The sequence below is a fragment of the Sorex fumeus genome, unplaced genomic scaffold, assembly GCF_029834395.1.
Source record: "Sorex fumeus unplaced genomic scaffold, SorFum_2.1 ptg000051l, whole genome shotgun sequence".
In the NCBI taxonomy this organism is placed as follows: domain Eukaryota; kingdom Metazoa; phylum Chordata; class Mammalia; order Eulipotyphla; family Soricidae; genus Sorex; species Sorex fumeus.
In genome coordinates, this window is record NW_026606108.1 from 41,482,032 (window position 1) to 41,553,187 (window position 71,156).

The following is a 71,156-nucleotide window of genomic DNA, read 5'->3' on the forward strand; positions in this document are numbered from 1 at the left end:
ATTTGAGTGACAGCTCCATTTCTCAGTTCCACTCCCTCACCTCCTATTTACCCATCCATTGAATCATTGAATCGAGACAAATAATCTTAATGCACTTATTCAACAAATAATAAGGGAAGTTTGAGAATGTTACTGTTAACACATCTGGGTGTCCTATAATCAGACAGAGACTAAGAAAGGGAGATTAGAAGCTGCAGAGAGAGGAAAATATTTTTCTTTCCACAGAAAATATTCCCGTGAGAAAGCCTTGTGTTTATATTATGATAAATATTTGTGCCCATGTACAAGGAGTGTAGAGTTATTGAGAAAGCACTTGAGAAATGAAGGATGAGGAAGATTAGTAACTTCTTTTTCACAAAAGACTGCAACTTTGCAGACATGTTCTTTATACATAAAAATGGTAGTTACAATAGCCATACAAGATGGAACAAAGTTTGGTGTGTGTGTGTGTCTGTGAGTGTGTGTGTGTGTGTGTGTGTGTGTGTTTGGGGGGGCCACATCCAGCTGTACTCGAGGACTTACTCCTGGATCTGTGCTCAGGGATGACTCATGGTGGGGCTGAGGAGGAAATCACATGTGGTGCTGAAGCTAGGGCCTTGATTAGCTGCATATGAGGCAAATGCCTTATCCACCTCTCTCTCTCTCTCTCTCTCTCTCTCTCTTTCTCTCTCTCTTTCTCTCTCCCCTTCTCCTCTCTCTCTCTCCCCTCCCATGACAGTTTTTTATTCATTTTTGTTTTGAGGTCACATCTAGCTGTGCTCAGGACTTACTCCTTACTCCTGGATCCCAGGGATCACTCCTGGCAGGGCTCGGGGGACCATTTGGGATGCTGGAGATCAGACCCAGGGTCAGCCAACGTGCAAAGCAAGCACCCTATCTGCTATACCAACTCTCTGGCCCTATCCCTGGGCAAGTCTTAAAAAAAAAAATTCCTTCTTTTAGTTAAGCTTAGAAAATCTGGACAAAGGAATCTGTATTTCCCCCAGACTTTCCATTGATGAGTCTTTTTTTTTTTTTTATCCAAATTAGACATGTTTTCCTCTTTTATAGGGACCATGGGGCAGGATATCCTGTTTGGACTGATTCTCTGTACCTTACTCCCCTAAAGGTTGTTTTTCTGGATTAAAAACACCTGAGGGACAGCGTGTACTACTCTGAGTGCTCAGCTTGGCATTTGTTGGATCTGTTCCCTGTCCCACGCAGAACCATGTGAGATCTGTACTTGGAAATAGGGACAGACTGGACAGGGAGGAGTTTGGATACTGTTAGAGAACTCAAGTTCTCTAGTGCGAAAAAGAAAGATTGATAATTTTTTAGCGACTTATTGAGGCTCTCCTATATACGAATGCCAGAGTAGCTCCCAAACCCAGCTCCTTAAAAGTCTGTAGTTAACTAATGTGAAAATTAGAAGTTGAAACAACAATCAGATTGGTTTTGGTTTTTGGGCCACACCCAGCAATACTCAGGGCTTACTCCTGGGTCTGCACTCAGGGATCACTCCTGTTGGAGCCTGGGGGACCATAACGGGTTCGGAGGATAGAACCCGAGCCATCTGTGTGAAGGGCAAGCTCCAAATCAGCTCTACCACCTCTCCAGCTCCCAAACAATAACCATATTAATACCACCTCTAGATTACCCTCTTGGGAAGGCAATCAAGAAGAAAGGGGGATTGCAGCAAGCCTCAAAGATCAAGTTTTTTCCTGTGTTGGTCATGTGAGTAGAAGCAATTTCAGATGGCAGGGTGTGATGGAAAGAAAAGACCTCAAATCCAGTTCCAGCTGTACTGTGTCTACGCGTGTATTCATGTGCATTGAAAAGGGCTTCCCTTCCACCTTTATCCCTACTAGCTCTGTGTGCTGGGGTAAGATATTTCTCATGCAGGCATGATTTTCTCCTCTGAGAAATCCTAATTATTGTATCGTCGACAGGGCAGTTATGGTCCTTTTTAGTTCTTCCACAAGGCAAGCTCCCTTCCCTCACCGCCTTTGAGCATTCATGTTGCCTGGAAAACTCTTAGCATTGCTAAAATCTTTCAAATCTTTCAAATATTCAAATCAAATCAAATCTTTAAAATCTTTCAGGCCACCTCCTGGGAGAGTTTTGGTTCAAGTAATACCGTGTCTGTATCCACACAAGACAGTTAAAGCGCTAAAGGACTGCATAAAAACAAGGGATGCTCTCATTGTCATCCATCCTGAATCGGGCGTGCACCTCTTCTCAGGAGTTGAAGGATTTGCCACCCATGAGCATTGACAAGAGGATCTAAAAGTCCTTGCCAGGGGCCCAGAAGGACCTTCCGGGTTTGGCCCACTGCCCTCCCTGTCTGATCCCAGAAGCGGACAGATCTGGGAGACAGAGCCCGGGCCAAGATGCTAATACCAGATGCCTCGGACCAGACCGCGGCTGGCCAGGGAGGCTCTACGTCCCCTGGGTCAGCGTGTCCATGGGGAAAGCTTAGTGCGACAAGGCGCCCATCCCCAGCGACAACTCTCCTAGCGCAGGCCTGCGTTCCGAGGGGACTAGGGCGGTAGGTGACGTTTCGGGGCGCTGGAGACAGCGGCTCGCGGGGGGGCGGCGGGCGGCGCAGGGGCGTGGCCTGGCGTCGGGGGCGTGGCCCGATGGCGTGGCCTAGCCTGGCGGCCGGGCCGGGCCTGGCATCGGGGGCGTGGCCCAGACTCGGGGCGTGGCCCGGCGGCGGGGGCGTGGCCCGGCGGCGGGGCAGGGCGGGCCCAGCGTCGTCGTCGCGCCGCCTCCTCCCCGGGGCCGCGTCCCAGCCTCGGCGGCGGCGCTCAGAGCGGGAGGAAGGCGGTTCGGCCGGCAGCCACCAAGACCCACCCGTGGCGCGACCCCCTTCGGCCCCGCCGCGCCCCGTCTGCTCGCTCGCTCGCCCTTCTTCCCTGCGGCCGGCTGCGCCATGGCGTTGGCGTTGGCGGCGCTGGCGGCCGTTGAGCCGGCCTGTGGCAGCCGGTACCAGCAGGTGAGCAGCCCGGGGGTCCTCGTCCTCCCGCCCCCACCGCCCCACCTCCGGCCAGGGACCCCCCAGATGACCCCCGCCCCGGATCCCCGACCTCGGCATTCGCCGCTGCCCGCTTTCCAGGCCTCTCTCGGCCCTGCCCAATTTGCCGCCGGGCGCCGCGGCTCTTCCGGCCTGGGCTGGGCCTGGGCGGGCTCGGATTCGAGGGCCGCCGCCGTCGCCGCCCCGAACCGGACTGGACCTGGAGCCGGGGTTCGGGGCGCGGGGCGGAACCTCCGCCGGGGCCGCCTGGCTTGCAGCTCCCCTGGGGCGGGCGGGTCCCCGAGCGCGAGCGCGAGCGCGCCGCCGCGGGCAGGGGTGCCCCGAGGGGGGCTGGCAGGTCTGGGCCCCTCCCCTCCCCCTTTGGGTTGCCGCCTTTGGAAATAGCGGGTGGCGTGAAATGAGAGTGCAAACTGGGTAGAGAGGATTAAAAGAAAAAAAAAAAAAGATTAAGATCTCCGTTCCTGGCCGCGGACGGCTCCCTGCAGCGAGCTGCGATTACTCAGGGCTTCTGTTTGTCCCCACCTCGTCCCCCTCCCCCGCCTCCCTTTGAAGACCGAAGTGAAAAATGGGGCGCGAGAGAAGCCCGCAGTTGGCCTTCGGTTTGCAGGGGGCGATGCTTCGCCCGGGCGAGTCCCCCCACCCCGCAGCCCCCGCCTCCCCCAAGGCCCAGCTGCGGCGAGCGCGGCTGCAGGGCGTGTGCCTGGGGTGTGCGCTGCAAGGGCTGGGAAGTGACGTTCGCAGAGCTCTAATGGCTCGGCCGGGCAGGACCGGGAGCTGGGGGTCATTGGATTATTTATTACCCCCGGGTACGATCGATTCATTGGGGACCCTAGGGGGAACGAGCCACTTGTTTCCAGTCGCCACCGTCTGTAACCAGGCGGCCCTCGCGTTCTGCAGGGGGTTGTAGAGGGTTTTTTTAAATTATTTTTTTCTAGGCAACGCGTCGTAGCGGTGGGAACGGAGCCAGATCGTAGCTGCTGCTGTGGATCGGAACCGCCGGGAACTGTTGTTCCGGTGGGATTTCGGATGCTTTCAGCCTGATTTTTTTTTTTTTATCTGAATGTTGGTCGGGCCGTTAGCAGGTTAAATTAATTCCTATCCGAGAAGAGCAGCTACAGTTTTGTATTTTTGGGGGTGGGGGTGGGGCGGGGTGGGGGAGGGAAACCAATTAAAAGATCTCGGTGAACTCAGATGCGGCCAATAACTGGTTTGTTTTGCTGTCATCGGTCCTGTGTTGTAATTTCCTCCCACCTCCAGCTGGACTTCTGAAATGACTGGTTAAGAATTTCGCTTCTTGGTTTCATAAACACGCCCAAATCGTGGCAATGCAATCTGGTCCTTCCATGGCACAGTCTGGGGTCTGCCACATGCTTTTTTTTTTTTTTTAATGACCTTGGGCAAGGCTCCGGTTTCCTCCTTGCGGTTAATAAAATGTGAATGACAGGTGTCACTTAGCTCTTCATCGAGGTGTTTGTAACAGTCACTTGGAAGCACCCCACCGTGTGTGAGCTTACTCCCTTTCATCTTGCTGGGATAAGGCAAACCAGCGCAAAGCGCTAGCTTTTCTTTGTACTGCCATCTTCTTCAGCTATTAGGTAATGCTGACATACTGCTAGAATACAGAAATTTTGGTGGAGCATCAAAACGATGCATTCCTTTGTGTGGTTCTTTCATAGCTTTAGGTTTGCAAAATTGAGGCTTATCAGGGATAAAGCATTTTTATTTTAAAGATCATTATTTTGAAGAAATAATCCTGCTCCTAAAAGAAAAAATCTGTCTTCCTGGAAAAAATTGTAAAAGATGAACCTCCCCCCACCTCCTCTCCAAAAAAACAACCCTCACTCTGCACTACAAAAACCCTGTTACCCATAGATCACCAAGACTGATATTTTGATGTCTATCCTTGTGGAATTAATAGCTATATAAATATGTATAGGATAGTGATGTGTATAGATAAGAAAAGCTAATATTGAGCATTTACTATGTGCCAATCGCGGTACCAAATGCTTTATAGCCACTATTTCACTTAATCCTCACCCCCTCTGGCCAGGATTTATTATATAGATGACAAAGTCATGATTCCAAGAGGCTTGGGACTTGCTCAAGGTCACAGCTTCTAAGTAGTGATTACAAGGATAAATACACACTTAACCTACTTAAAACTCAGGCTTGTGGTCCAAATATAGGCATTTGCATTAGCAGATTCACACACGTGCATTCGCTCTTGCAGCCATACACACATGTTCACACATGCTTTGCGCTCACATCTGCAATTCCACAGACCCCTAATTTGCACACACAAAATTAGGGAGGAAAGTTTGATGATCAGGAAAACATACATAGATCTCCTTCTGCGCATTTGCTCTTAGACACTGCATTTAAAAGTTTGCATATAAAAAAGTTTGCATCGATGAGTATCAATAAGATGGGTTCATACTTCAGTATTTTGTACTAAGCTTTTCTATGTGTGAATGCTTTTATATCAAAAGTTTGTGATGTCTGCTTAGCACCTATGACTGAATCATAATTTAATCAACTATATTAGACATTAAGGGTGTTTATAATTTTGTTTTTCATTCTTGAAATTTTGTTAGTCTATTTTCTTAATAAAAGCAGGTGTGATAATACTTGGCCAGTGAATATACATATTTACCTAACTTTTCCCCCATTTTTTTGAGGGACAGGCCAGTGGTGCTCAGGGATCACTCCTGGAGGGCTCAGACAACCTTATGGGGCGGTGGGGATTGAACCCAGTCTGCCACATGCTAGGCAAGAGTCCTACCCATTATACTACCGCTCTGGCCCCAGGGAATATGCATATTTAAAAGGCTTTTGAATTATTGAATGTTGGTGAATTGTCCAGGCAACTTGAGAGTACCTTGATACGCTGGTTGCCACAAAAGGCCATTCTGACTATTTGATCTGGTTAATCCAATTGAGTTGGGCTTCTGGCTAAGTAAACATAAGGGAAAACTAGATGTGATTCCCATTGAAATTCATAAACGCAGACACCTTTATTATGGTGTTTTTATTGGTATTGCTTTGTGAGAGCAACATGAACTTACTTTCTCCTTGTTTTTTATTTTTGAACTTTGAAATTGAGCTGTTGTGTCCAAATATTTGGAAGTACTGTTTGAAAAAGGACTTGATAGGCCTAGTGTTGAGAAACATGTGCTGGTTTGCCCAGTTTACATTCATTGCCGTCTGAGTCCTTTGCTTCCTTGGAATCAGATCTTTGTTGCTTAAAATGGTATTTAGATGTCTTGATTTGAATCCCGTGTCAGTTGGTGATGCTGCCTCTGAGATGTATACAGGCTTAAACATAGACTGCAGAATGTTTAGCTGTTTCAGTTTTGCTAGTTTTGGGAGACCACACCTACCTGTGCTCAAAACTCAGGGAGCATTCTTGATGGTATGTAGTGGTGACTCATGCATGGTGCTAGGGATCAAACCACGATCATCATGCCCTGTTCAAGACAAGTGCCTTACTTGCTGGATTAGTACTCTGACCTCTAGAATGGTTATGTTTTTTTATTTTTGCTTTTGGGGTCACGCCCAGTGATGCTCTGCGGTTACTCCTGGCTCTGCACTCAGGAATTACTCCTGGCGATGCTTTGGGGACCATATGGGATGCCGGAGATTGAACCTAGGTCAGCCACATGCCAGGAAAATGTCCTGTCCACTGTACTATCTATCACTCGGGCCCTAGAATGTCTACATTTTAGACTTGAACATTGCCTGCTAAAGAAGTTACCATGTGGGGCTGGAGCAATAGTGCAGTGGTTAGAGCATATGCCTTTCACATGGTTGACCAGGTTAAATCCCCAGCACCACGTGTATATGGGGTATATGGGGCATATAGGAACCCTAAGCACTATCAGGAGTGACTCTGAACTCAGAGTCAAGAGTAAACCCTAAGCACAGCTGGGTGTGTCCTGCCCCCCACCCCACCCCTAGGTAAAGGTAAAGGTAAAGGCCCTCCCGTTGATCGTCGATTTGCTCGAGCGGGCCCAGTAACGTCTCCATTGGAGACTTTGTTGTTACTGTGTCTGGCATATCGAATACTCTCGGTAGCTTGCCGGGCTCTCCGAGAGGGGCGGAGGAATCGAGCTCGGGTCGGCCATGTTGGCCGCTTGTACGGGGAATGCCCTACCCGCTGTGCTATCGCTCCAGCCCACCCCTGGCAAAATAAAACCCAAGCAGAAAAGGAAGTCATCAGCTGCTTATAAACATCACTAATAAATTTATATTGTAGTCTGATGATACTATAGAGCAGTTGAAGGAATGATATCTTTTGGGAAGTGTTGGTAGGGAAGTTTGATGATCAGGAAAAGAATTTTCATCTCCAGCAGAGCCAGTTGAGCTGTTCTAGGAATTCCTGTCATCACCTAAGCTGATGTCATCCACTGGTTTGCCTGCATATGACTTCATGTTGCTTTATTGTAGACATCAGTCGTATTAGTTGTATTACTTTAAGAAATATATTATGTTATGTTTCCTTAAATTATATTGTGAAATCTTCCACGAGAGTGGCTTGTGGGGCCAGAGAGATAGTACAGCAGGCAAGGTGCTTGCTTCACACTTGGCTGAATGGGTTCCATCAACAGCATCCCATGTGGTCCTCTGAGCACCACCAGGAGTGATTCTGAATGCAGAATTAGGAGTAACCCCTGAGCATTGCCAGGTGTGGCCCCCAAACTAAACAAACACATAAAAATCCAGTTGACATTCTCTTTTGTTGTTAGCTTTAATAATTACTGGACTTCTTAATTTATCCTTTGGGCCAATTCACAGGCTCAAAGAATTGAGCACAGTGCTTTGCCAGCAGGTGGCCCAGTTCTGATCCTCAGCACCACAGGGCCCCTTGAGCACCACCAGTTATGCCCTCCAAAGAAAACAAACACCAACAGAATTTACTCTTAGACAATCTTTGCGTAAGTACAGCTGTTCAGTGAATTTATATTCTTGCGGTAGGTGATGTCTGTTTAGATCCTACTGGTTTCTTAAATTGCGGATCGCGATGCCCTAGGGGACACGTGTAGCCAGCTGAATGTGGGAGTGTGGAAATCATGAGAATTGGGTAACAGTAAATGATTTCTGAATGCTGCGGCCAAAAAAATGAATAAAAAATCAAACACGGAAGGAACAAGTATGAAGCATTTCTGGCAGGACTCACCCATGTTGCATTTCATGGGTGAAAGGGGGTCATGAGTGGAAAAAGTTTCAGATTCCATGATTCAGGTAAAGCTACTTTTTGGTTATAATTTATCAGGGGTGGGGGACCTTTTCAGAATATTTGTAGCATCTTTTGTGGACCACACAGTGCTGGCAGCCAGTGAGATATGTCTGGGTCTTGTCTTGCGAGTCCCAGGACCAGACCACTTGTTCTCAGGGCACTGATGGCCCCAGTGCCAGATCTTCCTCTGCCCTGCATAGAGAAAGGTTCATGCTGAAACTCTGCTGATCGTCTTTGTTCTCAAGTCCGTTTTGCCAGCGGACTAGGTGCTCAGTAAATCTCATGCCTTGAAAGTATTGAATGTCACATACTCCAGTGGTAATTGCATGTAGCTGTCTAGGTAAGAGGCAGTTTGTCTCCAGGCTGTTACTGTTGGGGCCTACTCATTTTCTCTGAGTAATGTAGTGACAGGTAGTAGCTAGGGATTGGTCAAATTAGGAATGTTTCTGGAGGGGTGGGAGAGATAGTACAGCAAACAGGGCTCACTTGCCTTGCACACTCCTGCCTTTATTTGTGTGATCTCCGGCATCCCACGTGATTGTCCCTACCCTTACAAGTGATCCCTGAGTGCAGAGTAAGCCCTGAGCACAGCTGGGTGTGGCCCAAAATGAGAGAGAGAGAGAGAGAGAGAGAGAGAGAGAGAGAGAGAGACTCATTTTAGTGAAACATATTCTTATTTTATCATGTATTTTATCATCGCTCCCTGCAATCTAGTGGTCTTTCAGAATTTTTCTCTCAAACTTACATAATACAGTAATATCAGTTAATACTTAAGGGCTTAACTCTGATTTTGAGGTTTATCTGGAGATTGGATAATGTAGGAGAAATAGAAATGGGATTTAATATGTTTATTTGTATTTATGCTTAATGCAGCATTTACAATTGAATGGCTTTTTAATATATTACTGTGCCAGTTATATTCTTGTTTTATCTGTTGGCGCCACACCCTGAGGTGCTCAGGCTTCTTCCCACCCTGCCTGGGTCCCTGCTGGCACTGCTCAGGGGTCTGTAAGTGGTCCTGTGGATTGAACACCTGTGGGCTATGCTTTAACTGCTGTACTCTCTCCAGTCCTAATTCTGCTGTTATTTGCTGCTTTGAGAAGTTCACATTTTCAGAAGTGAGTGTATCTCCTTACATTATTGTAGAAACAGTATAATTTTAGGGTTATCTGTAATCTTGGGAATCTTATAAGTGATTGGGTGGGACCAGTCTCCCATAAAGGGTCATATAGGCTTTTCGCAGGGGTTCTTCCTGGCTCTACCCACAAGGACTACTCCTGGTGGTACTCAGGGGACCATATGGGATGCCAAGGATCAAACCTGGGTCTGCCCCTGGGTCTGCCGGATGCAGGCAGATACCTTCCTTCCTGTACTATCTCCCTGGCCCCTGGAGTCAAATAGATCTTAGAAGCTTACTAACAACAGAAGTCTCCTGCTCACCTGCACTCTCCTCACCTCTTTTAGCTGTTTTATGTTTTTCTATGTCACCCTGTATCTAAGTAGCATTTCACTTTAAAAGTTGGCTTACCCTTATGGGAAATAAGGATTTAGTTCACTTCTGCAAATTCTGATAGCTAGTTATTAACGCTCACACTTCTGCCTCTTCAGTTTTGTAATACAGTTGTGTCTGTAATGTGGTTAGATCAGTATTCGGTTTAACAGTAATCATTAGGGACCAGAGGGAGAGCACAACGACTAGGATCCTTGCCTTGCACACTGTTGACCCAAGTTCAGTCCCCAATATCCCCTAAGGTCCCCTGAGCCCCGGCCAGGAGTGATTCCTGGGCGCAGGGCCAGGAATAAGCCCTGAGCACCACCAGGTGTGGACCCAAACAAAACAAAAGAGAAAAAAACATTTTTTTAATATATATTTTTTTTATTAGTGAAACACCATAAGGTACAGTTGTAGATTTACAATTTTTGTGCTTGGGTTTCAATTATACAATGATCAGATACCCATCCCTCCACCAGTGCCCATTTTCCACCACCATGGATAATGTCCCCCCCCACCCCCATCCCCCCATCCCCCCTGCCTCCGTGGCAGGGCAATCCCCTGTGTTCTCTCTCTCCTTTTGGGTGTTGTGGTCTGCAAAAGAGGCATTGAGTGGCAAACATGTTCAGTCCATAGTCTACTGAGAAAAAAACTTTAAAACATAATTACTAATCATAATTAACATTGTTTCTGTGCGATGCATGCAGTTTATTATCCCCTTTCTTTGTCTCACTAGTGCCATTGCTTTCCCTGAACTTATTTTTGGACTGCTTGGTTTTCTGGTTACATGGCACAAATCTGGTACGACCACCAGCTGATCCTCTCAGACTTTCACTTAATGAATAACCCTTTGAAAATGGCATGTTTTCCGAGGCTGGAGCAATAGCACAGCGGATTGGGCATTTGCCTTGCACACGACTGACCAGGGTTCAATTCCCAGCATCCCATATGGTCCCCCGAGCTCCACCAGGAGTAATTCCTGAGTGCAGAGCCAGGAGTAACCCCTGTGTATTGCCGAGTGTGACCCCGAAAGCTGTCACTGTCACTGTCCTCCCATTGTTCATCAATTTGCTCGAGGGCCCAGTAATGTTACTGCATCGTGAGACTTGTTACTGTGTTTGGCATATTGAATATGTCACGGGTAGCTTGCCAGGCTTTGCCATGGGGGCAAGATAATCTCGGTAGCTTGCCAGGCTCTCCAAGAGGGGTGGAGGAATCGAACCTGGCTTGGCCAGGTTGGCCGCGTGCAAGACAAACGCCCTACCACTGTGCTATCACCTCCAGCCCCCAAAAAGCTTTAAAAAAAAAAGAAAAAAGAAAAAGAAAGAAAGAAAAGAAAAATGGTATGTTTTCTAATATGTAATTAAAAAAGAGCCCCTCCCCTGGGGAGGTGGGTAGGGTGGCCTGCTGCTTGGCACTTGCAGGTCACCGAGGCTCCGCCCTTCACAGGGCATCACACACGCAGGTGCTCATGCCCTCTTCAAGGCCCTCACCTAAAATTCCTAATAGATTTTTAGGTATTTTTAGGCATTTCAGGCATTTGATTAATGGGCAAGGGCTTTCCTTGCCTTCTTATCTATAGGGCTGGAGCGATAGCACAGCGGGTAGGGCGTTCGCCTTACAAGCAGCCAACATGGCCGACCCGAGTTCGATTCCTCCGCCCCTCTCGGAGAGCCCGGCAAGCTACCGAGAGTATTCGATATGCCAGACACAGTAACAACAAAGTCTCCAATGGAGACGTTACTGGGCCCGCTCGAGCAAATCGACGATCAACGGGAGGGCCTTATCTATTGGAGAAGGTCAAGAGGTCCACTCAGCTGCCCTGGAAACTTACTTTCCCTTTTTTAGTTCACTTTTGCCAGGATTACAGCCTGTTTCACTCAGAATACCTTCCAGGTATCTTTCTAAGGAGGAATAGGTGGGTGGCTAACTTGCTTTTTTTTGGGGGGGGGGGGGCACGACCTACTCTGCTCAGGAATCACTCCTGGCAGTGCTAGGGACCGAATGGGATGCTGGGGGTTTAACCGGGTCAACCTCACACCTGCCCTTTGTATAATCCCTCTGGCCCACTTTTTGATCTTTGCATGTCTTTATACTTAGACATCCGAATTGGAAACTTTTTCTTTCCTTAGGTGTTTGGAAGGCATTTATTTGCTGTTTGGTTCTGTTAAGAAACCTGAAGATAACTGTAATTTTGAATTCTTTGGATGTGGCCTGTTTTCTGTTTTTCTCCTAAATGTGGCTTTTAAAAGCCTCTGTTTGACGGTGGGATTCTTAAATTTCACTGTGTTGAGGTTAGCTATACATCTCTTATGGCGCACACATTCAGTTGGCCGTTTTGGTCTGTAAGTTTATGCCTGTTAAGTTTGGGGAACTTTAATTTTTTTTTTTTTAAAAGTATTTGATTCTTCTCTGCCTTGACTTTTTAACTGGAGTGGAGGGCCGGGTCACACCCAGTGGCACTCAGGACTTACTGCTGACTCTGTGCTCAGGTCACTCCTGTGGGGCTCAGGTGACGCTGTGTGTTGCCAGGGATCAAACCTGCGGTAACCACATGCAAGCGTGCTCTCTTTCCAGCAGTGCTTTGATTTTTTCCCCCCCCTTAATTTGTTTTTTTTAGATATTGGATCTTTTTCACTGATACTGTAAAAATTTAAGAAACATCTCATGTTTCCTGTATTTTCTATTCTTCCTGTGAGGTTTCCTGAGTTTGTCTTTTTTTGTTTGTTTGTTTCCTGTCCACCCCCAGCAATGCTCAGGAGTTATTTGGGTAGCTCTACTTAGGAATTATTCCTAGTGGTACTCAGGGAACCACATGGGATATCGGGGATCACACCTGGGTCCACCGCCTTCTCGGCTGTGCTGTCACTCTCTTCCCCCCAATGTTACCTTTTTTTGCATAGAAAATTTTATCTTCCTATAAAATTATTGTTTTTATTAATTTTCTGGTGCCGTGGGAGTAAACCCAAGATAGCACTGCCAAGCTAATCTTATAGGCTTTCCCCCCAGACTGCTGAGCTCCATTGCTGGGTCAGGGCACTGCCAAGGAAGAAGGACTGGTGGTTAGTTTCCTGTCAGCTGTTTTGCTTTGGACCACATCTAGCAGGGCTGGTGTGTGTGTGTGTGTGTGTGTGTGTGTGTGTGTGTGTGTGTGTGTGTATGTGTGTGGGGGGATGTTACTCCTAGCTGTGTGCTTAGAGGTTATTCCCAGCTGTGCTTGGGGAGGAGGAGGGGGTCGACCATTGGTGCCAGGGCTTGAGTTGGGCATCCCGCATGCAGAGCATGCACTCCGGTCTGGTTCAGATTTTCCCCCTTAACGTTTCTCCGAGACTGTTTATTTCAGGGTTGGTGCTTGGGATGCCAGGGCCCTCGCTAGTTACGATTGGCCAGCCGGGCTGGGATTCCGTGCAGGGGCCAGAGGAGGGGCTGCTTCTCCGGCTCTGCTGTACTGGGGCTCTCCAGGCCATCCCAGCAGGGTGGGGGACTCCTCCAGGGCTATTCCCAGTCATGCTTGGGGGGACCATACAACATCAGAACTGAGCCCTGGTCGTTTACCTCCGGGCCCCTGTTTATTACATACATAGATTCTCCCTCTGCCACCCAAGGTTCACCTTGTCATTGTTTCCTCTGCTTTGTGTCTCTTCCCTTTGCTTTGGTCTTTTACACTCTCCCTGTTGGTGTGCACAGATCTTTACCACCTTGGTTAAAAATTCACAGTCTGGGGCCAGGAGAGATTGTCCAGAGGTTAAGGCACCTGTTTTGTGGGAGCCCTGTGTGCTGGTTCAGTCCCTGGCACCGTGTGTGACCCTTGGGCTCATAAATAACCAGGAGTGGCTCCTGGGCACTGCCAGGGGTGGCCTAAGAACCACCCCCACAAAAAGAAAAAAGAAAAAGGAAAAAAGAAAAGGATAGGAAAGGACAGTGCATAATCGGGGTGGGGGGTGGCACGGGGTGGGACTCAACTGCAGTCTGATGCCTGACACCCCTGTGTGTTCCTGGAGGTCCTGGTGGTCCCACGCACCCCTGCATCCTCTGGCCTGGTTCTCTTGCTGCATCTTATACTTTTGTTAGCATTAAAAAAAAATCATAACTATTAGAAGAGGAAATTACTAAAAGTGTCCTGTTAAAAGGAAATTTCTCATTGGATGATAAAAATGGAGGGAGGCTTTGGGGCCACACTCGGCAGAGCCCAAGGAATGTGTGTGGTGCTGGGAGGTGGGAGTCAAGCTGGCCGCCATAAGGCAGGCTCCTTGCCTCATGTGCTAGAGTCCTGGCAGTGAAAATATTTTTTTAACAAAAATTAAGCCATAGGGTTTGCATTTTTATTATGAAATTTGGATCTATCCCGAAGGAATACCTACGATGCACACTTACCTCACCAAGTACAAGGGAATCAAAATAGTTGTGAGTTTGGAGGTCAGGTCATAGCAGCCTTTAGTGAAAAATGTTTAGTTTCCGGTACCTCTTTCCGATGATGTAGTACAAGGCTGAGGTTTTCTCTTCGTTGTGTTTTTTTTTTTTTCTCTCTCTCTCTTTGGGTCACACCCAGCGATGCACAGGGGTTATTCCTGATTCAGCACTCAGGAATTACTCCTGGTGGTGCTAGGGGGATTGTGTGGGATGCTGGGAATCAAACCTGGGTTGGCTGCGTGCAAGGCAAACACCCTACCCGCGATGCTATCGCTCCAGCTCCTCACTGCTTTTTAAAGTTGTTTCTCCTCGGTTGCCTGCTGTGTCCAGTGTGGTTGTGCTAGGTACTGAGGGGAGTGGCCCTGCTCCTGGGAACTCATACATCGATCAGTCATGTGGCCACCTGCCATGCCTTTACATTTAGTTGGGTTTGGTAAGGTCACCCGGATACTTCAGATGACCATGAGGATTGTGTCTTCCCTACACTGAGTCCTCTGCCAGTTTCCGTTTTCTACTTCCTGAATTGGGCTGGAGCAATAGCACAGCGGGTAGGGCATTTGCCTTGCACGTGGCCGACCTGGGTTCAATTTCTCCGTCCCTTTCAGAGAGCCGAGCAAGCTACCGAGAGTATCCCGCCCACACGGCAGAGCCTGGCAAGCTCCCCTTGGCGTATTCGATATGCCAAAAATAGTAACAACAAGTCTCACAATGGAGACATTACTGGTGCCCGCTTGAGCAAATCGATGAACAACAGGAGGACAGTGCTACAGTGCTACTTCCTGAACTGTTGGTCAGGTCTGATTGGCATACAGAAATACACACAGATCATAAATGCACTGTTCAAGGAGTTTTCACAGGCTTACAATAGACATATCAACTAGCACCCAGATGAAGAAGCAATATTAGCATCACTTTAACTCCTTTCAAGTATTTTCTTCCTTTTTTTTTTTTTTTGGTTGTGCCTGGGAAGATGGCCATCTCTAGTGTTGCTTTTGGCTCTGTGCTTGGAGGTTGCTCTCAGCAGTGTTCAAAGGAACATGTGATGCCGAGGTTTGAACCAGGGGTTCTTGTGTGCAAAGCAAACACTCCAGCCCATTGAGCTGTCACTAAATATTTGGTTGATTTTTTTCCCTCCCCCTTCAAATACTTTCCTATTCACCTCCCTCTCATGGTGGTGTCCCCTCATTGGCAAAATAGGTTTGCATGGCTTTTACATAAATACAATCAACAGTAAATCACTTTATATCTGGCTGCTTTTGTTCAACATTGTGAGATCACCCATGTTAGTGTGTTTTTGTGGTTTATGCTTAACCGTGGCTGTATGCTATTCTACTGGGTAAAGAAATCACTATTTACATATCCAGTCTGCTGTTGGTGGATGGTTAAGTTTCCAGTTTTATGACTAGGGTGGTTTGAACACCATGGACTGCCCTCTGCCTACAGCTCTGTTTCTTTCAGTGTGTAACTAGGGTAGCATTGCGGGCCTGAGACATGTATCGCTTCATCTTGAGTAGATGTCAATTTTTCAAAATGTTTTATAGAATTTTATACTCCCAATTTGAGCTTTCTGGTTGCTGTGGATCAACATCAATTTTTTTAATCATCAAAAGTGGTTTTAATTAATGTTTCTTTGAAACGAAATGGAGAGCACTTTTTTAAGTATTGGCTATGTGTGTATCTTCTGTGAAGTGTGTATTCAAGTCTTAGTGATTTTTCACCTGATTTCTTTTTCTTACCAATCTCTTCATATATTTTGAATTTGAGTACTTGGAAAAATATGTCGTTTTCCCACAGTCCCTCCCCGCCCCCCCCCCCCCCCCCCCAATTCTCTAGCTGTTGTCTATTCAAAATGAATAGGAGCTACTAATTTGTGAAGCAAACATATCTTCATGTCCTTGGACCCAAAAGCTGACAGTCCTGGCTGGAAAGAGGCTAAGAGTATGCTCCTCATTCAGAGTCCCAGATTCAACCCTGGACATTGCCCAGACCAACCCCAGAACTGCAGGGTGTGACCCCCAAACAAAGCCATAAATAAAGAAGTCTTGGTTCATTTAAAAAAACACATCTAATGTTGGGATTTTTTTTTTTCTGGTTGAGTTTCTCCTCCCAGAACTATTTGCCTTAATTTTTAATGTTAAGGACACATATGAGGTTGTCGCAAATAACACGAGTCCTGAGCCACCTCGCCAGTTGTTCATGCCTCACTTAAAGTTTCATTACTCATTTTATAGACGTTTAATAAAGAATTGCTCTATAATGTGCATAATTTGGTGATATTGGAGTAACGTGAAGCATAGTATGCAATTTTAAAAGATAAGTCTCTATAGAATGGGGAATTTATAAGTGTTTAAATTTAGCAGTCCTCACTAAATGACCATTTCTGAATCGCAGAGCAAAATAGCATACTCAGTTGTTTACCTAAGGAAACGTGCCTGTTTACTTTCCAGTAATTACACCATCCCATTTGGTATAATTTAAAGAGCGTACAAGGTAGTTGGTTGCCAATGGGAGGTGCAGAGACTGTACTTAGGGCCCAGAGAGATGAGCCCTGGCACGACCTGGCACATGCACGTTTGTGAACACGGATGGGTGTGCTCCCCCCGCCCCCCCCCCCCCCCCCCCCATAAAAACCAGAACTGAGCATCTCAGCTTATAAGGCATGTGTCTTTAGACTTGTCACGTTCAGGTTGGTGCCTGCCAGAACCAGAACTGGTTTCAGTATCAGAGCGCCTTTAAATTGTTGCTTCACTGATTTGTCCCAGAGCAGTAGACGAGCCTAAGGACGCCCACAGGAAAGATAGAAACTGCTTTATTTTGGTCGTGAGTCTTTTCTAGGCTAGGGCATTAGTAACTCTTGCCTGTAGGTAAATATTTATGGAAATTAGTTGAGGGTAATCAAGGCAAAGAACCAGCAGCAGATTCTGGTTTCTATGAAGTGGGAATATGGGAGAGTTTAGGGTTCTTTTGCGGAACCCTTGATAGAAACACACAAGTCAGCTTCAGCCAGCGGGGAGCACAGGTGATCAGAGTGGAGGTGAGTGACCAGTCAGGGGTGTGTGAGGACAAAGGCCATCTGAGTTTTCAGATGATTCGATTATTCCTCCCTTAGCAGTGGGAGACACGGGCAGTTTTGTGCTAAACTTGGTACATTATATAGTGTGTGTGTATAATTCTATAACTGGGGCAGGGGGTGCGACTTAAATCTTAATTGGATGGTTGGAGAGATAAAACGGGTTACGACACTTGCATTCCTTGACTCCCACCGACACTGAGTGGAACCCCTCGGCCCGCCTATGGTCCCCAGCACAGCCACATAAAGCCTGAACACTGCCGAGTTCAAGCCCCCTCCCCTTACCCCACCCCTGCACAGAAATCTGTAGATGAATAAAATTGAGCAGAATTTAAAAAAATGACACGTTCAGTCCCAAACCACTGTTGATACCATGTCACAGTAGCAGAGAATCCCTCTGTCTTCCCAGAGGACAGAAGTCACCACCTCCATCACACCTGCCGGGCGGGAGCTCTTACAGTCTGGTGTTGTGACAGGTCCCTTGGATCAGGCTCCCTCTGACCCTGCTGACGAAGAGACTGGGCACCTTGCCAGAGCCGAGCCCAAAAGTGACAATGACACATGCTCTGTGCCATCCTCAGGAGAGAACTGAAGGTCCCTGAGCCCCAGGGATGCAGCACAGGGGGCTGCCCAGAAAGGGTTCCCTGAGACAGCCAAAGGGAACCCTTCAAAATACGTAAAAAACTTTCGGAATACTGCTGCCTTCCGAGTGCTGCCACCTCGGGAGTGAATGCAAACTGCTGTGGAGAGCCAAATTAATAACCAGAGATGCCTCCAGAATGTAAGAACAAGAATGCTCAGGGTGCATCTGTTGCCTAGCAACTTGCTGTTGCTTCAGATGGGGGCTACTTTTTGGAAGATTGCTTTTCTTCCTCCTACATTGTTGTATTTTATTTTTATGTATTTATTTGCTTGGGGTTTTTTTGGGGGGGAGGCATGGAGGAAGGGTCGTACCCAGTGGTGCTTAGGGTCCTCCTGGCTCTGCGTTCCGTGATCACTTTTCTCGGGGCTCCAGAGACCATTTGTGGTGCCAGGGATTGAACCCAGGTCTGTCCTGTAGGGGCAAGAACCCTACCTACTGTTCTTTCCCTCCTGCCCCTGTGGTATTTTCTTTTAGACACCATTTTTTTTTTCTTTCCTGTTTGGGTTTTTGGACCACACCTGGTGGTGTTTGTATCCCCTAGAGAGTCCTGGAATGCTGTGAGTGTGTGTGTGTGTGGGGGGGGGGGGGGGGCATGTAGCCAGGCAGCCAGGATTTCTGCAGGAAACGCTTGTGCACCAACCCTGCCAGCCAGTTCCTTGACTCCCAGATAACATTCTTTTAAAAATTTTTTTCCATTTTATTTTTTTGCCACACCCATTGGTGCTCAGGGTTTACTGCAGACTGCTGACTCTGTGCTCAGGGATTAGTCCTGGCTGGGCTCTGGGGATGATGTAGGGGAACTAACCCAGCATGCAACAGGATTAGACCCGTTTGGCTTTGAGTGCCTGCAAGATGAATGCTCTACCTGCTGTGTGATTCTCCGGGGTCCTGAGATAATGTTCTTGATGGATCTGAACTGATCACCGGTATTATAGAAAGGAGCTGGGCTTGGGATCCTGGCAGCGAGCTCTTGGGGGGTCTGTATGTTGAGCCTCCACAGTCAGTGGGATCCTGTGTGCTTGTTTCTGTTTTCATTTGGATAATATTAACATATGAAATTGGATAGTATTAACATACGAGTGGTGATTTAAGGAACCAAAAAATTGTGCCAGAAAATGTTTCTTTTTTTTTTTTTCCCTTCCCAAAGAGAACAATGGGGGTTTTCAGAGGCTTGGAATGTCTTTGTTCTGTTATCTGTTACCTTGGTGTGGGATGATTAAATCTCACATTTCTAGCTTGCTCGGAGACAATTTATAGCTATGGGCATTGAAGGCCTCTTTCTTCTTTGGATTTCTGTAATTCTTAAAATGGCCTTTGCAGAGGTATCTTAATTACTTGACCTAGATTAAGAAATGTAAAATGTGTCCAAACTAGAAAAATCCCCCCTTGTCTTTGCTGTTCCTACTAGCTTCTTGCCTTCTTTTCGTGACCTTCCCAGGGCACCAGAGAGGTTAGGCTGGAGGAAGGTGTCCGGAGCTTCAGATGATGTTGAAAGCGTTTCAGATACACCATGGCCCCAGGAATTCTTCAGATAATTGCTTCATGTGGTGTCCCAGGGACATTTGTGGCTCTTCCAAGCTATTTTGCCCATCCTGCCTTCCTATAAAAAGGACAATTAGAGGGCTGGAGAGACATTACAGCGGGCAGGACATTTGCCTTGTACATGACCAATCTGGGCTCTTTAAGTGTTCCCTTGTCCTTCAGGAGTAGTTCCCGAGGACAGAGCCTGGAGTAAGCCCTGGGCACAGCCTGGTGTGGACTTAAAAGTGAGGGGGGGGGGCGGGGTTAGGGGGGGAGGGGATGGAGGTTCATCATGGGTTACAATGAAATTATTTTGGGAATGTCTTAAGTTTAACATTTTAGATTTTTAAGATTCAAAACATATACCCCCAGATGGTAGGTCTTGCTGAAAATTGAGCACTGGAATTCATTTGAATGGGAATGCTTGGCAGCATTAGAATAGTCTCTTGGCTCTGCCTGACTGGCATAGAGATGAAGATTTAAGATGCGGGGTGGGGTGTGAGCAACCTTGAAGGGCTGAGTCCGAGAGTCTGGGCTTGCTGTTGCCCTGTCTTGCTTCAGGAGGGTGTTCTTTGGAGCAGCTGGTTTAGAGGGATATGTATTTTACACAGGAGCAGTTGGCTTTTTTGATGAGTTGGCAGGGGGGAGGTCCCCAACCCCAGGTACTTAGGTGAGAAACACTTTCTGCTGTGCAAATTGACTCCCAGACAACGCTCCCCACCCCAAAACTGTAACACGTTGGAAAAATGTAAGATGAGTTTCACAGACTAGCAGTGACAAAAACATCTTGGGTGTGAGACTTCCTTTTTGTTTTGGTGGGGGAGGGGCCGCATGCTTGGTGGGGCTTGGATCAGTCCTGGCTGGGCTCCGGGGACTTGTGCTGTGCTGGGGAGACTTGTGCTGTGCTGAGGATTGAACCCAGGTTGGCCGCACGCAAGGCAAGCACCTTAACCTGCTGTGCTCTCTCCACCCCCAAGATTTTTCTTTAAAAGTAATCAGAGCTGTCTGTTGGACCAGTGAGCTAGGGAGAGGGAGATGTATCATTGGGGTAGCATCCTGCATGTGTTTGTAAATGTCTCAGTTAGTTAAGGTTTAATTTCTGTGCACACATTGAATATAATGGAAAGCCTCGGTTATTTGTGGTTCATCTTTGTCTAACAGATAATTATTAGATTATATTCCTAATTATGCAGATGATAAAATGCTCATTTCAGAAAATTAGAACATATATATAAACATCAAAAAGAAACCTCTTTCTGTAATCACATCAGCAGTGTAAATTAAAGGTGTCTCATCATTGTGGAATGTCTTTGGATCATATCTTTTTTTGTTTGTTTTATTTGGGGGCCACACCTAGTTGGTGCTCAAGGCTAACTCTTGACTCTGTGCTCAGGGATCACACCTGGCAGGGCTTGGGGGACAATATGTGGTGCTGGGGATCAAACTGATACCTGCTGCTGAGTATCGAACCCAGTTCTAGAATGAGGAAGAACCAGGCCGTCTGTGCCATGCAGGCACACTACCCGCTGTTCTCTCTGGCCCTACCCACTGTGCTATCTCTCTGGCCCACTTTTTTTCCCCTTTCCATATCTTTTTCCAAAGCAAATTATTGTATGCGGTATACTCTGATGATCAGTTAAATTATTGTATGTGGTATACTCTGATGAACAGTTTTTCTCATGTAACACAATGCCATGAATACCTCTGATCAAGCAAGCTAGTCTTCTTGCTTGCTTGCTTGCTCTGGGGCTGAACCAAGCAGTGTTCAGGGGTTACTCCGGTTCTTGGGGATCACTACTGGCTGGGCTCAGGACCATTTGGGGTGCCAGGGATCAAACCCAGGTCGGCTGTGTGCAGGGCAAGGCCCTCACCCACTATCCTGTTGCTCCAGCCCCTCAAGTTACCATATTTTCATTTTCTTTCTTTGTGATGGCTGCTCTGTAGTTTTTGTGAAATGAACTATTTTTTTTTCTTACAGTTGGAATTTGGGCGGTTTATTTTGGGGGGGATGTTCTTGTTTTTTGTTTTGGTGCCACTTCTGGCGGTGCTCAGGGCTTACTCCTGGCTCTGCACTCCTGAGTGCTTAGGGGACCATATGGGATTGGGCTTGCGGGGGGGGGGGGGGGGGGGGGTTGAACGGGAATTGAACCCAGGTCAGGTGCATGCAAAGAAAACACCCTAACCACTGTTCTGTAGCTCCGGCCTGTTTCTGACTTTAGTTGCAGTAATATGTACATAGACCTTTTAAAGCCTTTGAGCAGATTACATGAACAATTTTCTTTTGGTCCATTTTCACACTTTTTAAACATCTTGTCAAGTAGCTTTTTCAGAAATGCCCCTTAAGTTACTTCCGTCTGTCATCTTTGTACGTGCGTTAAAATGTGGCATTTCTCTTGTTCAGTTGCAGAATGAGGAGGAGCCTGGAGAACCTGAGCAGGCTGTAGGTGATGCTCCCCCACCTTACAGCAGCATCTCTGCAGAGAGCGCAGGTAGGCCCCTGAAACCTGCACTTCACCCGCGATCCGTCTGTCTGTCTGTCTGGGTTTGCTTTTGCTTTAGCATTCTTGAAGACGTTCACAGACTTTGTAAGGTGTTTTCCCCTGCTGTCACCCCCTCCCCCCAAAGAGGGCTTTCCACAGATGTGGCAAGAATACCTCAGGTTGGGTCTCTGGTACTTCATTGTCTCTGAAGAGTCTCAGGAGTACCCCCAAGCATAGAGCCCCCAAACCCAAAATAGTCTTACAAAGATATATATATATATATATATATATATATATATATATATATCTCATACACTGCACTGCACTGTCCTCCCGTTGCTCATTGATTTGCTTTACTGAGCGAGCCCAGTAACGTCTTCATTGTGAGACTTGCTACTGTGTTTGGCATATCGAATACGTCATGGGTAGCTTGCTAGGCTATGTCGTGTGGGTGAGATACTCGGTAGCTTGCCAGGCTCTCTGAGAGGGGCAGAAGAATCGAACCCAGCTCGGCCGGGCAGGCTCTGTGCAAGGCAAATGCCCTACCGCTGTGCTTTATATGTTTTATTTATTTTCAGTGAAGCAAGATAGTTTTTAATTGAACAAAATTTACTTAGACTTAAGGGGAGAAAAAGAGACAAAAATCATGTTCCAGAGAGAATATGGGCTTCTCTAGAGTGAACAGAGGGCGAGAGAGAGAGAGAGAGAGAGAGAGAGAGAGAGAGAGATTGGTTCATGTTCAAGGGAGAACATGGGCTGGAGCAAGCAAGCCTCACTTTATTTTTAATATATAGCCCAAGTTGAAAATAATCTCATGTTACTGTTCTGAAAAGCTAATGAAAAAGAATTTTTTAATGTGATTTTTGTGTGTGTGTGTGGTAGAGGGGTGGCGGGCCAGGGTTTGCACCATGGATCAAACCTGAGCTTCTGCGTGCAGAGCACGTGCTCTGGCCCTCTGAGCGGATCCCCTCTTCATCTTGAGTGTCAGTATAGCTTTTCCACGTGGGCTTGATTTCATTCCAGCAGATTCTAATGCAAGTAGAAATTCAGAAACCAGTTCCCACTTTGGTGGCACACAGACTAAAATTGGAATGCGAAAGAAAGATTAGTATGGCACTGTCCATGGATGACATGCAAATTCATGAACCCTTCTTTATTTTACTTAATGATCTGGGGGAGCTTTGGGGCTGCACCCACAGTGCACCGACAAGCCGCACCTTACTTCCCAGATGTTGCTCCTGGTGGTGCTCAGGGACTATGTGCTAGGGATTGAGTCAGATCAAACCAGGCCTGCTGTATGCAGGGCAACACTTCAACCCCTATCCTATCTCTGTGACCCCTGTGTCTCAGCATTACATACACACACACACACACACACACACACACACATGTCTTTTAAACTTAGGAACTAGGCAGAAAGATAGGACAGGGTTTAAGGAACTTGCCTGGCATGAGGCTTGGCACCACATGGTCACTGGGCACTGCCAGGGGTCCCCCCTGATCACATAGCCAGAAGTAACCCCTGAACATAGCAGGCTATGCCCCGCCCCCAACCCCATAATTTAGGAGCTATGAGAAAAGGGAACTGTATTTTTCTTAAGAAGGAAATTTTATCCTTTCTGTAGTATACTCATAAGCTGCTTTAGTCCTTTGTGATTCTAGGATCTGTGACTTGGAATATCATCTATTATAATAATAGATTTCGCTCGTGCTAGTAAGTTCTTAATGAAAATAAGAGCAGAAGTGTCCCATTTCTTTCGGCCTGTTCTTCATAGTTTAAATGTTCCTTGTAGCTAAAGAGGGACATTCAGTAACCTTTTGCCAATTTATCTTTGAATTTGACATATATTTGAAGAAAGAAAAATCTAAGTAATTGATATTTGGTTACAAGTCTTTTCTTTTTTTCCTTTTTCATCTTTTTAGTTTTTGGGGCACACCCAGCTGTTCTCAGGAGTTACTCCTGGTTCAGCACTCAGGAATTCCTCGTGGCAGGCTAGGGAGACCATATGGGATGCCGGAGATCAAACCCAGGTCAGCCATGTGCAAGGCAAATGCCCTCCCCTCTGTACTATCACTCCGAACCCTGATTACTAGAGTTTTCGGATAGTCACTATGTTCAGTTGTTGAAAACTGATTGTTTTGATGGAGCGTTTTCCATATTCTCTTACACAGACTACAAGTACATGGCACATCCTGTAGAGAGTAGACCCATCTTCTTCTGTGTTACAAGCCTCCAGATGCTTTCCAATACCACATTTCTGGAAGCTTTCATGTTGGTATGAGAGTAAATCTACTGGTAGTCTCTGTAACCCTGAAGTTGCCATTATAATCAGAATGTTTCTTGATCCCCACGGTGACTTCAGATTCTGAACCCAATTTTCTTATAAAGATTTTTTCTGTTTCTAGACATCATGACAGTGATGCCTTAATATTTTGGAAGAATTCTATGCTTCCTTGTGGAATCAGATTACGATTAGAACATGTTTTGAAATTTCACTGTAATTCTGTATTTGATTAATCTCTGTCTGGATTATAAATCCTGGTCTTCCGCTCAATAAAGCGAGTGTCCAACTGGCTAATTAGAATTGAGGGCTGGATAGATAGTACAGAGGGTTGGGCTTTTGCCTTTCATCCCATAGTGTCCCCAGAACCCTTCAGGAATGATCTCTGAGCACAGGTCCCTGTTTAAGATAGAAGTCTTAACATTTAACTTTCCAGAACCATTAGAAGGTAATTTCCCATTGAATATCTGTTGTCTGTCATCTTCTAGCCATTATAGATAGAAATTCACACTCTTCTCCCTTATTCCCTTAAATCTCATATTCTTTAAATTTTTCTTTTTGATTCTTAATTTCCCTCAGTTTAAGGCACTAGGGATTGATTAGCTAACATATTCAGAATTCCCATGGTAATGGGCTAATTTAAATTATGTGTTTCAATTCAATAACTGGGAGGCAAGGGGTATTGAGCCCCACCGAGATCACATCCAGGGGCTGTTCCTCGTGGTTCTGGACCAGATGAGGAGCTGTGGATAGGAACGGAGTTAGGTACCTGTAAGGCAAATGCTCCCACCCCCGTCCTTTCTCTCTGGCCCCTGGAATAGGACTTCTCTGTGTGAGTTAATCAAGAGTCGAAGTTGTGGCCAGGCTCACCAGACCGGAGCACAAAGCGTTCCGCTCCCAGCACCCAATGGTCCCCTGAGTGTCATCTGGGCAACCACAAGCACCAAACTGGGTAAAGCCCCTGAGCACTGCTAGGTGTGGGCCGGAAAAAATGTATATACAGTTAAAAAAATGTATCAAAAGTTATATGTAGGGGTCTGAAAGATGGCTCTATGGCGTAAAGCAGATGAGAAGGGGCCAGATAGTGGCTCAGGGGATTACAGCTCTTGCCTGGAATGCACAGGCAGAGAGTTCGAGTTCTGGCACCGCCCACGTGCAGGGGAATTGATGTTTATGTTTTAGGCTTCCTGCTACAGAAACGCCCACCACAGTTAATTTTTTATAAAGTTACTTCGAACGCTTGTAAATGGAAGAAACCATGGTACCGATTTACAAACACATGTTTTAAAATAAAATGTTTTCCACTATGTTGTTATTCGTATTAAATTTTGTGAATGTTCCACATTAGCAGTGGAAAATGTATATAGCAGTACTTGGAAGGAAGGGCCAATAGGTATTAAATTGGAATTTTAAGTCCCACTTTAAATTTAATTAGTGTATTTATTTATGGTGAACAATAATTGATTAAATGGAAATTTACAATTTGAATTTAAATTATTTAAAATGGATATATTTAAGGCTTGCTCTTCAAGCCCATGCTCTCCTTTAAACATGTAGTTTGCTTGCTAAACTCTGCCTCTGTCTGTCTCTTCGCATGCATTTTCCACTCTGGAGAAGCCCTTGTTTGCTCTTGAACGTTTTTTTTTTTTTCTCTTTCACTCCTTTCACATCTTTCTTAGCAAGTTTTGTTCAACAAAAACTTACCTTGGGGCTGGAGACTGTACAGCAGGTAGGGCACTTGGCCTTGCACAATGCCAACTCAGGTTCGATCCAGGACCCTATATATGGTCTTCCAGAAGCACTGCCAGGAGTGATCCCTGAGCGCAGAGCCAGGAATAAGCCCTGAGCACTGCTGGGTGTGCCTCCAAGACCACAACCAAATAAACTCTGTTGCTTCACATAAGGGGGGGGGGGGCAGGGCTACACTGGATACACTTAAGATTTATTCTCACTCTAAGGTTCACCTGCAAATATTGTTTAACTCCATTTCTTTACAGGTACTGTTGAGGAGATGACTGGGTTTGGTGCCAGCATTAGTAGAGCTCTTGTTTTTCCTCAGTTCTCACCAGGTCATTGTGAACTTGCTTTTTGTCTCTGCAGCTTATTTTGACTACAAGGATGAGTCTGGGTTTCCAAAACCTCCCTCTTACAATGTGGCCACAACACTGCCCACCTACGACGAAGCCGAGCGAACCAAGGCGGAGGCCACCATCCCGTTGGTTCCCGGGAGAGTAAGTAGAATCCAGTGTGGTGTTTGGTGACTGCTTTATGGGAATTCCGTTCTTCTCATTTTCCGGGTTTGATATATTGATTTGTAAAAGTACAGCTAATGCTGAGAACAAGGACATTTTTGTTGGGAACACGAACTCTTATAATCTCTTCCTGAAAAATGAAGTAAGAGCGGGAGTAGATCAGGGAATTACCCGGAGCTGGCTGGTTCACTGCACCTGGGCTGTCTCTGGGGCTGTGCAGTGCCTTGGAGCTGGGGCTCGGGCCCACTTAGGAATGTGCTGTATTTGCCTGGGCTCTGCACACACGCGACACCTGGCGGTAGGGAGACTTAGGGAGAAAATAGGGTGTGTGTGTGTGTGTGTGTGTGTGTGTGTGCTCTGCACACATGCGACACCTGGCGGTAGGGAGACTTAGGGGAGAAAATAGGGGTGTGTGTGTGTGTGTGTGTGTGTGTGTGTGTGTGTGTGTGTGTGTTGCCTGGGCTCTGCACACACCACACCTGGCAGTAGGGAGAGAATAGGGGTCTGCACACACGCGACACCTGGCGGTAGGGAGACTTAGGGAGAAAATAGGGGTGTGTGTGTGTGTGTGTGTGTGTGTGTGTGTGTGTTTGCCTGGGCTCTGCACACACCACACCTGGCAGTAGGGAGAGAATAGGGGTGTAGGGGTGTGTGTGTGTGTATGTGTGTGTGTGTGTGTGTGTGTGTAGGGAGACGTAGGGACAGGCTGTGTGTGTGTGTGTGTGCCCCAGAGCGCATATGTGCGTGCACACACTTTCATAGTGTTAAACTTTCCAAAGGACCTTAACAGGGATCTACATCAGAAACCCCAAATTTATTTGGCCTGCAGCCCCTGTTCAGAGAAATGAAGTCACTCTGTGCCCCCTGGAAATCTACCTTTTTTAGCAAGCAAACAGAAAGCGCCCCCCCCCCCCCCAAATGCAGCAGAGGGTACTATGGTGGCCTGGATTGTCACAAGTGCCCCCCTGGAGGGTGATAAGAGCTTCACCTGGGTGAACTCAGTGCCACGGGCGGCCCCGGTGCCATCTGTGGGCGCGTTGTGAATTCAGCGCCCAGTGTGGCCAGATGGCAGACACCTGGGTGTGAGAGGGGGAGTCGGGCGGAGTCCTTATTCTCCCCGTCAGCCCTGTGAGTGATATCGGTGTTTCTGAACAGCCATGCAGTTGACGCTGAGGCTCGGCAGGGTGTTGGACCAGATGCTGGGAGGAAGGAGAGCTAGATCCCAACCCCCCGACTGTGGGGCGTGTGGGGCCCCAGCTCCCGCTTTCCCTGCGGGCTAGACAAGGAAGACAGGACAGAAGCCCCGCCTGGGCAACTTGTTGGCACATGCCCAGAGCTCTGGCCCTAATGGTGGACTCTTTGCAGGCCACGCCTACTTGGGAGTTGAACGTTCCCCTCCCTGCCGTCCCCCCTCCGAAGAGTTCAGCCTCCCAAATGGGTGTGGGCACTGCTCACGGGTACTAGGAATTTTATTTTTTTAAAGAGGGTTCCAGTGGTGTTAGCATTAAGGTACTGAGCAGTTACTGTACCCCACCCCCCACCAAAGTGCCCGATACCCTCCCCCGCCCGTCCGGCTGCTGCTTCAGCCCCCGCTCATTCATTGTTTGGTCTTTCTCTGTGCCGCAGATGAGTGAGCTCATACATTACGTGAGTGGTTGAACTCTGAAAACTACTACTTAACATAAATGCTAGTTTCTCAGCCCAGTCTTGGCTGGCTGCATGTGGTGATGTGCATTGCCTCCCATAGATGGCCAGAGAGAACCCGCGGGCACAGTACAGCATAAGATAACGCCCCTGTGTTGGGAAACAATACACCGCTTTCATGTACTTTTATGTCCAGTATTCATACCATAAAAGACAGGAACAGTGTCATCTTTCTTTTATAGATGCTAAAATTGAGACTCAGAGAGATTAGGTAATTTTCCTGAAGTCGTACTGCAAATAAATAAGTAGGATGGGTAGGATTCAGACTGTGAGAGAAGAAAGAAGCAGTTTTGTAAATGATGGCCTTTACTTCTGAGATGATGATGCAGGTTTTTTTGTTTTTTGTTTTTTGTTTTTGCTTTTTTGAGTCACACCCAGCGATGCTCAGGGGTTACTCCTGGTGGTGCTCGGGGGACCATATGGGATGCTGGAAATCGAACCCGGGTCGGCCGCGTGCAAGGCAAATGCCCTACCTGCTGTGCTATTGCTCCAGCCCCAACGATGCAGTTTTAAAACATGTTCTGAGCTTTACTGCCCATCAAGTTTTTTAAAATCCTATTTTCTTGATTTCCTGTTGGTTTATGGCATCGGATAATTTCACGGGTGCAGCCTCACCCCTGGTTTGTCTGTCTGGGAGCTGCTCACAGCCAGTGCGGCCTCTAGCCTCTGCCTGGGCCTCTGCCTCGCCTCGCTTTCCCCTCTCGTACCTGCTCCAAAAAAGATACTGGCTAGATTGGTCTTTTGCAGTTAGTGTGCTTTGATTAACTGTATTTCACATAAGAGTGAAACCAGCCGGTGATTTTTTTTTTTCACTTTCTCACTCACTTTGGCTATCCTTGTTGTCTGAGAATGCAAGATCTTATCATTTTTAGTAGTGGTTTTATTCCAGTAATTATATGCAAAACTTTAGTCATAGGCTAATTTGCTTTTACCGTGAACAAGGCTGCCATGAGCATTGGGTGCATATATGCGTTAAAATGAAGTATCTTCGATCTTCAATATCTTTCAAAGAAAAAAATTCAGTGTTGGGTTTTTTTTAAAATATTTAAAATTTTTTATTGTTAGGTGATAGATCTACTTTCGGGAGTTTTGTTGGTTCGTTTTAAGATATCTCCATTCTGTTTTCCATTTGTACAATTTACATTTCCATCAGCAGTGTATGAGATTCTCTTTTTCTTCACCCGCGTGCCAGCACTTCTTGCTTTGATATAGGTCTCTCTCACAGGTGTGAGGAGATCACTCACTGTGGGTAGTTTGGTTTGGTTTGAGAGGTTACAGGCAGCAGTGCTCAGGCAACCATGCAGTGATAACATTGAAATTAGGGCTCCCAGATTTGTGAAACTTGTGATTTGAACTATCTCTTGGGTCCTCATTGTGGTTCCTTTTGCATTTCCCTAAGAGGTTTGGTTAATTCTCAGTTTTGATTCAAAACGATATTTCCTCCTTGAAACTCAACATTCCTTTTCCCACGTCTAAATGTTTTTCCTTTACCTGGAAAGATGGTCTAAATTTACCTTTTTCTTCCCCCCAATTTAGGATGATGATTTTGTGGGTCGGGATGATTTTGATGATGCAGACCAGCTGAGGATAGGGAATGACGGGATTTTCATGCTGACTTTCTTCAGTAAGTATATACATCGCCACAGAAACCACTTTCCACAAACAGGAGTGCTTGGGGTTAAGTGAATCTGACTCAATTAGAGTAACTACTCAGCTGTACTAAGAGAAAAATGCATTTTACTGAGATGTTCCTGCCTGAGTACACTTTCTTCTAGGTATCCTTCTTCTTTGTCTTTTGCTTCTGTATCTATATGTAGGAATAGCAGCAGTTAAAGGAATTCTGCATTTTCACTTGAGGTAGGCCTCATCTTTCAGGTCTGCAGGGCTCTGATTCTTACTGACAGAATAGGAATTAAATACCTTTGATGAATTTTCCCTCCCTCTCTTCTTCCCCTCCTCCCCGCACTCTTCCTCCCCTCTCCCTCTCCTCTCCCTTTCGTCTCTCTCTCCTCTCTCTCTCTCCTCTCTCTTTCCCTTCTCTCTCCTCAATCTCCCTCTCTTTCTCCCTCTCTTTCCCCTGCTTTTCTTTCAGTTTCTGGGCCACACCCAGCAGTGCTCTGGGTGTGCTCCTAGCTGTGCCCTCAGGGATCAATCCTGGTGGTGCTCAGAGACCTTATGAGGTGCCTGGGGTTGCATGCTGCCTCAGCACCTCTGGCCCCGCCTGTTTCTGCTCTCCAGCACATCAAAGCCAGCCTGATATATCCCCATGTTAATTTGCATTTCTCTTTCCACCGTCTAATTTTAGAAGTGAGCACCTTTTTTTTTTTTAAAAACAAAAATTTGAAATATTACAAAGATGTTAAGAAAATCCAGTGCTTTTAGAGATGACATTATGTAAGTGTCAGAAATCCGTAGATGCTTTGCATGCAAGAGGCCCAGGTTCAACCCCAAGCACTTCGGGAAGCACAAACCTCTGAGCACAGAATCAGCGGTTGCTCCTGAGCACTGCAGGATGTGGCCCCCAAACAAAAGGAAGCAACAATTCATAGGAGCAGGAATTCATAGGAGCAGGAAGACAGTGGCCTGACTCGATGGGTCGGGGTCTCCAGCTGAGTGTTCTGCAGGGGTTTTTTTTGTTTTTTGTTTTTTTTTTTCACAGAAGTGAAACATGTAAAGGACACAGCAGTAAGTATATATATAAGTATATAGATAGAGACTGTTGCGGCGTTGATAGTGTCACTGATCACTAGTGTTCATGTCCACCTGTGGGAAGAAGACAAGGTGAATGTTTGTGCGGTGAGGTCAGAGCCGTGCAGGGCTGGCCCTCTCGTCCCTGGGAAGGCCACTTGACGGAAGCTCCAGGGCCCTCCCAGGATTCCGTGGGCTGCAGCCCGGCTGACGGCGTTTCCGCTTCTGTTACAGTGGCATTCCTCTTTAACTGGATTGGCTTCTTCCTGTCCTTCTGCCTGACGGCCTCGGCTGCAGGGAGGTACGGGGCCATCTCTGGATTCGGGCTCTCTCTCATCAAGTGGATCCTGATTGTCAGGGTAAGTCACACACCAAACATGAGAAATGGACCGACTTGGCGTGTTTGCTTTTGCATTTGCTTTTTGTGGTCATTGGAACACTTAACAGGATTTTCTGCCTGTCTTTCTTGATGATGTTGAACTGAAATTGCTTAGAGTCATAAAAGCTTTATAATTAAAGCGAGTGAATCTTTGTCTAAGGGGCATTTGGGGGCCGTTGTTTGTTTCTTGTGTGTGGGGGAGTGGGGGTTGGTTGGGGGGCTACACCTGGCAGTGCTCAGAGAGTCATATCTGGTGCCCGGGAGTAGAATTGGAACAGAATAGTGTGCTTCTGGCTACCTCTCTGTTACGTAGTAGTTTGCTCACCGGCTGCCTTCTGGGGGTTTTGTTTGTTTGTCTTTGTTTGGGGGCCCCACCTGATGATGCTCAGGGCTTACTCCTGGCTCTGCACTCAGGGATTACTCCTGACGGGGCTGGGGGAACTATTTGTGGTGCCGGAAATCACCCCTGGCTGGCTGAGTGAGAGGCAGGCACCACAGCCACTGTACTATCACTCAAGCCCCCTGCTTTCACTGTTTTTAAAATTTACACTTTGTAAAAAAATAAAAATAAAAAATTTACACTGTGTTTGTTCTAAGGTAAGTTTTTATAATAGAGGAATATCTTCAGTGTCTCATCAGAAGCAGGCTTTTCTCATTCTGTGGTTTAATTCCACCTCCCCTGCCTCTCCATGGCCCCCCACCCCCATCCTTCTCTCCTTTCTGTTTTCCTGTTTTCGCTCACTCTTCCCTGGTACCAGGATTGATTCTCATAATTAGCCTCATTAGTTATGCCAGAATGTTAGGGAGAGCCTAGAGAGATGGTATAGTGACTCAGCACTTGCCTTGCACACAGCCAAACCCCGTTGAATCCTGGCACCACATGTGGTCCCCCTGAGCTCTGCCAGGAGTGATCCCTGAGCACAGAGCCTAAAGTACGCCCTGAGCACCTCCAGGTGTGCCCCCTACCAAAAAAAATAAAAATAAAAGGATTTTCTGGGAACCAAAACTGTTTCACAAGTGATACTCCCATTAGTGGTCCTTATTTCTAAAACAAATTAAGAGAAATTGTCACTGGCTTGGGCTGGAGCCATAGCACAGCGGGTAGGGCGTTTGCCTTGCACGCGGCCGACCTGGTTCGATTCCTCCGCCCCTCTCGGAGAGCCCAGCAAGCTACCGAGAGTATCTCGCCCGTACGGCAGAGCCTGGCAAGCTACCCGTGATGTATTCGATATGCCAAGCACAGTAACAAGTCTCACGATGGAGACGTTACTGGGCCTGCTCGAGAAAAATCGAAAATCGATGTCACTGACTTAGGAATTATTAATTAGAATTAAATGAGATTTAAAATCTTAGATGATCTACCCTGCAGATGTCTTCTGATTTCACATTGTTTTTTTGCTTGCTTTCTCCTTTATTAATGAAAACCAGTCTCTTCATCAGAGAGAATGATGCATTATTACTGATAGCACATTAATTAGTTGCATTGTTAACTAATAGTATTGACTGATCACTGGAGGCTTTTTGTTTTTTGCTTTTTAAACTTATTCCAAAGCAGCTAATATTTTTAGGATTCTCAGTTCCTTTGAGAACCTGATAAGAGTTGCAGTTTTTCCTCACGGTGATTCACTAATAAAACAAAAGAAAAAAATAGAAAGAGTTACTTTTTTTCTCTCCGCTGCTAATAACATATTCACCTAAAACCTGAACAGTCAGTGAAGAACCTGGGTCCTGAGGAGGTTTTTACTTTCCTTTTCAGACCTTAGTTTATTATTGGACCCAGGTCTCTGGTGTGTGGGCTGGGAACAGGAGGGGAAATGGGCTCCCCGTGAGACACGCCCTGGGAAGGTGTGTCTGCAGGTGACTGCTGCCGTCGGCTGGGACAGGTGCTGATCCTCGGGCTGCAGCGTTTCTCGGGCTCATGAACAGCAATAGTCGGTCCCGAGCCACATCAGAAACAGCGCTGCTCAGCAGGAGAGGCCCAGCTTGGCGTGCTAGAGTCTTCCTCATCCCTGCATGGCCCCAGCCACTGCCAGGAGTACCTCAGCACAGATACGCCCTGGGCACGGCCAGGAGTACCCAGCACAGATCCAGGAGTAGCATCTGAACTTCTGGGTATAGCCCAAAAGACAAAAGGGAAAAGAAAAAACAGGCCTGAGGGTTGGCTCAGGCCCCCATGCAAGGCCCTCGGATTCCATCCCAGTAGCCAAAACAAATCCCTCCAGGCAGGTGCTGAGCACTTCCAGAATAAGGAGTTTATAAAGTAAAAGCTGTTACGTTGCAACGTTGCTTTTCCATAAAAAGAACAATATTTGCATATATCAGGACCATTTCAAATCAGAAACTTTTTTTTCCTTATTGAAAATTGGAATAGCACTGTAGCACTGTCCTTTCGTTTGTTGTTCATTGATTTGCTCGAGCGGGCACCAGTTACTTCTCCATTGTAAGACCTGTTGTTACTGTTTTTGGCATATCAAATACACCATGGGGAGCTTGCCAGGCTCTGCCATGTGGGCAGGATACTCTCAGTAGCTTGCCGGGCTCTCCGAGGGGGGTGGAGGAATCGAACCTGTGCTATCGCCCCAGCCCAAAAATGGAATAATTATAAAAAATAAAATCTTGTGTTTTGTGTGTCCTTGTGTTACGAGAAGAAGCCGAGTCCACTGAGTCATGTCTGCTTTGCTTTTCAGTTCTCCACCTACTTCCCTGGATATTTCGATGGTCAGTACTGGCTCTGGTGGGTGTTTCTGGTTCTGGGTAAGTGCTTTGATCACAGGCAAAGAAGAGAAAAGGTTAGCTCAATTTTAGAAGTAAAATTACTATTAATGAACCTTCGTCTTGCTTACTATTTAGCAATAAGTATCATCTAATAATCATTTCTCTTTAATGATAAAGTTATCATCATCAGAGTAAAAAGCTTATTAATAAAATCTCTCTTTGGGCTGGAGAGAGAGAGCAGTGACCCCAGGCTGAGTGCCTGCTTTGAATGCAGTTCCCAGTACCACATGGTCATCCTTGCACCCCTGGGTGTAGCCCAAATAAAGGGTCTTTTAACGTGGTAGGGTTTTACTGCCACAGAGGGTTCACAGACTAAATCCCTAATTACTGCTTCATTTTTTATTGTTTTGGGGCCACACCTGATGATGCTCAGGGACTACTCCTGGCTCTGTACTCAGGTATTACTCCCAGGGTGTTTGGGGGACCATATGGGATGCCAGGGATTGATTCCTTGTTGGCCAAGTGCAAGGCAAGTGTCCTCCCCATAGTATTTATCACTCGGCTCCCAGTCGCTGCTTCTAAGGCTACTGTAACCAGCAAACTACTCAGAACTGTGTGTCTTCAATTGAATGCCAATAGAAAAATGAACATTTCTAGCTTTTCTGAACATAACTTTAACAAGAATCACTATTAAATTTACGAAATTGTTTCCCTCACTGTTGGTGAAAGAAAGAATTACTTTGTCCTGGGCAGAAAGCCCCAAAAAAAGGTGTGTTGTGTGTGTGTGTGTGTTAATGTACCAAGCATATTTTAGATTATCTGGACTAAAGAGTATATTTTTCTTTCTAAATATTTATCTTAAAAACCTTTCCAAGACATCTGACCACCAATAAATGAACACTAGTGAATAGTACAGGGTACTTTATTCATTATAAAGAAAACATACATGACGTAAAAATCAGAGGCCACCAGCTTGCTGCCGACGCCATAGACAGTAGCAGGACCCTTACATAGCTGTTACAGATATGGCATCACTTGTCCCGCTCCCTGGTTTGCCCCCTAATTTCACTAATGGATCCTGTGAGCCCTGGGCAGGTACCCAGTGGGTACTCGGTGCATCCATACCTCCCTGCTCTGCAGATACTGGCAGAGCATCGGGCGACGCGTCTCTCCCCAGCTCCCATCAGAACACGGTCATGGTCACAGTCCTCCGTTGTTCATCGATTTGCTCGAGCAGGCCCAGTAACGTCTCCATCATGAGACTTTGTTGTTACTGTTCTGGCATATCAAATACGTCACGGGGAGCTTGCCAGGCTCTGCCGTGCGGGCGAGATACTCTCGGTACCTTGCCGGGCTCTCCAGAGGGGCGGAGGAATTGAACTCAGGTCGGCCATGTTGGCCGCTTGTAAGGCAAACGCCCTACCACTGTGCTATCGCTCCAGCCCTCCATCAGAACAATCAGAGGAATATTTTTGAAAATGGCTTTCAGAGTCTCGGAGCCAGTGCCTGCTCCAGCTTATCCTGTAAACCATTTCTCGAAGAGAAAAGTGGACTCTTGTCTCATGCTGAAAAATCCAGCCACGCCCTAACTGGCTCAGGGACCAGCCATTAAGTGTATTTGCAGGTCGCTTGTTAATATAGGTTGCGTAGATAATTTAAAGAGACTTATGGACTGATTTTCTTTCTCTATTAAAATTTCATGGGAGTGGAATTTATAATACTTGATAATTGACCAGCCATGCTCTCTTACTGCTCTACTAGTAAGCAGAACACAGTGAGACTTTGGATACACTTAGTGCATTTGGAGCCAGTGTTTGGCTCATGTTTCAACTTCTTTTGCATAGATAATTTAATATTTTTGGAGGTTTTCCTTCAGAGGGCAGGTTTGCAGAGCTCACAAGTCAGCAGTTCATAAGCTGCATTTAGCCTAGAGTTGGGATTGGTTTATTCCACAGTTGGTTTCAAAATATTTCTTCCTCCTCCTCCTCTTCCTCCTCCTCCTCTTCCTCTTCTTCCCCCCCTTTCTCCTCCTCCTCCTCTTCCTCCTCCCCCTTTCTCCTCCTCTTCCTTTCTCCTCCTCTTCTTCTTCCTTCTTTATTTTTATTAATTCAGGGTTTTACATGAAACAGTATTTTTTTGGTTTTAAGGAAAAATTGGAATGTTCGGCGACCCAGTCTTCCCACAGAGCACTGTGCTCTGACTGCGGCTGGGTTGCAGCTCACCCGCCCACATAGGTCGTTTGCTCTCTGGTTCTCAGAGATTCCTGCCACCCCTATCCAGAGATGGACAGTGACCCCTGCTTTATAGTCACTTGTTCCTTTTGGTGCCAAACAGGATAGTATGCACTGAGCTCAATGCTCATGAGACTCAGTTACTGCCTAGTTAATTTTACTATAGTACAAAGAGTTTCCCTCTACAGAGCGTATCTTAAAATGTGTCCAACAGGGCCCTGGAGCAATACAGCAGGGAGGGCATTGGCCTGCAATCCCTGAACGGGTTTGATTCCCAGTATCCCAAATGGTCAGTCCCTGAGTGCAGAGCTGGGAGTAAACCCTGACCACTGCAGATGGAGCCCCAAACCCAGACAAAACGTGTCCAACAGAAAAGGGGTTGTGTCAGACTGAGAAGTGGGAGTAGGCAGAGTTTACTGAGTAGTACAAATGATTTTAGGCATGTTAAAGTCTTCTGAAATATTCCGGTGATGGTGATTCGCTGAATTACGCTTTAAGTGGGTGAACGTCTTGGTATGGACATGTCGGTATTATATGTCAATAGAACGCTTGAAAGTGTGCATTTCAAAAAAAAAAAAAGTGCCTAAGACTCAGGGACCCCCGGAGGAGGGGCCGCCCTTGGGTGGTACTCACCTTGCATTCAGCAAGTCTGAGATCAGTGAGTAGTGCCATGTACAGTTCCAGAACTGATTTTTTGGGTGTGACGCCCCCCCCCCCCCAAAAAAAAAGACTAGAGAAATAGAAACTGAGAATTCCTGCAAGGGGATCCTGACACCTAGTGGACAGTGCTGTGTACTGTCCGTGCGGGAGGATTAGTGTTTCAAGAACACTTGGGTTTTGTTTATATTTTTACTGGAGAAACTCTTCTTCCCCCAACCCCCATGCTCCCAAAGAGATGTTTGTCTTGAAGTCATTTTTCTAGAATTTATTTCCTAGTTTCAATTTTTGGGGGAATGGGAGATGGCATACACAGTTGTTCTTAGGGCCTACTCCTGGCTCTGGCTCAGGGGTCACCCCCTGCGCAGGGCTTGGGGGACCGTATGGAATGCCGGGGATTGAACCTAGGTTGGCTGTGTGCAGGGCAGGTTCCCCGCTTGCTGTACTGATGCTCCGGCTGGCCTGTGGAATATTTTTTTTGTAACTTAGAAGGTTGATTTAGGTAATGCTTCTAAGTGTATATGTTGGACCTTCCTTTCTATAACTGTTAACTTCTGTATGTACAAGAGAGACATTCATTTTACTTTCTTTTTGAACTTTTGTCTTCTTATTGAGAAATTAGAAATTTGGCATGGAACTCCTTGGGAAATGTTGCAGGAAATCGCTTGTGTCACTATTGTGTGGCAGAAAATCCAATCAAGAGGGGTATTTCTGGGGAGGGGATGTCGCATGGAAAATTGTAAATTCATTCTCAACTTTTCTTTTTTTTTTTCATTAGGCTTTCTCCTGTTTCTCAGAGGATTTATCAATTATGCAAAAGTTCGGAAGATGCCAGAAACTTTCTCAAATCTCCCCAGGACCAGAGTTCTCTTTATTTATTAAAGGTATGAAGGAAAACAAGCTACTCTGCTCCCACCGAAGCCCTGTACGACTTTCTGTTTAGGTGAAAGCAGAGCGGGCCCCGCTGGTGGGGGGAGGGGGGAGGGGGAGGGGAGCGGGCTCCTTGCTGCCTCCCTGAGAGGGGCTTCTGCCAAGCGCTGCTGGAACCAGCCAAGTCGAAAACCTGCCACGGGAGCCACGTGACTGCGTGGTCAGGGAGGGCGACCGGTGGCCTGGATCTCGGATAGTGAGTCCTGAGCCCGGAGCCCCTGTTTGGCCTGGCACCAGCTCCCCCAGACAGTAGGGAAGGCTCCGGGTGGGTCTGACGCCTGCTCTGACCACTTAGGGGCCTTGAGCCAGCGCTGGTGGCCACTGCAGACGAGCCAGGGTGGCCTCCCTGGGGCCTGACTTGCCATGCACACCCTGGCACTGTCCCTCAGACCATGGGACACCATCTGCTTTTGCCACTGGCAGTGCGGAGGGTCGGACCCAAGGAACGGAAGCGGAGAAGAGCCTTTCCCGGGCAAGAGGAGGCCTGAATCCGCAGGGGCGCTTCCATCCCCAGGTTGTTCCTCAGAGCCTGACTCCACCCTTCGGTTGTAGCTGCAAAAAAGGATGAGCTGGGAATGCGGGGAAAGGGCAGGAGTGGCAGAGCACAGGCCGCGCACACTCAGGGTCTGAATTCCTGATCCTGCAACCCCCAACCCGCCCCTTCACTGGGAGGTGTGGCCGCAGATCCCCCAGCCCTACTGGAGGCGACCCCTGAGGAATAATTGTGGGGCCAGGTGGAGCAGGGTTGGTCAGGCACCTGCCTTGTATGCATACCTGGGTTCAATCCCCGGCACCCCATAAGGCCCCCGAGCCCTCCAGGAGTTTCAGCCAGGAGTAAGCCCTGAGTAACACTGGGTATAGCCCCCAAAACAAACCACTGTAAATAAAATGAGAACGTCACAGATAGAACAGGTTTTTCAAGCACTATATAATTTTTCGATATATACATATGACTATATTTGTACTTTACCATGTGTAATTAAGTGTACTTCTATACGTAACATTTTTAAAAATGTGATTCAGCCCCTTGTACCATCTTCCCAACCCACCAAAATCAACTTTCTCAAAACCGAACTCCCTTAGAGATTGAATTTACAATAAACTACAATAATATATAATAATAACAACAAAACATATGTTATTTAATATAAAATACGAAAAAGCGGGTTCTGTTTATTTTGTTTTGTTTGGAGACCACACTGGGAGTTGCTCAGGGAGTACTCCTGGCTCTGAGCTCAGAGATTACTCCTTGTGGGGCTCGGGGGACCCTTTAGGATGCTGGGGATCAAATCTGGGTTGGCCACATGCAAGGCAAATGCCCTGCCTCTACTGTATTATCACTCAGACCCCACAAAAAAGGCATTTCTTAGAACAATTAAAGAATACCAAGAACTTGAGTTTGTATTAAACTCCCTTGGTTTTATCAAGGGAGGGCGTATTTGAAAGGTGTTCAATCATGGGGCTGTGAACTGCTCAGTGCATAGAAGCGTCTGCCTGGCAAGTTCCCGGGCAGAGAGTCCCCTGTGACTGCCTACAGCACATGGAGTGATGCCTGGGGTTCTGCCAGGAGAAGGCGGGGGGGGGGGGGGGGTGCCCTTCGGAAGCACTTGGGGCAGCCTGAGGGCCTGGGCTGGTGCCCAGCCTGTGCCACAGTGATCAGACTGTCCCATCCTTTGGGCCTCCCTGGCAGGGAAAAAAGATTTTTAAAAAAATGATTTTGATCTGGACCAGAGATAACGCAAGGGTTCAGATGCTTGTCTTGACCATTGCTAGGCTCCTGAGCATCTGGATAGCCCCTAAGCTGTCTCCCCAGTCAGTGTGCTCCTGAAACAAACAAGAAAGCGTTTTGATCATCAAACTTGTGTTTATCGCTTATTTATTTTTGTGACGGAGAGAGCCACTCCTGGATGTGCTCAGGGCTTACTCCTGGCAGTGACTTAGGGGACCTTGTGGGATCTGGGGTTTGAATCCAGGTCAGCTGCGTGCCAGGCAAACACCCTACCCACTGCACCGTAGCTCCACCTCTTTGATTTGTTTTTAGTTGAGGGCAACACCAGCTCCCTGAGGAAAACACGGCCTCAAAGTCCCCAAGGGACTGAGGGAGCAACTCTGTTCTCTTCATCCTTCACGTAGGTGGAAATTTCTAGCTGGTTGGTTTGCACACCTTCCCCTTCTCGCTCCTACAGGACAAATAACGTGGTGGAAGAAAGCTGCAACTTCACAGTTCGCTTGTATCTTTAGGGGCTTGACTGAGGAGTTTCCTTAGTTTTGCTGGTTTAGCTTGTTTTGATGTTCCTACATGTCTAGCCGTGACGCAGCACTTCTGTCGGCTTCTCCGTGAAGTCGCAGCCCTCGGGGCCAGGCTGTGGGAGGAGTGAGGGCAGGTTCCAGGCGCCCGATCTCTGCACTTTGGGCGTTTTGCACGCAGTAGCCGTTAGAGCGGCAGGAGTTTCAGGGACTTGGTCAGAGGTGCCTGAGGTACAGCAGAAGGCACAGTGGGTTGCTTTTCCTTTTCCAACATTCTAGTTGATCCGAGACCGTTCCTGATGTGCCCAGAAGATTCAGAGTTCTAAATTAAGGGTTTGGAGACGAAGAACAGCATTTAGAATTCTAATGTCTTCCTCACTGATTTCCAGCATACCCAGAGGAAACTTGGAAAAAGCTGTAGAATCCTGTGGGTCAAGATTTCCTCTGTCTGTTAAAAGGGGCAGGAGCTATCTGTCAGATTCAGATGTGTAGTGTTCTCTTGAGAGAAAATCTAGTTCAGGGAAGCCTCCATGGGAAGGATGAAGGTTCTCTTTCTGTCAGATCTTTTTTACTTCTAGGGAGATGGCATGGGTTGGGAGAGAGCTGTATAGGGTTATTGCTTTGCCTAAAAATAAATAAATAAATAAATAAATAAAAAGTTTTGCCATAATGTAAGAAAGACTTAATTCCCATGCTAGACTAAGATGTTGGCATTTCAACTGGAAAAGCATGTATTACGAATAGTAATTCTTGTCATTCAGGCTACCTCAGATCTAATATAAACATACCAACTAACCTTGAAATCACCCCAGGAGGCCTTCTCCTACTCAGCCAAAGCAGACACTACAAATGCCAGCCAGCAGAGGGGCCACTCTTGAGTTCCCTTCAGGAGTTCATTTAAAGTTTCGTTTAAAAAAAAAAAGAAAAATGAAGTGTTGCGGGGGGGACGGTGTGGAGAGGGAGAGGCTGGAGCACCTGCTTCGCCTGCAGGAAGCCCCGGATCACTCAATCACTCAGATCATTTGCATGGTCCCCTGAGCACAGAATTGAGAACAGTTCTTGAGCACCCTCCCCCCAAAGAAGAATCTGGGGTGCGCTGGGGAGTGTGGCTCGGGTGGTAGACCGAACTCGTACCTTGCCTGTATGAGACCCTGCATTTAGTCCCCGACCTTGCATGCCCCAGTACCGCTGGGGTGGGGCCTGGATGACCCCCAAGCACTAGCAGGCCAGGAGCGACACTGGGCTCCAAGCACTGCCAGGTGTGGCCCCTACCTTGAAAAGAAAGGACCGAGGGGCCAGAGCAATCGCACAGCTGACGGTGCACTTGCCTTGCACGTGGCTGCTACAGGTTCCACCCTTGGCATCTCTCATGGTCTCCAGAGCAGCACCAGGGGGATTCCTGACGCAGAGCCAGGAGCAGCCCCTGAGCATTACCTCAGTTGCCTCGTTTTGCCTAAAAGCAGAACTCAAAAAAAGCAGCCTGTCCTGAGTCCACCCAGCTCTCACTGGGGGCGGGTACCACGGAGTAGTTTCTTAGCAAATACCTGTTAAGTAGCAGATGCATCTCTTGGCTGTTTCTTTTTTTTTTTTTTTTTTTTTTTGCTACCAGATACAGGGAGTACCCTGGAGTTTTTCTCAAGTTCTTATCACGGTAACCGAAATAGTTTGCCATGGTATTGGCTGAAACTGCATTTCCGTGAAAGCATTTTATTCCAGTTATCGTATTTCTCCTATAAAAGTAGCTTCGGGGCAGTCTTTTGTGTGCCTCTGACTTTTCAGCTACACCATGTCTCACAGTACGTTGACTTAAAGAATTCATTGATGATGTCTGTGCGTTTACAGTCATTTTTAAACCATGCCATGCTTCAAGTACAGCAGGAATCATTTGACACCCTCATTGGAAACTTTCCCTTGCCTGACAGCAGGCAGAATTGACAGGATAAACATTGCTTCACATGGATTCGGTAATTATCTACATACTTGGAAGGCAGGCAGCTTGCCCGCTGTCCTGTCGCTCCCTGCCCCACCCCCCATACACACACACACACACACACACACGGATCCTGCTGTCTCATTGTCCCAAGTTTCAGTCATTGCTGTTAGGTGAAGCGTGGGCTGAAAGACAGAGTACTTGGATTTCATTCCTATATGAGGAGGTTTGGAGAGTCCCCTGGCCTCAAGGATTTTCAAGAAAGCAAGCATCCAAATTCCTTCTAGCTCCAGAATGCTTGATAACTAAGAACCGAAAATGTTGATTGAAGTGTCTGATGTCAGTGGAAAGTCATCTTAGTGCTGTGTTAAAATGTCCTCCTGCCTGCAGACATCCTGCCGCCTTTTGTGGCTACATCCTTCTCGTAGCTTCTCAAAATAACACGCTAACTAGAGTCTCTATATCCAATATCCTTGTCTGGCAGATGTTTTCTGGCAAGGACCGTCCTGCGCTTATGAATTCTCTCTCAAGAAGCAAGAGAACACCTGCAGGAAGTGAATCAAGATGCAGAACACAGAGGAATAATCACCTGCTTTAAAAAAAAATAAAGTACTGTTGAAAAAGATCATTTCTCTCTATTTGTTCCTAGGTGTAAAAATTTAATAGTTAATGCAGAATTCTGTAATCATTGAATCATAGTGGTTAATGTCTGAAAAAGCTCTCGCAATCAAGTCTGTGACGTATTAATAATGCCTTATCTATTGTTTGTAGTCATTTTCCATAGCATGAGCCTCGTCCCCGCAGTCAGTAGGGGGCAGTCTTGCTTTATTCATCTTCCATCTCGGCAAGAATTTGGAGTTAAATATTTTAGTGTAAGATATGTATAATGCTGGCCATTTTAAAGGGGTTTTCTCCAAAGTTAGAACTTCAGTTATGACTGCATTTCTGCACATCATCCATATTTGCTGTTAAAGTTAACCTAGAATTATTCAGTTGTACTGTGAACACCTGGAGACAAAACTCATAGTGCAAAATACATTTAAAGTGTGGTCAAGAGTATGTTCTTAATTAGTAAGTAATAAGCATTGATTTTTTTTTTAACTTTCTAGCCTGTATCCTCAGTTTTGCAGTACCTTATTGTTCTGTGTTGTGTACCTAAGGGATTCTAAAGGTGTTATCACTAAAGTAGAAGGGACAATGACAAATGCAGCTTAATTACTAAAATAAAATTCTCCAGTGATCGGAGTTCCTACTCCTTTTCTTTTCTTTTCTGTTCTGTTCTTTTCTTTTCTTTCCTTTTCTTTTTTTCTCTCTTTTTGTCTCCCGATGATTAAACCAACAGCTGGGAGTAGGGAGGGGATTAGACAGGAGGAGCAAAGGAGCAGAGGAAGGATTAACGATCAACTTTGAGAGGATCCCTAACATAGGATTAACTCGAACCTTTGAGATGTTCCCTGACATTCTGTACTACTTGCTTTTACAATGTGTTAGCAGAAACCCATGTGTTATAAATGTAGACTGATGTGCTTTCTGCCAAGTGGTAATTCACCTTGGTTTGCTATGTCAAAATTGTAAATACAACCGAACATTAATAAACGTTTCTTGTGTAGCAACTTTTGCTGTAGATTCAGTGTGTAATTTCTCGGTTTGTGTCGTTAATTGCTAGCATTTAATCTTGTGTCATACATATGAAAATCATACAGACTCATTCAGTAAATATTTAAAGACTTGGACAGAAAAACCCTTCTTTTAGATCATATTCAGTACATTTTCCCCAAAATTGGTGCTGTGAAAGATAATGGCCTAAAATGGGGAGGAGTTACAAAAACTTTTAAATCGTGATTTAAATCAAACCTTTTAATTACCAGTTATGCCTCAGAGTTTAGATACAATCTTAGGTGGTTTATTTAGCAGTCTGTCTGCAGGTTTATTTTTTATCTTCTCGGTTCAACACAAACACTCAGTTAAGGCGGAATATAACCCTCACTCCTTGTTTCTGTTCTTTCAGCTGGGTTGAGACCAGTGGTTCTTATACGCCATTGAATTTTTTTTTCCTTCTCCCCTTTTTCAAATAAAATACCAAAAAAAAAATTTTGCAGCAAGATGGTAAAATAATTACCTAAATCAGCATTACTGCACATGTTCATTAATCTGCTACCTGTGGACAGCCAGGATCCGCTTAGGGCCTCTGAGTGTCAGTTTGGAATGCGAGAGCCTCTTCAGTCACACTTCATGACTATTCTAGAAGGATTCTTGCACGGAAGAATATAGCATGTTCTTATTCAGAAGCTGTATTTTGCAACAGCTAAATGAGGTTTTATGAAAGCCCTTGAAGACTTTATTTGAACTGGATTATACCAACAACAGAGTTTGGATGTTTTTATAGTCTAGAATGTTCCAAGTTTCCGAATGAATATATCTTTAACAATCTGAACCGCTGTGACCGTCCGGGTAACGGAGAGTGCTATTTAAATTATCTTACAGGACAAAATATGAGGGCTCTAAATCACGTAAACCCAAACACTGTAGGCTCACTTTCTGTTTATTCTTTAGGTCCATGTGCCTTATTTGGTTTTGTATATTCAGAGAACTGGAATATCTGGAATTCTTATTTCTGCATATTTGGTAAGTCCATGAGGCTTTGTCAGATATACCCTGAGTTTCAGATGCTTTAGAAGTACGTAGGAGGAGGCTTCCTTTTATTTTGAAGTTCTAAAATTTAATGTCTCCATATAAATAAAGTTGGTACCATAAGTCACTTGGTGTTTTTACTATTTAAGGTGGAAATGTTTATGTGCACTGTTTTCAGCTGATTTTTCTTTGTATTTTTTTAAGTTTCAATGTCTCCCTCTGGTAGATTTGTTATTAATAAACCCTTCAGACTGGAGGTGCGGCTTCATGGCATGCCTTGGGCCATCCCTGCACTGTATGAGTAACCCGCGGAATAAAGTGTGTTTGATAAGGGAGAGCTACAGGGCCACTGTTAACCCCCTCAAAGTTTATAGAATAAACTCACTTTGACTCTGTGCTAAGACAGCTGGGACTCAAATCCACAGGGGGCCTGTTTTCTTGTTGCCATTTGGAATTTTAAAAAGCTATGTTTAGGTAGTGGAGAGAGGGCACAGGAGATAGGTTGCTTGAGTTGCACACAGCTGACCCAGGTTCAATCCTGTGCATCCCTCAGCCCCCCCCAGCACTGTCTGGAGCAATCCCTAAGTACCCCTGGCTATGACTCAAAAACCTTAGTAAAATTTTAAAAAGCTTTAGCATGCTCACTGTGGCCATCTATTTTCCCCCAGAATCATTAGAGTGTTTTATGAGTGAAAGGTATTGTTAAAATTGTTTTTTAAAAAATGGCAGTGAGAAGCTGGAGTGTAGCAGGTAGGGTAAATATCTTGCACACAGCCGACCTAGGTTTGATCCCCAGCATCCCATATGGTCTCCTGAGCACCACCAGAACTAATTCCTGAGTTCAGAGCCAGGAGTAATGCCTAAGCATTGCGAGGTGTGGCCCCCCAAAACAAAAGAAGGCAATGATGGGGTAGGGCATTTCTCTTGCACGCGGCAGATCCAGGTTCCATCCCCAGCATCCCATACGGCTTCTCTGAGCAACGCATGGGTGTGGCCTAAAAACAAAACAAAAATTGCAGTGAATAACTACGAAGAAGAATGGGTGAGAGTGAACACTTGAGGCTGAAAGGATGGGCTGAGAAGAACTATCGTGGACGGCTTCAGGGCCTTAGCGGAAGCTCTGGTCTCAGTTTCCCGGCCAAGGACTTGCAGTGTCATACCTTTGGAGCATTCGTTAGAACGCTCGGGCTTGCTGCCTTCTAGAAGTCCAGTGTGGCAGATCCGAGACAGACGGCACAAGCAGGTTTCTACAGAAACATTCCATGGAAGATTTTGAGAACATTCGAGGAAGGTTGGTGTTTACCGAACACACAGTGATTTGGAAACTGAAAGAATTGTTTGGGTCGACTTACATGGAAGTTTGTTAACTAGCTTGTATTTCCTGGACTATGAAACGTGAATATTTGGTCTTAAAATAGCTTCTTTTCATAAATACTTGGGGACCAGGGGATAGGTCAGCATAGAGCACTTCCCTTAACTATGTGAGGCGCTGCCCGCACCCCCCCCACACACACACACTCAAAACAACTTAAAATTTTAAAGAAGTGAACAAAATTTTTCTATTTAGTGGGTGTCTGAGCCCACAGCTGGCGTGTTAAGGTTTTACTCTTGGATTTTTGCTCAGGAATCATTCCTGGCAGGGCTCAGGGATTCATGTGGGGTGCCAGGGATTGAGCCCAGGTCAGCCACATGCAAAGCAATGTCCTATCTACTGTACTATAAGATCCCCTGGAAGTGACAAAAATTAAAAGGATGTGATAATCTTGGGGGGGAGGCGGTTGGGGATGCTCCCAAACAGTGCTCAGGGGGTATTTCTAGTAATATATGACCAACTACCAACTGGCTCAAGGCCTCTGGCCATGCTCAGGGGAACATGCAGTGTTAGGACTTGAACCCAGGCCTCTCACATGCGAAACTTGTGCTCGGGCCCGTTGAGCTCCCTCTTAGAGTGCTCTCTTCTTAAAGCGCCAATTATCTGTCTGACTTGAGCTGGAGCCCACTATGAGTCATTGGAAGAGCTGAAATTTGGACTTGCACTAGAGTATATTCTTCTTAGCTATAAATTATATTTAAGGGGACAGGGCAGAAGAACTACTGAAAGTGCTTCCAGGGCCAGTAGACGTGATAATTCGATTTCCATGCTTGTCTGAGGTGGCAAGATTCAGGGATGGTATTTTGGCCCTGATTCCACTGAATACCAAACATGCCAAGGATAGACCTATTGAACTTATGTAACAAGGGATGCTTTATGAAAAAGTAAGGGTGGGTCCTGTTACCTATCTGGGCCTGTTACTTATCTGGTTCTTAGTGAAGCCCAACAATGGATTTAGGGAAATCATCTATGTAAGAAGTAGTTTGATGACTTTGAGCTTCACTGGGTATGAGCCATTTAGGAAAACCTTTTCAGGTATCGTAGAGTTGATTTGAGGAGGATGAGGGATAGAGGAAGAGAAATGGTTCCATGGATGGATTGTGCCTTAAAAAAAAGAAAAATCATGTTTATTTTTAAACCCCAAATAGCATTTATTGTTCGTAAGGTGGAGAAAGCACAGCGTGTGAAAGTGTTTATTACGATCATTTCTCCCTGCATGTACATAGCCGTGTGCATTTAGAGCACCCACAAACGTGCGCACGCGCGTGTGTGTGTGCATGTGTGTGTGTGTGCATGTGTGTGTGTGTGCGTGTTTTAACCCAAGGATATCACCTACAACTTCATGACTTGCAGAGTTAGATAACTCCCACTGTCCTCCCCGCTGGTGCGTGTGATGGAACCCAGTGCCTTAGACATTCAAGGCATGTACTTCCATGTCGAGTTTCACCCCAGGCCCAGAAATCAGCTGCTCTTACAGAAGAACCTGTGAATGGAGGGCTGTGCTCCTAAAGACAGTTGCCCTGCCAGTAAAATTTGGAATAGTCCCATCTGTGTCATAGCTTTAAGCTTTTCAATCCTCGGACTTCCACCTTGTACAGTAATATGTTACAGGTGTTGGCTTTATATCTGTTTTTATTTAAAAGTCTGGGTTTTATTGTTTTTGTTTGTGTTTTTGGTTGGGGGGTTCTAGGAGGTTTGGGGGTGTTGTTTTGTTTGTTTAGTTTTTTTTTTTTTGGCTGGGCTACACCTGATTGTGCTTAGGGCTTACTCCTGGCTCTGTGCTCAGGGGACCACAAGGGATGCCACATGGGATCATACAGGTAAAAAGCAAAGCACCTTGCAGTCTCTCCGGCCTAAGTCTGGTTTTAATGTTTTGCAAAGAGCACTATTTTCAGACTTGGAGAGTTTTAATTCTGAAGTGCAATTGTTAGAATTTCAGTTCTCTTACTGACTGGTAACACTATGTAACACGTGTTCATGTGCACTGGGCCAGAATTTTGTCCAGGTTTGGGGCTGGAGCGATAGCACAGTAGGTAGGGTATTTGCCTTGCATGTGGCCAGCGCTTGTTGAATCCTCCGTATCTCATATTGTCTACCTCCCCCCTCCCCCCTCCCCCCTCAGCACTGCCAGGAGTTATTTCTGAGCACAGGGCCAGGAGTGATCCTTGAGCATCTCCAGGTGTAGCCAAAAAACAAAAACAAAAAATAATTTTATTCTTTGGGTGAGAAATTCCGGCACTAGTGTGTGAAATAGAGGTCTACTCTAAAAGGGGCTCATTTTAATCAGTAAGTGAGAAATAAACTTTTCTCCACGTGTGAATTCAGAGACAGCCGTAGGCAGCTGCACTGGGAAAGACTCACAGAGCATACTCTGTTCTTGTTTGTTTTGGATTTTGGGGGGAACCACATCCAGTGATGCTTAGGGCTTACTCCTGGCTCTGTGCTCAGGGATCACTCCTGACTCTGCTCAAGAGACCGTATGAGGTGCTGGGGATCGAACCCGGGTCGGGTGCGTGCAAGTCAAGGGCATCACTTGCTGTACTGTCTCTCCAGCCCCGTAGAGGATATACTCAGGGGCCCCAAGAAGAGGAAAGTGTTAGATAGGGTCACAGTGGTCTAACACAGCCTAGGAAACAAGGAAGAAGTGAGTCCCATGTCCAAAGAAGCCTCTCAGGCAGAGAAAGCGACTCCTTAATACCAAGTATTATCAGCCAAGCCCTAGAGCTGAGGAAATGATGCCTCTGCCCAGGGTTGCCGGGCTGACCCCCTAGGCCCCCCCCCCCCACTGCAGTGCTTTATCTTCTACAGAGCTGGGGTCTGCGCTCATGGCTCCCACTGTGCTCCCCCCATTTTAAGCCAGCAGCTTCCTGAGCTAAACAGAGGATCGGAACAACCTATTATCAGAACTCATCTGGTGTTATACTTGATGAAACATCCTTTTTCTCGCTTGCGGAACACTCAGAAATGCCTAAAATCTTCTCCTAAGTGAGGTTTTGGAAAGAATTTTGCCATCTGCTTCCTGATGCCACATCTTTATTTTGACAGAACATTTCACAAGACCGTATTTGGCAGTCGCTCGGTCCAGATGTTGTGATCATTTTAGTAGATTGTTACTTTCTCTGATTGTCAACATTGGGGATATCTACATCCATGCTTTATTTCCAGCTTATATTTAACTGGGATTACAGATAAGTTAGTAAAGTGAAACACAATATTCACCAACCCCCTTTTTCACTAGCATCATTTGATACTATGTGATTGGGGATTTTTTGTTTTGTTTTGTTGGGTTTTGAGCCACACCCAGCGATGCTCGGGTTAGTCCTGTCTCCACATGCAGGAATTATTCCTGGCAGTGCTCAGGGGACTCAATCTCAGGGGTGTCAGAGATTGAAAGTGGGTTGACCTCATGCAAGGCAAATACCCTGCCCACTGCACTATCACTCTGACCCCACATATTATTTTTTGTAATGGCCTAAAGAAGCAAATCTTGGGTCTAGGAAATACCCAAGGGACTGGAGCACATGCTTTGCATGGCTGAAAGTTCCTGGCACCATATGGTCCCTGCAAGAAGCTGGAAAATAAGTAAATTTAACATATTTTTTCCCCTCCAGCAATTCTTTTTTTGTTTGTTTTTGGGTCACACTGGTGATGCTCAGGACTTGCTCCTGACTTTGCATTTAGGAATTAAGCCTGGCAGTGCTCAGGAGATCACATGAGATGCTGAGGATTAAACCCTGCTGGCCGCATGCAAGGCAGACATTACCCATTGTGATATCTCTCTGGCCCTGGCCTCCAACAACTCTTCAGCTAAGGGTGGAGGAGCTCGTGGGATGCTATGGGGTGTCAGGGATCGAATCAGAGTCAACTGTCTCCAGTTAACTTGTTTCTTTGGTCTTGTTCTTGATGGCCACGATGTGTATGCAGGTTAATGAGGAGAGAATGCCTCAGTGCTTGGCTAAAAGTGACCATGGACTTGTCCTTGAGATCTAGAAGACCTCTGCCCGCCTCTGTTTGGAATGTTTAAGGGCACAGGAAGAAAAATGGGACTAGCAGGCCCCTGACAGTCTCCATGAGCTCTGGAGGTTTGTATGTGGCCCATGTCAGTGACAGATGGGGCAGTAAGTTCAGCAGATGTCACGTCTGCTGTTCCCAGGCTCTGCTTCCTTTTGTGCTGTGACCTTCCAGGATCATCGTCCTAAGAATCCTGCAAGACGGAAAGGAGTGGGCTTTCGCTTTCTGCGGATCCGAAGGACGGGCTTCTAGCTTCTCACCTCCGGCCACATTTCTTACTAAGATCTAGTAAGCCAACGAAAACAAAAACGTTGCCCTAGGCTTAGAATTTCAAAAACGAGGCAAGAAGCACCCCCCACCTTCTAGTTTCTGCTGCTGGTTCAGCCCATATGTCTAAGCAGAAGGAATTTTGTTGAGGTGCATCTCCTACGGTTCCCTGGAAGAATCCTTCCCCTCAGAACTTCGGGATGGGGGTGGTAGGGGGAGGAGACTGGATGAGAAAGGGGAGCCCTAGAGAGGCCGATGTGTTAAGAAGGGGGAATGGATGGCTTGGCCCTTAAAGCCTCGCATGGGGTTGCCAGCTAGCTGCTTGCAGTGCCTGGGTAGGTGGCACAAAGCGAGGGAAACAACGCAGAGTGGGTCAGTGGCTTATTTTACCATCTTGATTCAAGTCACTGCCTTCACACATGATTATGTCTCCAATCTCAATACCTGCTCGAGAGGCTTTTCAAGAGGTTTTCATTTCAAAAATGGAAGCGGCAAGGCCAGAGGGATAACACTGCGGGCTGGGAGCTTGCCGGGGATCGGCCCGGGAATTAAACCCAGGTCAGCCACATGCGAGGCAAGCTCATGACCTGCTGTACGATCCCCCTGGCCCAACACATGATCAGTCCCCTGAGCCCCCCAGGAGTGAGCACAGAGCCAGGAGTAAACTCTGAGCAACCCCCCGAAGTGGCCCAAAATAAAAAACTTCCCTTGGGGGCCCAAGAGGTAATACAGCAGGTAGGACACTTGCCTTGCATGCGGCTGACCTGGGTTTGATTCCCAGCTCTGAGCACCATTGGGAGTGATCCCTGAGCACAGCTGGATGTGATTCCTCCCCAACCCCCACAAAAAGGAAAGGGAAAAACAACCCTGAAACTCTAAAGACACCTCTCTCCCTCTGCTGTAGCATTTATGTAAGAGCGCAGGGAACTGAGTTCCCTAGACTGTAATTTAAACATAAAAAGAATAACAATAATAATGCGCTTTATGTTGGCGTTTTTATACAAGTGAGTCATTGGTAGAAGTACATTGACCATTTTGAAGCACAGTCTGATCTTTCGGGGGAGATATTTAAATTCTCTGTACAGACAGTGTACTTAGGACAAATTATAAGATTTGTACCTTGGTGCCCATTCCTGTCAGATACTCATTGGGTGCTTAGTTGCAAATAATACCTAATCCGTCCAAAAACAGTACGCCAAAAGTTGTCATTAAAAACATATCCAGTTTTAATAGCAAGCTGTGGATACTTTACTGCCTTTTATTTATTGCTGTTTTTTTTTTCTTGCTCGTGTGTTTTATTAGAAGGAAAGGTAAATAAATGTGTTTTGCAGAAAATATGCCTTGGAAACCAGCTCCAGTAGCTACTTGCTAGGTTATTATTATTTTTTTTAACTAGATGGGGGAGCATTTACACACTCAGTTTATAAGTGACCTTCCCATAAAGTTCTTAGGGGCACGGGCCAAGCCGAGGTCATCCATCCGCCCAAACTAGCCCCCTCGAGACGTGCTTTGGTGACATGGGCAGGAGATGCAAGCTAAGCCTCCTCCCTCCAGCTTCAGCTCCCAAGTGGCCTCTGCTCTCCCCCAGCTCCTGAATTTTATTCCTTTCAGAAGAGTTCGAGGTGGGATTGGGCTACCCACCTGTGTTCAAGCAATAATATTCTACTTCTGAAAAATAGTGTCCATCTGGAGGAAATCCCTGGGTTCTGGCTTCTTTCTTAATTTTCTTAAGGTTTTTGTTTGCTTTGTTTGGGGACCACAGCTAGCAATGCTCTGGGCTTTCTCCTGGCTCTGTGCTCAGGGATCACTCCCACTGGGACTCTGGGAACTTACGGAATGCCAAGGATCGAATCCAAGTCAGCTGTGTGCAAGGCAAACACTTGACCTATCACTCTGACACTAGTCTTGCTTTGCTTTTATTTGGGGGGCCACACCCGGATGTGCTCAAGGGTTACTCCTGAGTCTGCACTAGGGAATCACTCCCGGAGGGACTCGGGAGACTATATGGGGTTCTGGGACTCGAACCCAGGTCCACTGCATGCAAGGCAAGCACCTTAGCCACTGTATTATCTCTCAGCTCCTGTTTGTCTTTAAGTTACATACATTGGGATGGGCTGTACACAGAGAGTTGTGCATAATTAAAGTGTACCTGCTGGTGAGTGTGGAGCTAAGTGTCTATCCTGGAACCAACCTCCCACTGACTGGAAAGGCTCCCGCTCTCCCCCTTCCGCCCCTGCCACACATACACCCGGTGCTTCCTTCCCCTCAGCATTGATTTTCTATTTTGGAAAAGAGCACTTCCAAAATATCCATCCTCTTAGCCGATTTGGGGGGCCACACACATCAGTGCTGCGGGCTACCCTCAGCTCTGCGCTGGGGAACCCTGCCGTGCCACTGACCAAACTGTGCTTGGCTGCGTGCCAGGCAAGCTCCTCCCCCGCAGCCCCTGTGCTAGGTCTTCGGCCCTGTCTTGGGGATTTTTGAGTCAGCCACGGAAGTACCATGAACCATGAGTATCATGGGTTATCACGTGGGTATCACGGGGTTCACTGTAGTTCCCCAGAGCGCAGCATCTTGCGTAACTTAAGTCCTGATATCTGGAGCATCACCCTCTGCGGCCGTCATGTGATAAGCAATGGGTTTTCTGAGCCGAATAGGATGCGTCTGACCCGGTGCTACATGCAGGAGGTGAGGTGTGAACATGACACAGGAAGTTCTGGTCAAGGGAAGGGTTTGGGCAGGATGCACAGGGCACAGGACAAAGTGAACTTCTAAGAAAACTTAACCCGTCACGTCTTCTGGTAGAGGAAATTTTTCTAAGTTTATTCTCTCCTGAAGGGCACTAAAGGCCTCATTTGGCTTCCCTGGGACCCCTGTATGCTCAACCAACACCTGGGAGTCACGGCTTCAGTCCCCACCCTAGCCCCAGCTCTGCTAAGAGCAACCCTGAAACATCAAGCAGAGAGTAGCCCCTGAACACTGCTGGGTGTGGTCCCCAAGCCAGTAAATAAGGTCACAAAACCAAGGAAGAGAGGCCAGAGTGGTAGTACAGTGGTTAGGGCATTTGCTTTGCACACGGCCAACCCGGGTTTGATCCCTGACATCCCATATGGTCCCTAAGGAGTGATTCCTGAGCATTGTGGGTTATGGCCCTCCCCAAAACAAATAAAACCAAGGAAGAATGGCCTTCCCAAATGCCTCCCACCAAGGAAGGAGCAAATCCAGCCCTGTGGAAGCGGAACTCTGAAGAACCAACAATCTGCAGCCCGCGCAGCTGCAGAGACGCCCCCGAATCCTGTAGAGCGGGGTTCACTTCTCGCCCTCCACTCTCTAGCTGTGTGATTTTGGGTCTGTGGCATGCCCTATGTAAACCTCCGTTTCCTAACCTGAGGACCAGATGCTGCAGACACAGCACCTGGCACCCAGGGGACAGTTCTGTACCTACCTAGCATCAGGTATCACGGCTCCTCCAGACTCCTTCACTGCCTCCTCAGGCCCCGCATCTTTATTTATTGAGACTTTTTGAGTCACACCCAACAACGCTCAGGGGTTACTCCTGACTCTGCACTCAGGAATTACTGCTGGTGGTGTCCAGGTAACCATATGGAATGCCAGGAATCAAACCCAGGTTGGCCGTGTGCAAAGCACACATGCCCTCCTCACTGTTCTACAGCTCTGACCCCATCTCCTCAGCTTTAATAACTGGCTCATCGCTCCTCTTCTCCTCCCGGGGCCTTCCTGGTGAACCCCAGCACGCTTCTCTGCAGTCAGCAGAGAATGGGACTTTCTCTGGCTTTCCTGTTAATACTGTCCTGTGTTTTTGTGGGACCTGGTATTTATATAATTTACATATATTGATATACATTTATATACATGTCCATTTGATCCTCACAGATTACTATAAAAGAGATTATTTTGTATTCTTTACCATCAAGCCCCACCAAAGCCGCCGCCTTCTGGCAAATAATTTTTCAACACTTGGTCCCATCAAACACTCATAAATCCAGTAAATTCTGATCCTCCCTTCCCGCCCTCCAAGCTAAAGCCCAGACCCTGCTTTTGCCTCCGGCCATTCGTGTGATATCAGAAGACTTGCTGTGCGTCCCCTTTGTGTGGACTGGGGCGTCTTCAGTGCAGCCATCTCTGCCTCGTTTCTCTCCGCACTCGCCGCTGTTCCAGCTCTTTCTTCGCCTCTGTTACCTCCCCAACCAAGCCTCCACAACTTTTTTTCCTGTGCCCCCAGCTATTTTGGGGGGAGGCGGGGGCGGGGGGAGAATAACATCCAACGATGCTCAGGCCTTACTCCTGGGCTCTGCTCTCAGGAATCACTCCTGGCAGTGCTCAGGGGATCATAAGGGATGCCGGGACCAGGTTGGCAGTGTGCAAGGCAAATGCTCTACCCGCTTTAGCACTAATACTCTAGCTCTTCTTGTGTCTTTTTTTTTTTTTTTTGCATCACACCCGGTGATGCTCAGGGGTTACACCTGGCTCTGCACTCAGGAATCGCTCCTGGCGGTGCTCAGGGGACAATATGGGATGCTGGGAATCGAACCCGGGTCAGCTGCGTGCAAGGTAAATGCCCTACCTGCTGCGCTATTGCTCCAGCCCCTCTTGTGTCCTTTTTTGTCCTAAATTCCTACATATCTTTGTCTGGGCCGTTTTCCCTTCCCTGCCCACCTCCCCACCTCTTGTCCTGCCCTCTGTCACATTCCAGGAATTGAACCCAGGACTTCCCCCATGGACAGTTGCGTTGGAGCTCTGAGCTGACCAGTGTGTCTCTAGGCTGACCAGTGTGTTCCAAGCTATGTGGCTTCCCCTCCCGCTCGCCCAACCCCACGTGGCAGTCACATGCTTGCTTTTTCTGCCTGAAACTTTCTCAGCAGTTCCCCAGAAACCCGCAAGTTGATGTAGATGTGCTGTGTGAGTATGGGCGTAGGGGCCTTGCGTGTGTGTGCATGTGAGTGTGTGTGTGTGTGTGTATGTTAGTGCACACATAGGTGTGTATGTGACCAGCACGTGCCTGCATGTGAGTGTGTATATGGGTGTATATGTGTGTATGTGAATGAATTTATGTGCATATGAGTGTATGTGTGCATGTGGCCAGAGTGTAAGTGCATGTGGGTATGTGTATGTATGTGTGTGTATATGTGTATGTACCCAGCGTGTGAGTGTGTGTATATGAGTACGTGAGTGTATGTGTGTGAGTGTATGTAGATGAGCATATGTGAATGAATGTGTGGCCAAGCAGATATGAGTGTGTGTGTGTATCTCTCCTCTGACTTTGTCACATTGTCCCCTGCTTGGGGGACCTTTACTGTCCTCTCCAGGACCTTTACTGTTAGTCTGGTTTTGGCCTCAAGTTTGCAGGGCATTGGGGGGTCCTGAGCTCCTTGCTCTTTCCTTGCTGTGGGTGAAATCACTTCAGTATGAATCTAGGACATACTTTGGTTCTGTATCGCAGGGCACCAGGTCACAGGGGAGCTCCACCTTCCGAATCTTCTCAATGTTTCTGAATTCTCTTCCTAGGACTTCTCAGGCCTCACAGGAGGAAGTACTTGCAGGCAGAAAGGAAGCAACATCTGGCAGTGCTCAGGGCTTACTGCTGGCTCTGTGCTCTGGGAGTACTCCTGGCAGGATTTGGAAACTTTATGGAGTGCCTGAAATTGAACCTGGGTCGGTCGCATGTAAAGCAAGTGTCCTGAGCACTGTGCTATTGCTCTGGCCCTGGCAATTCATGTTTAGTTGGAATTTTTTCTTCTGGAAAGACATTTAACCTTTTAAAAATATCATAACGTTATTCAAAGGTTTATTCAACCTGTGTCGTAATTTGTGTTCTCCCAGACTGAATTGAACCAAGAATGAAAATGAGCCACATAGATTGAGGTCTCAGATTATTTATGAAAAAGATTGAAACTTACTGTCCCAATTCCTCACTCATTTTTCCAGAACCTGTTAGACCCTCAAATACACACTGTCTGCCTTGATCTTAACAGGGTTTCAGAAACACCCTGGACTTGAACAAACAAAAACGGGACAGCAGAAAACTGCCTCGAATACGGGATATGTGAACCTTTTATGAACCCGTTTAATGGAAAAGCATAGACCTATGCTGGAGGTATGTCATAGAAGGGGAGCATTTTTACAATTTTATTTATTTTTGGTCATTTTTGGGTCACACCCAGCAATGCTCAGGGTTTACTCCTAACTCTGCAGTCAGGAATTAGTCCTGGTGGTGCTTGGGGGACCCTATGGGATGCTGGGGATCGAACCTGTGTCGGCCGTGTGCAAGGCAAACTCCCTACCCACTGTACTGTCGCTTTGGCCCTGGAGGGCACCTTTCATGGAGCATTTACCATGTGCTAAGAAAGCACCTTGCTTTGTTCTTTATACAGGTTGACATGTTCCTACTCGGCAGGGAAGCTGGCGGGGCAGAGTGGGGAGAAAGGAGCGAGTGTGAATGGGTGGTCACCCAGCAGCCCTTGCGTGACAGCTGCTCTGTCCTCTCTCTCAGTTAAGCTTCGGGCTTAGATTCAGGCTCTGCCAGCACCGGCCCCGCTGGTCTCGGCCCCACATTCCAAAGCTGCAGAGAATCTCTCCGAGCCTCCCTGTTTACTCCAGCCCCTTCACTCAGATTTCTGAAGCCCTTCTGGTCCTTAACGCTGGAGCGTTTCCACCTTGGCTGACCATGCCAGTGTGGGAAGGAGGAAAGGCTGAGGCGCTGGACTGCCCAGCTGAGGTCAAGTCTGAGGGACCAGGAGCGAGAAACCCGCCTTGGTTCGGACGTGAAACCTCCTGACTGTTCAGAGCAGCTTTTATCTCCTCCCGCGGCCACCGGCATTATCTCAGCCTTCCACATGAGTGGGGATGTTTTAGGCGCCATATTTAGGTTGCAAACCAGAAAGAAAACAATTCATTATCTTTCCCTCTCTTTTTTTTATTTATTTTTATTTATTTTTATTTTTCCCCTCTCTTTTCTGGGAGCTTTATAAACACTCGCCAATGAATGCCTCTCTTGCCTGCATACAAATTGCCTGGGGATCTTGTTAAAGGCCCATTTGGGTTTGGGAGGTCTGGTCTGGGGCTCGGGTCAGCATTTGCAGCCAGTTCCTCAAGATTCTCAAACTGTCTGGCCAACAGAATCACATTTGGGAGAGCAAAGCTCCAAGTCACTGATGACTCAAAATTCAAGAAAGAAATTGGAGACCATGGCTTTGCAAACTGCTGTTTACTAAATAATTAAAACGCCAGTGCTTAAGACAGCAGCCTACGCGCCTGCCTTGGCATTGTGATTTCCTTGCAGTTTCTCTGCACTGGCCCTCGACTCCCTCGGGAGCTTCCATCAGTGCATACAGGCAGCCCACCTCTTCCTCCCTGCACTCGGGGATCAGCTCTGCCTTTCAGCTCTTCCCCCTCAACTGGGGCAGGGTGCTAATGGCCAGGGCAGCCTCATAGACAATCTGCAAAGTGCAAAGTGAGGCTGTTTTATTTATTTACTTTCTTTATGGTTTGTGGCCACACCCAGCAATGCTCCAAGCTTACTCCTGGCCCTGTGCTCGGGGATCACTCCTGGTGGTACTTGGGACCACATACAGTTCTGGAAATCAGTGAGTTCTGCGTGCAAGGAAAGTGCCGTAATTCCTGTAATATATCTCCAGTCCCAGGTTGTTTTTTGTTTTTGTTTTTGTTTTTTTTAATTGTGGGATCCATGAGTCTGGAGTCAAGCTGACAGGAGGCTTGCCTTGCACGTGGCCAACCCAGGTTTGATCCCTGACATCTCATAGGGTTCTTGAAACCCACCAGGAGTGATTCATGAGTGCAGAACCAGGAGTAAGTCATGAGAATGAACACCTTGGCAAGAACCAAGTGTTAAAAGTAGGTAAAGGAATATTCCTGATAACCTTTCAGTATCTGTATTGCAAATCGCTATGCCCAAAAGGGGGAGAGAGAGACAGAGACAGAGACAGAGACAGAGACAGAGACAGAGAGAGAAGCAAAGCGCCTGCCATAGAGGCAGGCTGGGAGACAGGGTGATGGGAGGGAACCTGGGGACACTGGTGCTGGGAAATGGACACTGATGGAAGGATAGGTGTTGGAATACTGTATGACTGAAACCTAATCATGAACAGCTTTGTAAGGGTCTATCTCACAGTGATTCAATAAAAAAAAAAATTAAAAAGAGTAAGCCCTGAGCATTGCTAGGTGTGGCCCCCAAACAAAATAAAACAAAACAAATTGTGGGGTCCACTCCCCATAGTGCTCAAACCTGGTAGTTCTGGTGTAATGAGTGGAGGGGGGCAGGTGGTCCCAGAGAGGGAACCCAGGGCCTCATTCCCTCAAGGCATGTGCCTTTTAACTTGAACCCCAGTCCCAGGCCAGTTCTGCAGCACATATTCTACAAAAAGTTGTCCTGTTTCCATGGTGAAGAGATCTCCGTGAGGTGGAGCAGTGACAGGGAGAAAGATTCGGAGCCCCAGGATTAAAGATCAGCTTGGTCTGGTCTGTATTTATCTGATAACACACCGGAATAGTTTGCCTCTCTCCCTCCCCCTCTCCGCCTACTGGGAGCCCGGGCTGAGTCCAGAACGGGCTCCGGGCTCCGGATGGCAGTGGTGGATGCTCGGGACACAAAAGGGTTCTTGTTCACACCGAGGTCTATCAGCGTTTCAGCAGAACTGGCGGAAGCGCCGGCACACCGTATCAGCGGCTTATCGGGCGGGTGCATGGCTTTCCCCGCGCGTTTGCTGGTCACTGAGTTTACCCAGCCCCATCAGCACTGAGTGGAAACTGCAAGGCTACGTGAAGTGCCCTGAGACAGGGCAGGGGGAACAAGCCAGTTAGTTAGTTACTGAGTGTGTGTGTGTGTGTGTGTGTGTGTGTGTGTGTGTGTGTGTGTTGGGGTGGGGGGGGCGGGGGGAGGCGGGGGAGTCGGGTCCTTCAGAACCTCTTTGCCTTTCATCCCTGGAGAGAATAAGGCTGCAGTGGCCTCATCTTTAGAGGGACGAGAGCTCCAGCATCTGATGGAGGCGTGTATCCCCGAGGAGGTGGGATCTGCAGCGTCGGCAGTGCGGAAGCAGGTGGAGGTCCCACTTGTAACCTCAACTCTCCTCTTATCCCTGGATCTGTCGCTCAGGAGGTGAAACGTGGAGACATCCTGGTGCACCCTGAAGCTGTGTGCCCTGCTCGGTTGGCGAGTCTGTGTGAGGGCCAAGTTCACCCGGAGCAGAGGCACAGCAAGCCCGTGGTGGTCTCTGGGGGATGCGTCTTCTGGCGGGAGCAACCCTTTCCTGCTGCCTCCCACGCATGCTCTATTCCAGGGACCATGCTAAACTTGGCACCCCAAGGCGCTTCTTGGACCAGTCAGATGAAAGGAAAGAGCCGGGTTAGAGGGATAGTACAGTGGGGAGAGCACTTGCCTTGCATGTGGCTGATGTGAGTTCAGTCCCCGGCATCCCATCTGGTCCCCCAAACACCATTAGGAGTAAGTTCTGAGTTCAGAGCCAGGAGTAACCCCTGAGCATCTCTGGATGTGACCCCCAAAACCCCTAAATGCTGCTGGCTACCATGCTTTTGTAGGGGAGGGGTTTGCTATTTTGCCCCATTTAATTTTCAGGACCACCTTAGTACAGGAAATTTCCTCTGTATTTTACAGGAAGAAATCGTATCATAGAGAGTTATGATGCATCTAAGGTTTCAGCTAAGGAAATCCCATGACTAGGAAGTGACCTGGGCTGGCCAGGCTCGGAGTCACTTGCACTGCAAACTCTGCTCTGATGTCTTCATAGACTTGGCAAAACTTCATAGACGTCATTGAAGTAACACGATCATTTAATTTTTCTTAAAGTCACCTTAACATAGAAAGCTATTAAAATATCACACAGGGCTGGAGTGATAGTACAGCGGGTAGGGTCGTTTGCTGGGTTTGGTCCCCGGCATCCCATATAGTTCCCTGAGCACTGTCAGGAGTGATCCCTGAGCACCGCCAAGAGTACCCCCTCCTCCAATGTCACAGAATGCCATCATTAAAGGTGTTCCAGAGTATCTGCTTCTGCCTTTGAGAAACCCTCAAGGCTGGTACAAAGACTGAAGATCTCTCTGGCTGCAGAATTATGGGTGAACTAAAATAAGTTGAATCCCCCCCCACTTTCGGAGCCTCAGGGACCATGGGGGGGGTCTGGAGGAGGTAGAGGTGGTAGTAGACCCCAGTTGAGGGATCACCCACGTCTCTTGGGGTGTTCCCACAGCCTAAGGAGAAGCAGAAGAATCTTCCTCACCCACGTGGGGTATAGATGGATCCCTGGGATGAGCCAGAATCTGCATTTGCTGCCCGTGTGCTGTGGAGGGCGCAGGGCCCTGGCTGCAGGGAAAACATGGCCTTCCTGGAGGAGTGAAGGGTTCCCAGCCCACACACTGACCCCCCAGTCATTCCCACAGCCACTGGAACCCAGTGCTCCTCCCTCCTTTCCATCCCCTCACACTGGAACTTGAAGGGAAACTTGGAGCCCATTGACTGAAATTGTGTGTGCATTTGAGCTTCATGGCTGGGTCTTGATTGGGGAATGGGGGTGGGATGAAGCTAAGGAATCACTCTGGATGCTCTGACTCAGCTGTGAATGATTCCCATCATCCAGCAGCCTCCTCCCACACCTGACAGGTGGCATTTGACACCATTAAGCCTCAGTCCTGGACATGCGGCAAGTTGGCAATATAAATCCCTCTCACCAATGAAGGTTGGCCTTCAGCTGGGGGCAGGCTGGGAGCGCTGTCTGATACCTTCACTGTGCAAAGTGTGAGGGGGTTGGGGAAATCTACTTTGCCTTTTTCTCTCCTTTTTTTTTTCCTCTTTTCTTTTGGTAGTTCTCAGAGCTTACTCCTGACTGTGCTCAGGGATCACTCCTGGGGCCTTGGAGGACCATATGGTGTGCTGGGGACTGAACACAGGCTGGCCGTGTGCAAGGCAAGTGCCCTGTCCACTGTCCTATCTCTTCAGCCCCTGCCGTGCTCTCTTGAGCACCCCAACACAGCGTGGGTGAGTCCACACACGCCCTTCCTGTTTCTGCAGAGAGATAGACAAGATGCTGGGTGCACTGTGGGGAGCACCTGCCTGGCCTCATCCATCCTGCAGGGCTGCTTGTCCTCTCCAGGTGCCTTTCTGGGCACTACAGCCCCCAAAGGAAGACCCCAGCTCTCTGGGGTGCAGTTTTAGTCTTTCTGTATCCTCCTGCAATGTCCTGACCAAGGATTCCTGGAGATGATCCTTTTAGTTATTTATTTTAATTGGTTTTTGATTTTGGGGATTTTTTGTTTGTTTTGGTTTTGGTTTTGGGTCTTTGGGCCACACCCAGCATTGCTCAGGGCTTACTCCTGGCTCTGCACACAGGGATCACTTCTGACAGGCTCAGAGGACCATATGGGGTGCCAGGAGTGAACCTGAGTTGGATGCTTGCAAGGCAAGCGCCCTTCCCGCTGTACTGTCTCTTTAGTCCAAAGATGATGCTTCTCAAGGATATCAAGATAGCCCAATGGGCTGGGTTCATGCTTTGCATGGTCTAATCCCTGACTCCACATAATCCCTTAAACACTGCCAGGAGGGACCCCAAGTAGCAGGACTAGAACAATAAAGCAGTGGGTAAGGTGCTTGCCTTGCACAAAGCTGATCCAGGTTTGGTCCCCGCCACCCCATACAATCCTCCAAACCCAACCAATAATGATCCAGTAATCCCTGAGTGCAGAGTCAGACCAGTGCAGTACCCCACCTCCCACACAAAAAAAAAAGTAGAAGAGTTTGTTGAGGGATAGAGCGATAATACAGCGGGTAAATTGCTTGCAGAATGCAGAGCCAGGAGTAATTCCTGAGCATCCTGGGTGTGTCCCCCAAAATAAAAAAAAAAAGAACAAAAAAAAAAGAAAAGAAAGACATAGAAAGATTGCATTCATCTGGGGGATATAAAGTAACAAAATATGAGATTAATACCCAAGAATAGCTGAGATCAGCACCAGGAGGATTACTCCATAGCTTAGTGGCCAGTCGGGCATTCTAGAGGAAAGGGCAGCTCAGACAGAGAAGGGAACACCAAATAAAGGGTGTTTGGAGGACCCTCCCAGGAGGGGAGATGCATGTCGAAAGTGGACTATGGACTGAACATATTTGCCACTCAATGCCTCTTTTGCAGACCACAACACCCAAAAGGAGAGAGAGAACACAGGGGATTGCCCTGCCACAGAGGCAGGGGGGGATGAGGAGATGGGGGTGGGGGGGATATTATCCATGGTGGTGGAAAATGGGCACTGGTGGAGGGATGGGTATCTGATCATTGTATAATCAAACCCAAGCACAAAAAATTGTAAATCTACAACTGTACCTCATGGTGTTTCACTAATAAAAAAAAAAATTAAAAAAAAAAAGAAAAGAAAGAAAAGAAAAGAAAAGGTTTCTTGAGAGCTCAAAGTTCTGGAACCCACACTGTCTTTTTTAAATTAAACTTAATGTTTTTGTTTGTTTGTTTGTTTTGTTTTTTGGGTCACACCTGGCGATGCACAGGACTTACTCCTGGCTCTGCACTCAGGAATTATATTACTCCAGGCAGTGCTCAGGGGACCATATGGGATGCTGGGAATCGAACCTAGGTCTTGGCATGCAAGGCAAACACCCTACCCGCTGTACTACTGTGCCAGCCCCAAATTTAATTTAATTTTTATAAAGTCATTCACAATGATTTATTACATTCAATACTTCAACACCAATCCCACCACCATTACACCTTTCCACCATGATTATTTCCAATTTTCCCAAACCATCCACGCCTGCCCCAATAGCAGGTCCGAAATAATTTATTTCCTGTTGCTTATTACGAAGAATTCGCTAAAAATGATCCAAAAAAAGTTTCCTTAAAAGAAAGTGTGTAAAGATTGTTGAATCTCACCCTGGAGCCATTAAGCCCTTGTAGAAGAGATTACGAACATGTTGTTACAGGTGGAGCCTTGTGGGCTAAGATTTTCTTTATTGAGATTGGTTGCCTTCTTCTTTATATCCCATCCAATGTGGTGTGGAGTTCCAGGTTCTGATCTCAGCACTGCCTGTTCCCCAAATCCCACCGCCCCCCCACCAGGGTTGGGGGACCCTCATCACACCTCCCCTCCCTGCACCAAAGGCTCTAGAGCTTTCATTTCACACCCCTTCCCACCCCTTCTCCTGCCAGCAGCCCGGGGCCTGGTTTGCAGGAGCCCAGGCACTGCAGGCTCAGGAGATTCTAAGCGAGATAAAAAGCACATCTTTGACCACTTCTTTACCAAACAGACCCGAGATGTATAATTAAAGGCCCTGGGACTCTGCTGGAAATAGGTTTAAACTTGAGGTAATCCCCTCTGCCACTTCCTCTTCCTAATAACCATCAACAAAAATCAAACAAATCCATCTGGCTCCAGCCAGAGAGTCTGTAACCAGCAAAGGTCACGGGTGGAGCAATGATAAGAGAAGAAAGCGCCCAGCAGCGGGGGGCCGCAAACACGTGTGTCGGGGCGTGTGAGAACATGACTCCTGCCAGGGGGTCCTGGGGGCCACTCTGCCATGCCCCAACGACAGCCAGGGGTACCCGTGAGGGGAAGGAAGGTGTGCACAGGGGGTTGTTCTTTGTCTCTCGGTGAAAGGTGACTCCGCTGAAGTTTCTGCCCTTGGCAAGGCCATCTCTGCTCTTTCCCAAAGCCATGCCTGTGGCTGCGAGTTTGATTTCCCCCATCCCCTCCTCTCCACCCCACCCCCACCCCACCCCCCGCACCTCCCCCAGATGCAGAACAGTGACTGCAGCTCCCCCACCACACCACGTGGGGAGGCCCCCTCTGCTGCACGCACCTGGGCACACTGGGGAACATAGTAGAAGTGGGGGACAGGCATCCCAAAGTTCTTGTGTTTTGGGGGTTTGGGTTTCACACTTGCTACGCTCAGGACTTAACTCTTGGCTCAGTGCTCAGGGATCACTCCTGGAGATGCTGGAGGAGCAAATGGGGGTGACCAGTATCGACTGAAGTGGGGTCAGAGCATGCTGGGCAGGCTCCTTCACACCTCCCTCCATGCCCCCTCCACCCGCTCTTTCCCTCCTCAGAGGCATGTCTTTTTTTTTATTTTTAACTCACACCCAGTGATGCACAGGGGTTACTCCTGGCTTTGCACTCAGGAATTGTGGTACTCAGGGTACCATAGGGGATGCTGGGAATTGAACCCGGGTTAGCTGCATGCAAGGCAAACACTCTACCCTCTGTGCTATCGCTCCAGTCTCTCAGAGGCATTTTTTTTTTTGGCTTTTTGGGTCACACCCTGCGATGCCCAGGGGATACTCCTGGCTTTGCACTCAGGAATTACTCCTGGTGGTGCTCAGAGGACCAAATGGGGTGCTGGGAATTGAATCTGGGTCCGCCATGTGCAAGGCAAACGTCCTACCCGCTGTGCTATCACTCCAGCCCCTCAGAGGCATTTCTTACCGGCACTCTCTTCCCCTGACCACTGGTTCTTAGCCAACTTCTTGCTCTGCGCTATAGTATTTAGGCATCAGGGGCTGTGGGTTTGGGCCACACTGGGTGGTGCTCAGGAGTTATCCCTGGCTTGGTACTCAGTGGTTTCTCCTGGCAGTGTTCAGGATCAAATTCAGCAGAGCCTCTGCAGGCAAAGCTCTGCTCAGTACTCAGCTTGTCACCTCAACCCCTCCCTCAGGGGTAATTTCTAGTCTCCTGTTACATCCTTGTAAGTGGCCATGGTCATCTGTCACAGGACTGCAGAGGCCTTTGCTTCAATCATCTAGGGCAAGGGTGGGGGTGGGGCGGTGCTGACACTCTCCGACCCAAGCTCTGTTGTGGACACACCCTGACTCGGGGGTTGGCACTGAACAGGCAGGTGGCAGCGGGCTTGAGCCTACCCACGTGTGCTGAGCGGCCTCTGCTGGGTTTGGACGGGACAAGGCTGGTTTTGCAGGGACAGTGTGATCCTCACTGGGTGGGCTCCTGGGGACCCACGTCAGAGAGTCCCCGAGGAGTTGTGGCCAACTAGGTCTATTCTGGGTGCTGAAGATAAGTGGGTTTCAGAAGCCTGGGGTGACATGGCTGGTGGGGTGGCAGTTGGCTGTGGTCATGACAGGAAGACTGGAGGACCACTGTTGAGGTGTTTGGGGGGGCAGGAGGAGGCTGCCCCTGGCAATGCCCAGGTCATACTCCTGGCTCAGTGCTCAGGAATCACTCCTGGCAGTGTTCAGGGGACCATAAAGGATGCCGGGGATTGAACCTGGGTTCACTGCATGCAAGACAAGTGCTCCACCTGTTGTGCTATTGCTTCGGTCCCCTGGGAGGGAGTTTTAAGGACAGATGGAGTCTTGATTGCCTTCCAGGGTGTCAGAAGTCCTCTGAGTCCTACGCAGGAATCCAAACTGGATGAGGGGTGGGAGTGTCACTTAAAGACTATTGTGTTAAAGGGGCCAGAGAATTAATATGGGGTTAAGGCACTTGCCTTGACCATGACTGACCCATGGTTTAATCCCCAGCATTCCATGTGGTCCCCCAAACTTTACCAGAGTACAGAGCCAGGAGTAATCCCTGAGCATCGCTGAAAATCCAAAACCAAAACAAACAAAAAAGCCCCCAAACAAATGGCGTTGGGAAAACTGGATAAAAAACAAAAAGACTTGTACTCAAGACAATAGGGTGTGTGTGGGTTTGTCACATAAGGCAGCGCTCCTGCTAGGGAGCACTGTTCCAGGACACATTTGCCGAGGCTCTCCAGCCCAGTGGGTTTTAGAAGAAAACGTAATGATCACTGATCACCAATGGGACAAAATAAGGCCCTTGTAAAAAAAAATAAAATAAAATGCTGTTGCTGGGGCTAGGGATGCAGCTCAAAGTGGGGGGTCAGGGAGCAGGTGCTGACTGCGCAGCACAGAATGACCCCTGGACCCTCCTGCCCATCTCCCTCCCCACCCAGCAGTGCTGGGGGACGCCCCAGCAGCACACGTTTTGGAGCCCCACATCTGCCAGGAGCGGCCCCTATAAAAATGTCTGTATTTTTGGTTTTGGGGGGGCCACACTTGACAGTGCTTGGGGGCTACTTGAAAAAGATACACACACACACACACACACACCTATATTCATCACTGCACTCAGTACCATAGCCAAGGTACAGAAACAACACAGATGCCCAACTACAGCAGGAAGTTGCAATATATATAAATATAGAGATAGATAGATAGATAGATAGATAGATAGATAGATAGAAAGATAGATAGACAGACAGACAGACAGTGGAATACTATGCAGCTCTAAGAAAGAACATAATCACACCATTTGTAGCCACACGGATAGAACTCAAGGGTGTCCTGCTAAGAAAAGTCTGTCAGAAGGAAAGGGGCAGGTACAGGATGATCTCTCGTATCATTAAACACAGCGAGGAAGCAACCAAGGGCCACAGACAGCATAATGCGAAAACCAATCCACCCAATTGAGTTAGGGGGTGAGAGGGAAGGGAGCTGGGGTTCTGGGGGAGGGTACACTGGTGATGGGTGTGATGCTGGGACTATGTGCATGAGAAAGCATTGTTAATAATATTATAAACCATAAAAATCTCAATAATTTTTTTTTCTTTTAATGTTCTCCCTAGAAAGAAGGGCTAAATGCAGACTTTGTTCCTTTTTAAATTACCAGTTTTCAGAGGAAGGAGCTTCAGGAATGGGTTTGCTCTTTAGCTGCTGGAGGGCTTGACGGGGCCAGGACTCCTCGGATTTCTAAGGAAATTCTCTCCACTCTTTAGGAACCAGGAAGGGCCTGAAGGGGTGCTGAGTGTGGGGGCTCAGGAGGGAGGGCTGCAATCCCCCAGCTGTGGGTCACTCCCCTGGAAGGTTCCTCAATCCAGGCAACTTACCCAGCTCCTCAGGGGCTACCTGTCCCTGATATCCCCAAAGGACGGTGGAATGCAATGGAAGTTTCTGGAGGCCCTTTGCCTCACTAACCAGAGGTAATGCCAGAGCTGCTCTCCTCAATGGGAACTGGCCCAGAGGCCTGTGGGTAGCTCTGGGCCCCCCCTGGTGTGAAAGTAAAAAGCTGAGACAAGGGAAGAAAGAGAGGGGGCCCTCAAGTCTGTGAGAAAAGAGGCCGCAAGTACCACCCCCTGACTGTGATGGCTCTTGCCTGCCCAAGGGCACACAAACACCAAGGCTGTTACTTATTTTGTTTTGTTTATAACCTTTGGGCCGGAGCGATAGCATATCCGGTAAGGCGTTTGCCTTGCACACGGTCGACCTGGCCGACCCGAGTTCAACTCCTCCGCCCCTCTTGGAGAGCCCAGCAAGCTACCGAGAGTATCTCGCCCGCAAGGCAAAACCCGGCAAGCTACCCATGACGTATTCCATATGCCAAACACAGTAACAAGTCCCACAATGGACATGTTACTGTTGCCCGCTTGAGCAAATTGATGAACAATGGGAGGACAGTGCTACAGTGCTATAACTTTTAGGCCACACCTGGAGATAATCAGGGGTTACTCCTACCTCTGAACTCAGGAAATACTTCTGGCGGGTTCAGGGGACCATATGGGATGCCAGGGATCGAACCCAGGTTGGCCACGTGCAAGGCAAGTGCCCTACTCATTGTACTATCTCTCCGGCCCCCCACACCAAGGGTTAAACCAAAGGGGCTCTTTGGTTATCAGTGACTGCACCTGGGAAAGTGGGTGAAAGGCCCTGCCTGCTGCCTCACCCCCACCTCCAGGCGCTCTCAGGGAGCAGGTCACTGATCTCATCTCTCCTTCATTTCTCTCAGAGCCCCTGGGCTCTGTGCCAGCATCAGAAGACGTTAAGCCAAAGCAGATTCCATGACTGGTTTATTACATCTCTGATGGTGTGACTTCGAGGTTTGCCCAAGTCCCTCAGGTAGGTGGAACATTCTGGAACAGTCTGTAACAGTCTAGAACAGTCTGGATTTGTTTGTTCAGTTGCTTCATTGACTTTTGGAGCTGTACCTGGTGGTAGTGTTCAAGAGCTACTACCGATTGTGAGGGAGATTGCTCCCAGCTGGGATGCTCACAGCATGCACCCCAGCCCAGGACCATCTCTCTGGCCCCACCTTTGGACAAGTTGAAACAATCATTCCAGGTTTGAAGTTTGGGGGCAGTGCTCCTGGCGGTGATGCCAGGCCTAGAGAGATCTTGCTCTCTTTGCCTGTGGTGAGGCTGCTTGATGCTTGTCTAATCCCTTTAATTTAAAAAAGATCTTTTGAAAGTGTAATTTAAATTTTTGGTTTTGTTTTGTTTTACTCAGGGCTTACTCCTGGCTCAGCTCAGGTATCACCCCTGGCGGTGCTCAGGGGGACCATGTGGGGTGCTGGGGATCAAACCCAGGTCAGCTGCATGCAAAGCAAAAAGCGCCCTACCCACTGTACTATCACTCAGGCCCCTTAAAAAACAATTGAAAAAATATGTATTGTCTGATCTGCAGGCACCTGCAACCCCTCTCTGAAAGAAAAAAAAACACCAAATTTGTTGGCTGGGCCTCCAGATTGTCACAGAAGCTGCGTGAGGAGCCCCCCTCTCCCCGGGTCCTGCCTGACCAGGGCCCTGAAGGAGGTGGTGCCTTTCCTCCTGCTCCTCAGAATTCTCTGATGCGATGAAGAAAACCAATGGGCCACAAAGATGGCCCAATGGGCTCCAGGCTTGCTTCCCCAGCAACGCCCGGAGTGAGTCACACTGAGTGTGATTCCCCAAACAAGCAAACAAAAAGCCAGAAAAGGGAGCAGTAGCCTTCTGCAGGGAGTGCCTGCTCTGACAGGGAGGAGACCCAGAGGTACTTATGCTCCAGGGAAGGGCCATCATGGGGGCCATGGAGAGCAGGCGGACTGCAGGCTTGGCCAGGTCACACCTACAGGGAATCAGAACCCCAAAGGCCTTGACGCATCGGAGCTTGCACAATGCCTCACCCACTACAATATGCAGGGGTCGGGGTCTGGGGGTCCCCCAGGCTGGAATCCTGCTTAGGGTGGATTTCTGGGTCTCAACCCAATGTCTACCTGCTCTCTGCCCTGCTCACCTGGGTACCAGAACGGGCCTGTCAAAGGGCCTTGGGGCTCACTTTTCTGCTTTATTATCTGGGGACAGAGAGGCCAGGCTTTATTGGAGAGACACCCAGGGAGCCGGGTTCTTTAGAAAGGGGTGTCAGTAGGGTACAGTTTGGGGGCAGGGGGGGTTTCTTGGGGGCAAGTCAGGAAGGACTTTGCATGGCTTCTGAGGTGTCTTGGGAGAGGGAAACTGGCTCAATTAGAATCAGTATCAACAGGTGGGATGATAACCTTCTGGAACCTTGCAGACTGGCTGTGCAGTCTTGGGCAGGTTCGTTCGCTCTTTCAGCCTGAGTTTATGCATCTGTGTAATGGGGATAAATATGACCCTCCTCAGGGGATCCTGGAGAAAATTCAGGAATATACCAGATGTAATCAGCCAGAGGTGTGTGGCGAAAAATCTGCACAAAATGTGAATTGTTGGTACTGCCCCCCACCACCACCCCCAAGCAAGAAAGAGGGCTAGAGGAGTCAGGAGAGACAGAACAGCGGGTCAGACATTTGCCCTGCATGCGGCCCACTTGGAGTCCATCCCTGGCACTACATAGGGTCCCCTGAGCACTGGCAGGAATGATCCCTGAGCACTGAGCTAGGAGTAATCCCTGAGCACCACTGAATGTGACCCCTACAAAAAATAAATCAGAATGGTGGGCTCGAGTCCCCGGCTGGCCTGGTCCGTGATTTCCTTTGGAAGATGCTCTCTGGGCTGGGAGTTGGAGATCAAGGCCCCCTTTTCCCACCTCTGGGGCTCATCTGCCACCTCACACAGACATCAGACCAGCTGCAGGGCTCTGTCATCATATAGTTCCTTTACTAATGACTTTGTACTGCATGGGTGTGTCCAGTACCTGGGGGCAGCGCTTTTGGTAAGCTGTCAGGGTCAAGGGGATGCTCGGGTGGTGTGGGGAGGGAGACACTCCGCCCTTCTTGCACTGCTTCCCTGAACACAGAAGGGCCTTGGGAGGGCCGAGTCGTGTGCCTGAAGACGAGCAGGGAGGCCCCGGGCGGCTTCCTAGGAGTTTCTGGGGGCAGGTAGAGGCCTTGCTGGGCCTCTGTGAGGGCCTGGTCACAGCTGTCCACATGGGGACCCAGTCCCCATCTCTGAAGCTCCGACTCTATCCCTGGTACTGCCCAGACACCATTAAACCTATTGACATCAGCGCTGCAGTTTGAGGTCATTAAACCACATTCGCCTGAGAGCCACTGGTGGTACACACCAGCCTGCATGTGTTTTGATTTTTGCAGGATGATGAGCATTTTTGGGGCACTGGGGATGCCTCTAGGGAGGTCACTGTTGTCAGAAGGAGCCCAACCTCTCAGCCTGTCCTGGAGGAGAAAGGGGGAGCCCAGATCCAAGCCTGTCCCGGGTCTGGCTACAGGAACAAAAGGGGGTACGGGAGGAGGGCTGGGGGACACCAGGGATGCCACTCCCAGGTTACTCGTAGGGGCCTGACTGGGATCTTTAGGAACCTCTTCCCCTCCCCCTCCTCCCTTCTTCCTCTCCCTTATTGATTTTTTGTTCCGTGCCTCGCCCGACAACCCTTCACAATCCAGACCAGGCAAAGGGCCCAGGCTGGGTGTCTGCAGGGCAGAATGGCCGCGCCTTCTCTTTCTGGATGGTCAGTGGGTGGAAGCATGTGTGGGAAACTCCAGGAGGGCCGTCTTCCTTCCCTACTGCCTCCTCTGTGAGCCCAGCCAGTCTCAGAACCCCTGACCAGTTTGCTTTGGCCCAGGAGCCCTTGGCAGCAAGGACAAACCCCACACCCAGTCCTGCGATGCTGCAAGGGTTAACCCGGCTGGCCTGGTGCTTCCCAGAGGAAGGCCTTGGCCTTGAACACGGCTGCTGGGCCTCTTTCTAATTAAAAATCACCACCACTGGCTTTCATCCCTGTGCTGAGGAGAGAGACAGAAAGAG

At 47.7% G+C, this 71,156-nt stretch overlaps 1 protein-coding gene across 1 annotated transcript; it reads left to right on the forward strand.

Moving 5' to 3' along the window:
- The first annotated feature begins 2,743 nt into the window (after positions 1-2,743).
- On the forward strand, positions 2,744-43,507 carry NDFIP1 (Nedd4 family interacting protein 1). The gene is made up of 8 exons (XM_056124633.1): positions 2,744-2,977; positions 21,790-21,877; positions 26,251-26,381; positions 29,643-29,730; positions 31,029-31,153; positions 33,861-33,927; positions 37,555-37,660; positions 42,368-43,507. Exons 1-7 carry the CDS (start codon positions 2,915-2,917, stop codon positions 37,656-37,658), a joined length of 666 nt encoding a protein of 221 aa, XP_055980608.1. The 5' UTR covers positions 2,744-2,914; the 3' UTR covers positions 37,659-37,660; positions 42,368-43,507.
- The last annotated feature ends 27,649 nt before the right edge of the window (positions 43,508-71,156 follow it).

What these genes read in the sequence shown, in the direction of transcription:
- NDFIP1 (XM_056124633.1), top strand. Translation starts at nt 2,915, where the DNA reads ATGGCGTTGGCGTTGGCGGCGCTGGCGGCCGTTGAGCCGGCCTGTGGC. An exon ending in GTGGCAGCCGGTACCAGCAG is followed by an intron (nt 2,978 to 21,789) that starts GTGAGCAGCCCG and finishes TCTCTTGTTCAG; the next exon opens with TTGCAGAATGAGGAGGAGCC. An exon ending in CATCTCTGCAGAGAGCGCAG is followed by an intron (nt 21,878 to 26,250) that starts GTAGGCCCCTGA and finishes TTGTCTCTGCAG; the next exon opens with CTTATTTTGACTACAAGGAT.